Genomic DNA, 72,089 nt, shown 5'->3' with positions numbered 1-72,089 from the left:
AATACTTTTCTTGGGCTCACCTATCCCTACCCATGGCAGACTTTATAACAAGCTCTCTCCACATCAGAACTGGTTGCCTGCTCACTAGGGCAAGAATAAGAAATGAAACTTTCCCACATTATCCACATGGCGATTTTCTTTGTGACAGTCTGTAGCCAGCATGATGAGTAAACACCGCAGCTGAATGTGTCTGCTTAGGGGAAGGGAAAAGATGGAGTTGTTGTTCTTACCCTGATTTCTGAGGCATCTTTTGAAAATAAACCACACCACCAAATTGTCTTCCTAGCAACTCCATCTTAACATAGTCACCTGCTTTTTCGGGAAATGATTCCTTTCTCTCTGTAAGCCAACAAGCAGGTTCATCCTGATGAGACACCAAAATTCCATCTTGTTCTCCAGACGAAATGCTGAAGCCCTCACCCCTTTAGGCTGTTAGAAACAGCTTAGTCTCTGTCACCGTGAAGGACGCATTCCTTCGACAGCAGGCTCTGCTATGTACATAGAAAGGCACCCCTTCCAAAGGAGCCAGCGATATGGCCCTTTTCGCGAATTGTCTCTTTCATGCCACTTTGTGTTCTCAACTAATTTAGAAGTTTCAAGGACTGCATTGTACTCATCTTTGTATCCCTTGTGTAGGAAACAGAACAGACTCAATGCATTTTTAATGAATGATTGAGTAAAAGTGAATGAGTGCAGAGTAACAGCTATCTAATGAAACTTCCTTGAATTCTCAGCACAATGTAGAGCAAACTATGGAGGCTTCGTATCCAAATGACCACTTTTTGTGTAAACATAGACAGAATAGGTCAAAAAACACTGTGGCCAAATTAAAAAGCAAGCTTACTTTTTCGCTCCTGGCAGCTGGTGGGTCTCAGGACGGGGCGTCTCATGCCTGGATTCCGGACGGCCGCCATGGGCACATGGTGAGCCGTCCTCCCCGGGCCTGCTGGGTTTCGGGGGCCGCTTCCTTCGGGGTGAGTAGACCGAGGGGGGGAGGCCTCCGGGACTGGGCAGGTCCGGCACCCAGCCACCGCCCTCATTGGGCGGTGAAGGGGATTTGGGAGGGGCGCGACCTTGGGCCTGGGAATTTTAAACCTCCAGCTGCCTCCTGGCAGCTGGTGGGTCTCAGGACGGGGCGTCTCATGCCTGGATTCCGGACGGCCGCCATGGGCACATGGTGAGCCGTCCTCCCCGGGCCTGCTGGGTTTCGGGGGCCGCTTCCTTCGGGGTGAGTAGACCGAGGGGGGGAGGCCTCCGGGACTGGGCAGGTCCGGCACCCAGCCACCGCCCTCATTGGGCGGTGAAGGGGATTTGGGAGGGGCGCGACCTTGGGCCTGGGAATTTTAAACCTCCAGCTGCCTCCTGGCAGCTGGTGGGTCTCAGGACGGGGCGTCTCATGCCTGGATTCCGGACGGCCGCCATGGGCACATGGTGAGCCGTCCTCCCCGGGCCTGCTGGGTTTCGGGGGCCGCTTCCTTCGGGGTGAGTAGACCGAGGGGGGGAGGCCTCCGGGACTGGGCAGGTCCGGCACCCAGCCACCGCCCTCATTGGGCGGTGAAGGGGATTTGGGAGGGGCGCGACCTTGGGCCTGGGAATTTTAAACCTCCAGCTGCCTCCTGGCAGCTGGTGGGTCTCAGGACGGGGCGTCTCATGCCTGGATTCCGGACGGCCGCCATGGGCACATGGTGAGCCGTCCTCCCCGGGCCTGCTGGGTTTCGGGGGCCGCTTCCTTCGGGGTGAGTAGACCGAGGGGGGGAGGCCTCCGGGACTGGGCAGGTCCGGCACCCAGCCACCGCCCTCATTGGGCGGTGAAGGGGATTTGGGAGGGGCGCGACCTTGGGCCTGGGAATTTTAAACCTCCAGCTGCCTCCTGGCAGCTGGTGGGTCTCAGGACGGGGCGTCTCATGCCTGGATTCCGGACGGCCGCCATGGGCACATGGTGAGCCGTCCTCCCCGGGCCTGCTGGGTTTCGGGGGCCGCTTCCTTCGGGGTGAGTAGACCGAGGGGGGGAGGCCTCCGGGACTGGGCAGGTCCGGCACCCAGCCACCGCCCTCATTGGGCGGTGAAGGGGATTTGGGAGGGGCGCGACCTTGGGCCTGGGAATTTTAAACCTCCAGCTGCCTCCTGGCAGCTGGTGGGTCTCAGGACGGGGCGTCTCATGCCTGGATTCCGGACGGCCGCCATGGGCACATGGTGAGCCGTCCTCCCCGGGCCTGCTGGGTTTCGGGGGCCGCTTCCTTCGGGGTGAGTAGACCGAGGGGGGGAGGCCTCCGGGACTGGGCAGGTCCGGCACCCAGCCACCGCCCTCATTGGGCGGTGAAGGGGATTTGGGAGGGGCGCGACCTTGGGCCTGGGAATTTTAAACCTCCAGCTGCCTCCTGGCAGCTGGTGGGTCTCAGGACGGGGCGTCTCATGCCTGGATTCCGGACGGCCGCCATGGGCACATGGTGAGCCGTCCTCCCCGGGCCTGCTGGGTTTCGGGGGCCGCTTCCTTCGGGGTGAGTAGACCGAGGGGGGGAGGCCTCCGGGACTGGGCAGGTCCGGCACCCAGCCACCGCCCTCATTGGGCGGTGAAGGGGATTTGGGAGGGGCGCGACCTTGGGCCTGGGAATTTTAAACCTCCAGCTGCCTCCTGGCAGCTGGTGGGTCTCAGGACGGGGCGTCTCATGCCTGGATTCCGGACGGCCGCCATGGGCACATGGTGAGCCGTCCTCCCCGGGCCTGCTGGGTTTCGGGGGCCGCTTCCTTCGGGGTGAGTAGACCGAGGGGGGGAGGCCTCCGGGACTGGGCAGGTCCGGCACCCAGCCACCGCCCTCATTGGGCGGTGAAGGGGATTTGGGAGGGGCGCGACCTTGGGCCTGGGAATTTTAAACCTCCAGCTGCCTCCTGGCAGCTGGTGGGTCTCAGGACGGGGCGTCTCATGCCTGGATTCCGGACGGCCGCCATGGGCACATGGTGAGCCGTCCTCCCCGGGCCTGCTGGGTTTCGGGGGCCGCTTCCTTCGGGGTGAGTAGACCGAGGGGGGGAGGCCTCCGGGACTGGGCAGGTCCGGCACCCAGCCACCGCCCTCATTGGGCGGTGAAGGGGATTTGGGAGGGGCGCGACCTTGGGCCTGGGAATTTTAAACCTCCAGCTGCCTCCTGGCAGCTGGTGGGTCTCAGGACGGGGCGTCTCATGCCTGGATTCCGGACGGCCGCCATGGGCACATGGTGAGCCGTCCTCCCCGGGCCTGCTGGGTTTCGGGGGCCGCTTCCTTCGGGGTGAGTAGACCGAGGGGGGGAGGCCTCCGGGACTGGGCAGGTCCGGCACCCAGCCACCGCCCTCATTGGGCGGTGAAGGGGATTTGGGAGGGGCGCGACCTTGGGCCTGGGAATTTTAAACCTCCAGCTGCCTCCTGGCAGCTGGTGGGTCTCAGGACGGGGCGTCTCATGCCTGGATTCCGGACGGCCGCCATGGGCACATGGTGAGCCGTTCTCGGGCGGCCAGTGCGCCATTGGTGCCAGGCTCCGCCTGCTGGCCGCCCGGCTGGGGAGCTCTGGGGATTTGGTTCTTTGAGTTGCTGCTTAATTAGCTCCAGGCTGAACCCATTGTGCTTCTTGGACCTGAAAGAGGCAGTAACTCTTCCTTAGCAAAACTTGTAATCAGTAATAATTCTGAGCACCAAATACCAGTCATGCAGAAGCTATGGCTTGGGGCTTGCCCTGCACAAGTAGCTCCAACAGTTGGCCAATGTGTCAACTGGTAATGGAACAGAGTAGATTAGGCACGACTGAGCAAACCTTAGCCCACAAGTAAAACTAGAAACCAGGAGGGAGCAGAGGTCATGCCGAGCTAGGCTCTTGTACCTGCTGGTCTGTGGGAGCCTGGGACGCTGAGTCACAGTGTCTAAGGCAGAGTTCGGGACAGGGGAGGGGTTATGCCAAGCTGAGTCAGAGCATCCATTGGCAGGCATGTGATCTATGCCTGGGAACGGACCCGGTTGGGGAGCAAAGGGGACAACCCTAGCTGGGCTGAGGTTCCCACCAAGAGGCGCGTGGCCTGGAAGGGGGCTGCGTTCTGATCTGGAAACAGTTGTAGTCTCCCTTGGCACAAGTGTGGACTGGGATTGGATGCACCGAACTGGGCCGGACCCCGACTCCCCCTGGTGTTCTGGAGGACCAGGGCAGATGTGGGATGGACTAGGCAGGGTCTCAAACCCCTACTGAGCCATGTGTGAGCCATACGTGGGTATGGACAAACCATGGCTGGGCTGGAACATCCAACAGCAAGCACCAGATTGGGTTGAAGGCCAGTCAGGAAAAGCCACAGTTCCTGCTATGACAGGAGGTGGACTGAGTAGGGTTGGCTCATGGACCCACTGGTAAGCGTGAAACCTGGCATTGGGAGAGGTTCTGATGGAGGAGCCTGGGCAACTCCTCTGGCAGGACACAGACCCAGCAGGTAAACGCAAGAAACATGATAGGAAACAGCCCAGAAAAGGCCATGGAAACCTACCCACTGGCATACAGTTGGCAGACGTGGGGGCAAGACCAGGCTGAATCTGTCCACATCATCCACTGGCAAATCCAGGCACCAGTGTGGGTCGACCCAGGGTCGGTCGCAACAAAGACTAGTGCACATTATGGAATGCCGAGGTGAGGTTGCCTGTACCAGAAGGGACCGCAGCGCCCAACCAGCCTGAGAACAAGAAAGGAAGTGGGCAGAGCTGGCAGGGGAATAAGGGAGGGTTCCTTTGCTGGACAGCTACTTCCGCAGGAGAGCATGGGCTGGGATGGGGGCAGACCAGACTAGGCAGAGCTACCACACCTGTGCGCCTCATGTGGACTAGATCAGGGAAAAGCCAGGCTGGGCGGATTATTCCTACTGGTGCAAACAAAATTAAAGTGGGCGAGGTTTGTTTGGGCAGCATCAACTGGAATCTGGGAGTGGGAGAGGCCTGGGAGGGAAATAGTGGGCTCATCCCTCTTGGGTTACCACTTCCACGGGAGGACATAAAACTAAGACAGCGGCTGGGGTGGAATGGGATGTGGGACAGACTGGATTACTGCTACACTTACTGGCAAACCAGGGTAGGGGGTGGGCCTGGTTGGGGTTATTGTGGGTCGCTCCAACCTAGGCTACAGCTCCCGCTGGTTTATGTGAGGGCCAAGTATGTGCTGGGCAGAACCAGACTGGACTGCAACACCCATTGGCTCCAGTGGAAGACGGGAGTGAACACAGAACCAACCCAGGAATTGCAACCACCAGCTGATTGGAGCGATGGACGGTGCCAGGCCCTGTACTTGTTAGCACATACAAGAAGTTTCTTTGGAGATCTTCCTAATCTAAATGCTGGACTCAGAACCATAACAAAGAAAAGAGCGAAGACAGACCGGGTCAACCAACCATCTAAGCTATGATGGACTATGTCAATCAGTGGATTTTTCAAAGACCTCATAGTGCTTGGAGCGGCAAGATTGACAGCGATTCATAACTGTTGCAATATCAAAACCACTTGAGCAAGAACCTCAGAGCATGCCCTACACCCGGGACTTGGGGAGGGTGGGAAATTGGGTGGGCCTTCTCCCTTAAAACCCCCCTTTTAAACATGAAGGTAACAATATGGAAAACATATTAGTATTATCCACTTTCCTGTAGCCCTTGAACCTTCTTACCCTAATTAACTATGTAAAGAATGTCAAAATAAAATTTATTATAAAAAAAAAAAAAAAAAAAAAAAAAAAAAGCTTACTTTTTCATGAAATGTAGTGAAATTCACTCATACACAGGAAGACAGGCCTGCAAGTGTGTGTGTGTGCTCCATCTTACCCTTCAAGACCCTCTGCTGTGAGAGATGAGCCCTGCCGTCTCCCTTATAGGACAGCTGCAAGGGACATGTGGGTCCCTGTCATTTCAAAGTCACTTCCTTGTTCTCAGAAACACCTGAGCCCAGTCCTACCTACGAAAACAAGGATTCTCTTTTCAGATCATCTTGCATTCCATCGCTATCACAGATGAGAACATAAGCGGTCATCCCCAAGGGATAAACACACAAATCAGTCAAATAGCATCATCTTTGTGCTTTAAGAGGTGCACGTAAACAGAAATGAATAGATTCGCTACCTCTGGAATTCAATATAAAAATCTGTGATCTGCATTCAACAAATTCTAAACTAAATTAATTCTAAGCTAAATAAATGTTTGCACTAAGTATTTTTAAATGTGGACGATAGTGTAGTGATTAAAGTCCTCACCTTGCACGTGCTGGGATCCTATGTGGGCACAGGTTCTAATCCCAGCCGCTCCACTTTCCATCAAGCTCCCTGCTTGTGGCCTGGGAAACCAGTGGAAGATGGCCCAAAGCCTTGGGACCCTGTACCCGCATAGGAGAACTGGAAGAACTCCTGGCTTTCTGGCTCCTGGCATCAGATTGGCTCAGCTCCAGCCGTTGCGGCCACTTGGGGAGTGAATCATTGGATGGAAAATCTTCCTCTCTGTCTCTCTTCCTCTCTGTATATCCTCCTTTCCAATAAAAAAAAAATAAGTATTTTTAAAAAGGATTTTAAAATGTTAGTGCTGGCCTGGCAGAGTAACATAGTGGCTAAAGTTCTCACCTTACATGTGCTGGGATCCCATATGGGTGCCAGTTGATATCCCAGCTGCTCCACTTTCCATGCAACTCGCTGATTGTGGTCTAGGAAAGCAGTTGCGAACAGCCCAAAACCCTGGGACTCTACACCCATGTGGGAGACCCAGAAGAGGCTCCTTGGCTCAGCTTCTGCTGTTCTGGAGAGTGAACCAGTAAATGGAAGAGCTTGCTTTCTGTCTCTGCTTCTTTCTTTAAATCTGACTTTCCAATAAAAATTTTTAAAATATATTTTAAAAACACACAATGATACTCTCTTCAAAATGTCCACTGACATCAGATATGCTCTGTATAGTCAGTGAGTACTGAATGGAAAATCTAACCAGCATCAGACATGACGATTGACAAACAGGAGTAGGCAGATAAGCTGGTAGTTAAGATACTTGCAAAGGTGCTCATGTCTCACGTAAGAGTACCTGCATTTCAGTACCTGGCACCTGCTTCAAACTTCCTGCTGATGGAGATTCTTAGGGGTAGTGTTGAAGGCTCAAGCAGTTGAGCTCCAGCTAACCAAACAGGGGGCTTGGATTGAGTTTGCTGCTACCGACTTCAGCCTCACCCAGTCGTAGCCACTGGAGGCAACTACAGAGAGTGAATCCTCAGAAGGGGAAAATCTCTCACTGTCATCAATCTCCCTGTCTCTGGTTTTTCTACCTCTAAAATAAATAAATAACCTTAAGAAACTTTAAAATAAATAACTTTAGGGGGGAAAAAAAAAGGAATATATTCGAATACCATTAGTGTTTGGAGTGGTCTAGAGCAGCAGGAGGAGCGGCCTTGGAGGCCTGGCAGCCCAGCTTGGAGAAGGCTCCCTGAATTCCTCTCCACTCAGGAACTCAGCACAGCACCTCCCCACTGCCAAGATGCAAACGAGGAAGGTCAGCCCTGCTGAAGTCACAGGGAAGGAAGAGCCCAGGAACAGCGGCAAGGATTGGGCCACACCAAGGCTACGAACCTCCAAATCAATCTTGTCTTTCCACGTGGCTGGCCAGAACACTACTCCATCCGTTACTGCCCAGTGTGTGCATTAGCAAGGAGCTGGAAAAAGCGAAGTCAACATTCAACTTAAGGGGTCATGTATGGGATACAGGCACCTGAGCTGGTGGCTTAACTCTGTCCCACAACCATTACTTTATGCATAACCAAATTTTGCCCAGGTTCTTGAAATTTCTAGGCTCATTTGTGCACTCCTGTGTAAAATCCAGCTTTTGCAAGAACTATGTTGGGTTAGTTTAACAAAATTCCCATTCTTCATATTTCATTGATCTGAATAGTTGGTCAGGTCCTCACTTCCACCATCTCTCCGATGATGCCTTCACATTGGCCTGCCTTCAAACAGCCTCCTTTCAGCTTAGTCCAGCTGGCATCCACTTCATCATTGATAGTACAGTTCTCTTTCTGTGCTTTATAAAGTGCCATTGCACAATTTTTTCTTTAATAATTGTTTCCAAGGTACTTGAAATCATGTGCAGCTATCTCTTAGTTGAATGTTTAAAAATAAAATTCAATATTACTTAAAATGTAAAAATCATTGTGAGCCCACATGGGTGTCTCTGATGCCTTTTCTTGGAATGAGGACGCTATCAGCAGTTTTCTTTCCACGTAGGTACAACCAAAGTTGGCTTCAGAACACCCCAGGGAGACCAGCGCTAGGACTTGGTGACTCAATCCTCCCCTTGCAAGCAGCAGGACCCTGTATGGGTACTGGATCACTTCCTGGCTGTTCCACTTCCCATACAGCTTCTTGCTTATGGCCTGGGAAAGCAGAGGACGATGGTCCAAAGCCTTGGGACCCTGCATCTGCCTGAGAGACCAGGAAGAAGCTCCTGGCTCCTGGCTTTGGATCAGCTCAGCTCTGGTTAGTGAGCTCACTTGAGGAGTGAACCAGCAGATGGAAGATCTTTCTCTCTTCTCTATAAATCTGCACCCCCCCCCCAAAAAAAAAACCCACAAAAAGAAAAGAAAAGAACAAACTTCCTTTGGCAAATTCCCGCTGTCATTTCAAGAATTCGGGGGCATGCAGCTGATCAGGATAGGGGTAGGGGAACTTGTTCTGCTTTTTCCTTATCTCTTGTCTACACATCAATGATCTTTTGTACCTACCTTTCTGGTTTTGCTACTGCTACCTAATGGAATTAACTGTGTATCTCTTTTGCTAGACTAGATCATCTTACTAGGCTACCTGGCAGGAATCTAGGGCAAACAGGGACAATCAAGGAAGAAGCACAGTGCTTCCTGGTGTCCCTTTTTTTTTTTTTTTTTTCTTAACTGGAAAGTCACATATACAGAGAGAAGGAAGGGCAGAAAAGAAGATCTGTCACCCAATGATTCATTCCCCAAGCAGCCACAATGGCCAGAACTGCACCAATTCGAATCCAGGAGCCTGGAGCCTCTTCTGGGTCTCCCATGTGAATGCAGAGTCCCAAGGCTTTGGATTGTCCTCTACTGCTCTCCCAGGCTGCACACAGGGAGCTGGATAGGAAACGGGGCCGCTGGGACATGAACGAGTGCCCATATGGGATCCCAGCGCCTGCAAGGTGAGGAGTTTAGCTGCTAGGCTACAGCACTGAGCCCGATCGAAGTAATCTGATTGGACATCTTTTAGAATCAACAACCTGACTTAGTTGTATCAAATGATGTTTCATTCTGTTTCAGGAAGTGTCACTCTGTCAAAAAAAAAAAATTGTCTTTTTGGTGTTCTGTTTGGAAAGCAAAACAACATACTCGTGGGTTTATATCCCAGTAAACAGCAGTACAAAAAATGTGGCCTCATTCTTAATAATCAGTATATGTAACATAAATTAATGAAGGTGTTAAAACACCCCCAGAAGAGGCAGCTATGATTTTTCTCTGCAGATGCACTTACTGACCAGTGAAATAAATGAAATATTCATTTTTCTCCCAGCTGTTTTCAAGTTCAGGTTTTTTTTAAAATATATATATATATATATTTATTTTTACTGCAAAGTCAGATTTTTAGAGAGGAGGAGAGACGGAGAAGAAGATTTTCCATCCGATGATTCACTCCTCAAATGACCCCAACGGCTGGTGCTATGCCAATTCGAAGCCAGGAGCCAGCAACTTCCTCCAGGTCTCCCATGCTGGTGCAGGGTCCCAAGGCTTTGGACTAACCTCGACTGGTTTCCCAGGCCACAAGCAGGGAGCTGGATGGGGAGCGGGGCTGCTGGGATTAGAACTGGTACCATATGGGATCCCAGCACGTATGACGCAAGGACTTCAGCTGCTAGGCTACTGTGCTGGGCCCGCACATGATTATTCTTTAGTTATTATTATAATCACTAAGTTATTTCCCAAAGTCAAAATTTTAGCTAACCTATTAAATTCTAATGTATGAAAAAAAAACTCTAATGTATGTATCTGCAGAAATTTTCACAGACTGCCCTACTTGTTCAAACTGGGAAGACTATTTAGGTACTCTGCAAAAGGCGTTCAAGGTTAAAATTCAGCAAGACTCTGCCCAGGACCTTGCTTCTGTGCTCCCTTCTCGTCCCAACCCTCCAGCCCTGGAGGAGTTTCCATCCTTCCCCTCCCCCAGAGAAGAAAGCTAATCAACATTAGCACACAAATGTAAAATAACTAGCCCGACTTCTTCCCAGGAATACAAATTAGGGGCAGGTAGTTGAAGAGCTTAGAAAGCCGAATTCCTTCACAAAGAAAGAATGAATAGAAGTGAGAGTGAAAGTGGGGTAAAGTGTTCAGCTTTTGTCATTTAAAGCAACGTCTTTAACCCTTTGCCTTCTAGATCCTACCCCTCACCAAATAATAGAGCATTGCGATGGAGTGTTGGGGGGGCGGGTGGCAATTCCTTTATTTCTTTTGCAGGGTGTAATGATAAAAATGAGATCAATGAGATAGATACTGTTTTCGCTGGTGCCTATGTTTGACAAAAATACAGTAGAGAGCTGGCAGTGTTGAATAATTTATTACCAGATTTTCGTAAAAAGGTCCAGTTAGTTGCCTAGTGCATTTTTCTTTTATTCTTCTGGTCACTACTTTTAGCTAAATGCAAATTGTACTTTCACGACATTGACAGTTGGCTAAATTTTGACTTGGGAGACCAGTTTGACCGGAAGTTTGATTCTTATTTAGCATTATCTTGTCAATGGCACAATCTTATCACAAGTTTCTCTCATAATTGTGACTTCAATGACAGGGCAAATCTTCTAAACTGCTCCAGCTTTGGATATGTATCTTGGGTATCTAGAGAAATACCTCTGCAGGCAGAGCAACTAACAAGGTGTATGTATTACTTATTTCAAGCTGAAATCGGAATGTGTGTGCATCAGGCAGACTGGGTAATTAGCAAAGTAACATCAGAGTGGAAGCTGACTGACTGCTATAAGACAACAGAATTATAAGATAATAATGTAAGACTGCTACAACATAACACAATTAAGTGCAAAAATAACTATTAAAACCCAATCTTCCTCACACGATGGCATATTTTGACTTAGAAATAAGAATTTTGTTTAAATAATTTGTATTACTTTTTGAAAGATCTATTTATTTGAAAAATAGAGTTACAGAGAGAAGGAGAAATGGCTAGAAAGATTTTCCATCTACTGGTTCACTCCCAAAAAGGCCTCAACGGCCAGTGCTGGGAAGTCTGAAGTCAGGAGCCAGAAGCTTCACCTAGGTCTGCCATGTGGTTGCAGGAATTGAAGCACATGGGCCCTCTTCCATTGCTTTCCTAGGTTCCTTAACCCAGAATCAAAAGCAGACAGGACTCAAAGTGGTGTATGGAATTTTGACACCACAGCAGGTGGTTTTAAATACTATGCAGCAGCATGGGACCCTTAAATAATTTTAGCAGTGCATTTCCTGTACCCAGTGTCATAGCCTAGAACAGAAATCTTTGCCTTGCATTTACCAGGATCCCATATGGGTGGTCATTCAGTTTGTATCCCAGCTGTTCCACTTCCCTGCTTTGTGGCCTGGGAAAACAGTAGAGGGAGGCCCAAAGTCTTGGAACCTTGTGCCCATATGGGAGACCTGGAAGAAGCTCCTGGCTCCTGGCTTCAGGTCAGCTTAGCTGTGGCTATTGCAACCACTGAGGAGTGAACCAGTAGATGGACAATCTTTCTCTCTGTCTCTTCTTCTCTCTGTTAATCTGACTTTCTAAAGAAAAAGTTTAAAAATATTTTTAGAAAAGTACTTCCTAATTTGGAGCAATCACTCCTGCTTTTAATATTGGTAAAGATTGTATATTGTAGTTATTAAATATGTTTTATGCTCTTCAACCAGACATATTCATCTCTTATCTGTCAATCTTTGGCGAGACTAGTTTAAACAAAGTACATCTGTTATAGATTTGGCATTGACACAGAAGGAGACTATACAAGAAATAAATACTGAGACATCTAATGTGCTCATGTATTTACTTTTCAGAATTATTCATGTGGAAAGCAGAGTTAAAAAAAAAAAAGACAGGGATGAGTGGATAAAGATTTCTATCCACTGATTCACCCCCAAATTGCCATTAGCTGGTCTGCATGAGGTAATAGGAACTCACACACTTTGGGTCATCACCCACTGCCTTGGCAGGTGCATTAGCAAGGATTTGGATTAGAAGTAGAGTAACTGGCCCTTGAATCTGCACTTTGAAATGCTTGACTGGCTGAACCACAACACAGGCTCTCCAAGTGGTCCTCTACATGATGTATTTAGCAGTAGCTGACAGACGGACACATTTTGAAGCCATACTAGAGGAGCTTATGCATATATTATGGTATTATATCTGTATTTCCATTGCATAAGAGAATGAAGGAGAGTCAAAGAAAGCTTTTTAAAAATCTTTTACAATTCTAACTCAATATCATTTTTCTCATTTACTCAGTGATATGCAAAAAAAGATATGCAATGTTTTGCCTTTTTACTCAAAATATCTTGAGTAGTATTGCTCACAACATTTGTGCTTTACACACACACACACAAAGAAAAACAAACAAAAACCAGAAACAAACAACACACACACCAGAGTAGTCTAGTGGTACCATATCAATCTCTTATGTTTCCATAAATAACAGGAAAGTATTTACTGTATAATGTCTTTGATTTCATCAAAGGGAATGCTGGCAAGTTTCTATTCCAAAAACCAACAGCAGTAAAAACCCATGTGTTAAATCCAGGAGACAATTAATATCACGCAAACAGTTCTAAGAAAGACAGTTGCTGAAAAGCATCATGATTTTTCTCAAGGGGATTCCCTGGAAAGAGTTCCTGAAGCTTCTCTTTAAACTGACACGGTGATTGGAGAGTAGAAACAGCTCCCCTCCCTCCTTCTTCTCATCTGATCGTTTTTTACACATTTTGAAGGAAATCCTCGAAAGTCATGGCGAATACAGAGGTAGTAGAGGGGAAGTTAGGGGATAAAGATGTGAGCTTTGGAATGAGATTGAGTTTGAACTGAAGCAGCCTCTGTCGTTTTTCAGGAGTGGTGTATCTCTCACATTCCCTCACATCTTTGAACTGTGGCATCTTATCTGCAAATGGAGCATAACATCTACCTTAAATTAGGTTGTGAAGATTAACTTGACTCTCATTTGTAAGTTAGCGAGTAACCTGTATGCAATGCCACTCGATCCATGTTAAGTCAGTTTATTTCAGGGAATGTTCAGCGTGTGTTCATTTTCTTGCTGGGTAATTCACAGGAGGATGAATTAAGGAGTCAGAATAACATCACTGTGAAACTAACGCGGGTTTTGAAGAGGGAGCTGTCGGGAAATGCAGAGTAAAACCCAGGAAAGACTAGGGAGACGAGCTGGAGTGAGAGGCTCCCTGCCAGCCCGTCCATCCATCTGCCAAACACCCAGTTCTGCCCTTTAGGAGGCCACACGCTCGCAAAAGCCACCATCTTATCAGTGGATCCTGACTTTAACATCTGGAACTTTCTAAAACCTCCCTACATGTTCCACATACATCTTTAACCATTCATGTCGACAGCTGAATCCGTTCGCCCCTTACATTTGCCAGCTCTGTGTTTGATGTTATTATCTACCGGGGAGCTGGATTACATCCTTGACTTTATCTTTGTCAAAGGCCTTTAGTTAGTCACCAGATTATGTAGACTCTTCTGCTTGGTCATTCTTCCTTTTTTTATCTTTTCGATTGGTTTTCCTTAAACCTGTGCTTTGATCCGCCCCTCAGCCTAGATACATGCAATTCTCTTTGGATGAGATGCCATTCTTCTCCCTTTTCTGTTTCAGGAGTAACTGGTTCTCTCTAGAAGCAGCTGCACTGCACCTTCTTTTAAGCCTTTGCCAACTTCTGCAGTGAATGGTTTCTTCCACTCTGATCCAGGCATGTTCCGATAAGAAATAAGATTCTTCCATTTTCCATAGATGCCACCATTTTCATTGTAAAATAGGGGAAAAGGACCATGTTCATACTCAATGATTTAGCAATGTATATAGTACGAAATGAAACCTTTACATATTCATGCCTAATGATTCCCTACTGTGAACAATTGTACATCCTTCCTCCCTAATGGAGTGGAAACACAGATGTAAATACCAATACGCACACACAAGAGTACAAAAATACACACACATTTCTTAGGACGTTATGTTACATGCAGAATACTCTGTGATCTGCTTTTTGTTCTTAATATCCTGCTTGCTGGTAACTAATCCTAATGTGTGTGGTATTCAGCAAGTTTAAACCTAGTAGAGTTGCAACTCCAAAAATAACTTTCCCAGTGCTGTGTTCTTACTAGTGATAGTGAACAAAAAGAACATTATTATTGAAACATAAAAGAATTAAGATTTCATGGGCAAAATAGGTCTTTAAAAATGTAAGACTTGGACTTGGCTCGGTAGCCTAGTGGCTAAAGTCTTCGCCTTGCACATGCTGGGATACCAAATGGGTGCCAGTTCATATCCTTCTGACCCCGGCAGCTCCACTTCCCATCCAGCTCCCTGCTTGTGGCCTGGGAAAGCAGTCGAGGACGACCCAAAGCCTTGTGACTATACACCTGGTGCAAGACCTTGAAGAAGCTCCTGGCCCCTGGCTACAGATCAGTTCAGCTCAACTCCAATCATTGTGGCTATTTGGGGAATGAACCAGTAGATGGAAGATCTTTCTGTTTCTTCTTTTCTCCATAAATCTGAACTTCCTTTCCAATAAAAATAAATGAATCTTTCTTAAAAAAAAGAAAAAATAAGGGCCCAGTGCGGTAGCCTAGCAGCTAAAGTCTTTGCCTTGAACCTGCTGGGATCTTATATGGGCACTGGTTCTAATCCTGGTAGCCCCACTTTCCATCCAGCTCCCTACTTGTGTCCTGGGAAAGCAGTGGAGGATGGCCCAAACCCTTGAGACCCTACACCTGCGTGGGAGACCCTGAAGCAGCTCCAGGCTCCTGGCATCAGATTGGCTCAACTTCGACTGTTGAGGCCCCCTGGGGAGTGAATCATCGGATGGAAGATTTTCCTCTCTGTCTCTCCTCCTCTATGTATATATCTGACTTAGCTATAAAGATAAATAAATCTTTTTAAAAAACGAAACATGGTCTTTGCCACCTAGGAACTGGTAGTCTACTTGGAAAATCTTGTTTGGAAGCAATGCTCTAAACTTAGCTTGTAAAAGAAGTGCTAAACATTACTATGATATTATTCTATTTGATAAGCATCCTGTCAGCATCTATATACTTGTATGCTTGATATTGTTTGTCCTTAGGATGTTAATAATGGAAGCAAGGAAAACTCAAATATGTAAAATTGGTGAAAAAATAATTTCTTCATCTATGAGATTTCTTCATTTCTGAAATTCTCTCTGTGTGCAGTGGTGGTGGTGGTGATGGAGTTACTACAAAAACTGTGAATGGGGAGGGAAGTCAGGACAGCTCAAGTGACCAGGCCGATGACGATAAATTTAACTAATAGCTTATTCAGGCAAAGGAACATGTTGTAATGGAACAATCGAAGGAGTGGTTGGAACTGACGGTGTGACTTTTGGAATCTGTTTTATTTCAGTAATAACGAAAGCTTTGGGGATAGATTACTGGGCTCAGAGAAAGGCTTTTAAGAACAAGAAACAGGCTAGAATCCTGAGGGAGATCCAAGGTCTGCTGGAGGTCAAAGCAGGTGTTGTGAGAACTTAAGGAAAGCAGTTTCTTTGCAGCTAAGGAAAGCAGAAGAGATGCATGGGGGAGGCGGATTTCATAGTGCAAGTTACAGGTCCAGTTGGAGAGTGGAATAGTAGATGGAAAACCCAGGTTAAGAGAACATTTGCAGTCATAGCTATGATCATCGATTCGGGAACTTAGGGGTGGGAGTACCTAGGAAGGGTACACTTGGGGTGAGGAGGAAGGAAATCACCCAGTGATTTCAGGAGGATGTGTTAAAGGGTCAATCCCAGAGGAAGTGCATTGCCAAGGAAAACATTGACTAGGAGTGTTTTACAGCCCGAGTTTCAGAATGAAGGCTCGTCAGGGAGAGGCGCTGTCCTTGTCCAGGCTAGGTCCGCAAATGACCACTGTGGGAGAAAAAAAAAAAGGAAAAAAAAAAAAAAAACAGGGAGAGAGGACTCAGTGCTTTCCAGGCACAAAATAGGATGGAAGGACGTGTTTTATTTCTCATAGATCCCAGCAAATCTTTAGCTCAGACCTCTGTCTGACCCATGAACCAAAGAAACAGATTCATTAATCATCTAATTATGAAAAATCTGGCTTCTAACTTGAACAAATTTATAAACTAGCTATGACAGAATTTCAGAAGAAATATATCTTTCATCATCCCTGCAAGTTACAGAACAACGTATTAAATTATATATTATTTCCGGGGTTGAAAACTTGGAAATTGCTCAAAAATTTGCCAGTAGGAAGAAATTATTTGTGAGTTTATGATTATTTACATTTCAGCTATGATATATTTGCTCTTACAAGCAGATATATTAAATTTAAAAAGTTCTTTTTCTGGTCCAGGAAGTTCTGTAGCTTCTTTTATTTATGTATCTCAGTGATTTATGGAACACATTTTTATGCTCTATTTTATTTTTAAAACAGAAGAGTAATGCTTAAGAATTAGTGTTATTCCTGGAAAGAGCTCTGTTTATTCAAGGTCAGTAGTTTTCTCATAAGCTGTTTAAAAAGCTTCTTCCGTTATGTTTTGCCTTCCATTTCATAGTTTACACATTAAAATGCTTTTTGTTGTGAATTTCCTGGAGAGTATAGGAATGACATTATTGAAAAGGCATAAAAAATTATTAAAAGAATCATAGAGATTCTAAAGACATTTTAAGGCTGTTGAGAACTTCCTATCCTTGGCTATTTGCAGGAAGGGTTGGAAATTTACTAGCCAATGCTGACAATTGTTTTAGAACATTTTTCTAGGTTAAGGGAAAAGGGGAGGTGAGCAAGGTATTCTGTGAGTCTAAGTTTAACTTAAAGTATCAGCAAAGGAAACGGAAACCCACCCTCTGCGAGAGCATGGGTGTTCAGTACTTGGCAAACTCTCCCTGGCAATACTGTTACTAACTTCGTGCTAGGTTTTATTCACCCGGATTCATGCTTCAGATAGGAGATGTCAAAGAATTTTAACAGTCTATTTTCACAGCTACGAATTTAAACCCACCAGGGCTATAGTTCCCTCTCCCCTCGTTTATGAAGACATTGTGCTATTATTGGAGTGTCTTAGAATCTTCTTGATTTCTGAGAAGCATTACAATAATAAGAAGTGCCATGATCAGAATTAAAACTCACTTATTACACATGCCTTCTCTGGGCATGCACCTAGACCCTGAGATTTCTGTCAACCAATTTATACTGCAACACTCATAAAACACACACGTTAAAAACATTAAGGCAAGATAAACCTAATCTGCATTTTCTTTTTAAAAAAATTATTTATTTGCAAAGCAGGATCGTGGAGAGAGGGATGGAAGATAGAGAGAGAGGTCATTCAGCTACTGTTTTACTACCAAAATGACCACCACAGTCAGCACTGTGCCTGGCTGGAACCAGGAGCCTGGAGCTTCATCTGGGTCTCCCATGGGTGCAGGAGCCCAGGCACCCCAGCTGTCTTCCACTGCTTCCTCAGATAAATTAGCAGGGAGCTGGGTCAGAAGTGGAGCAGTTGGGAGTAAACCAGTGCTCTATGGGATGACAATATTTTAGGCAATGCTTTAACTGGCTATGCCACAACTCCAGTCTCAATATGTGCACTTTGAGATGCATTCCTATATGTTTCCCCGAATAAAAGGAATAAGGGTAAACATATCCTTTCAAATTCAAGATGAATCAACAGATGTTGCTATAACTGAATTCATTGACTTGACTTTGGATTCTGTGTTGCTATGAACCCTTAACAAACCACCAGATGCCAATTTTTGGCATATTATTGCCAAATAACTATAGTTTTCTGCACATGCTGTTAAAACACTCCTGCTTTCTTCAAATGCTTAACTGTGTAAGGCCGGGGTATCTTGCATTCGCTCACCCAAAACAGCATGTCACAACAGACTGCAGTACAGATGGGAGAATCCAGCTGACAGACATTAAGGAGATTTGAAAACATGTAAGACAACACCACTCGTTTTAGAATTTTTTAATTTTTTTGTTTATTGGAAAATCAGACTTACAGAAAGAAGCAGAGACACAGAGAGATCCTCCATTTGCTGGCCCATTCCTGTCCCTACTGGGCCCAGGCTGACAACTCGCCTCACTTCAGCATCAGCGGTCTTACTGTGCAGCCAGGCCTACTCTAGTCTGCACCCTGTTCCAGGTCCTGTTGGTGGGTACTGCAGCCTATCCCAAGCCAGCCTGAGTGCTGCCCTGGTCCTGATATGAACTGGCTGGTGTTGCATCCCAATCCGGCTCTTCCTTCCCCTTGCCCTGGTTCTCAGCTCTGCCAGTGAGTGTTATGTGCGGGCCCAGACTGGTCTGTCCCCAGACCTGATCCACATGTATGCCAGAGGGTACGGTAACTAGCATGGTCTGGACTGCTCCTTGCCTTGCTTCTTGTACTTACCTGCAGGGAATGCATGCCAATGAAGGAGTTTCCCAAGCTCCTCCATTGAGTCTCCTCTCAGTGACAATTCTCGCACAAACCAGTGGGTCGTTGACCCTGGTTGGCTTTGTCTACCTCCTTTCTGAGAAGAAGAGTAACCTTGCTCAACCAGCTATACCCATTCTGGTTCTTGTTGTTGGTTTTTGTAGCCCAGCACTACCTGGTCTGTGCCCAGACACAGCTTTCATGTAATTCAGCAGGAATCAAGACCTAGTCTGTCCTGTTATACACCCAAACTGGCTCTCATGAGTACCAGTGGGGGCTGGAGTCAAGCCCAGTCTTTCGCTGAACCATCCCAGTACACACCTACGCTGGTGCAGTTTGTAGCCATGACTGCTGCCCTCAATCCTACTCTCATTCTCACCAGTGGGAACCCCAACCCAGCTGAGGCGCCCTGTTAGATCCCCAGCAAAGCCTGATCCTATCTTCAGTTCTTAGATGAGCCAGCAGAAATTGCAGTTCCAGAGGAGTGATCCCACATTGCTCCCACAGATTCTGCTTTTGAACCCACTTCTCTCACTCTTATTCTCCCCTAAAAACCACTTTGGTGTTGGTCCCCTACATAGAGATGCATCGTGGACTTATCAATGGTAGTCCCTCAGCATAAAAACCACAGGTCATCTCCCACTGCCACTTGTGCGACTCTATCATCTGCCTGACCATCAAGACCCTCTAACCATGAGTGTGTGCCCCAGATGGGCTGAGAGACTTTGCCCAGCACTGTTGGTGCACAGGCCACCCAGCTATAGATACTTGTGTGGGTCAAAAAACTTAACCTCCAGGATGGGGTGGGCCTGGAGGCCTGCCAATCTTCCCTCTCCCCCAGGCATCCAGTGTGCTCTTCTGCATAAGAATTTTACACTTGAGCAAATGACATTTGAATCAGTGACCAGTCTGCTTTTTCATCTCCCACATAGTGCACGCCATTGGATATTTGTTCATCTGTATTCAAAATTGAATTTGTTGGAGCAGGTGCTTGACCTCCAGGTTAAAGAAAGTAGTTAAGATGCCCAGAGCCCACACCAGAGAGCCTGATTTCAAGTCCTGCCTGCATTCTTAATTTTAGCTTCATACCAATTCACACTCAGAGTCAGGAATGATGGTTCAAATAATCCCCGATACCCACACAGGAGACCTCAGCTGAACTCAACCTTAACTCCTGGCTGTAGGCTAGCCTAACGCTAGTGATTGAAGGCATCTGGAGCAAACTGGTTGATGCAAGCTCCCTCCGTGTTGGATAAACTTAAAAAGAAAGAAAATTGAATTTATTGTGTTTCTGGATAGTGTAAAGGGCCGAGAATACACATTTAGTAGGTTAAGAGTGGTTAAAGGAAATAGAAGAACACAGGTTTTTTGTGATTTGACAAGAAAGTATGCAAATGCTAACTATGGGCTACTTCTGTTTTTCCCTTAACTAAACTCTGAACCCTTTATTGCTGGAAAGGACTTGAGTGCCGTGTGTTACCAGTCCAATTTTACTTCACAAGAGGTGAAAGCGGAATTAAATGACTTGCCTGCTATTACACATACAGTGGCATAATCAAGATCAGAGTCCAGGTCTCCTTAGTGTTACCCCAGCTTCTCACTTGTGAAAGCTACCCTCCCTGTTCACTGTTTAGAGAGCAATAGCCCTACAACCAAGGTACAAATAAAGCACTTGGGCAAATCATTTCGTTCCCATAACGTTATGGGACTAAACATGAACAACAAAGTGTGTCTTTGAGCAAGTGAGAAATTTAGAAAATGCTTCTGCTTTATCAGGCGCTCTCTCTCGAGATAGCATTTGTTGTCCTGGAATTTTATCTGAAAGATATGTTTCTGCCAAGCTGTTGAAGGAAACTCCCAGTGCCTGTGACACATAGTATCCTTACTGCTGCTCTGCCTGTGAATTGGCATGAAGCTAAAATTAAGAATGCAGGCAGGACTTGAAATCAGGCTCTCTGGTGTGGGCTCTGGGCATCTTAACTACTTTCTTTAACCTGGAGGTCAAGCACCTGCTCCAACAAATTCAATTTTGAATACAGATGAACAAATATCCAATGGCGTGCACTATGTGGGAGATGAAAAAGCAGACTGGTCACTGATTCAAATGTCATTTGCTCAAGTGTAAAATTCTTATGCAGAAAATAAAGTTGAATAAAATGTCACTCAATCATTTACAAGTGTTAAAGTTTAAGAGGCAGCAAAATAGTTCTTTTTCTCATTTCATAATTTTGTTTAACTTTCATTGATTTAACTAATTTAACTTTCATTGATTTCTGCTTATTGAAGACAGTATTTATTCTAGACTGGAATAGGCAAGAGGTGTATGGGGGCAGTCATTTGATGATGCCCTAGAGACCCTGATAAGGTGGAGAATGTTCTGAGGATGTTATTTGAGTGATTTGGATAATTCTGATATGTCATTGGTTTCATTGCACTGGGGTTAACAAAAATCTTTCCAAGATTTATTGATTGACAAAGTCCACCTCGGTGTGCATCCGCAGACCCAGGAACATGCTGCAAAGCTTGGCCAGTAGAGTTGTCTAATCTGTTCTGCTTTCCATCCTCTGACAAGCAATCAATCTCCTCGGCTGGCCTAGATGAGTTAGCTCTCATATCAGTCATGTGCATCTGGGCATGCTGTTCACTGAACAGGCGTCAGCAACTGAGGAGGCCCAGCCTCAATACATGCACTCCAAGTTTGGACCACATACCTTATTATTATCCCTATGGCTGGGATTTGAATCTAGAGATTTAGCTGGGCAGTCTCCTAAGAAACCATGCATGGTGTGACCTCAGATTTGGGTCTTGTGTGCATCACCAGCAGGTGGTGGCTTCACCAGATAAATCATAACTCAGGTCCTGAAATGATTTAACTGTAAATAATAATATATTATCCATGCACAAAATTATCTGACAGAAATACTATCAGTGCGAAATAAATTTAAGTGGTATTTTCCTGAAAGCTTTTGTAAAAACAAACAATGATGTTTTCAGGGTATTAAACCTTAAACAAAATTCTGGGACGAAATCAAAATGTTTTCATTTGCTTACTGTGGAATTTGGAGCAATTCTCTCATCCTCAGGAATTTCAATTTCAGCTTATGTAAGATAGGGATGTTACTCTCTGTTTTACGAATCTTTCAGAGTTGGTTATCAGCTCAAACATCAAAATGCAAAATGAAGGAGCCGGAGTTATGGCACATAAAGTTAAGCTGCCATTTCCAGAGTGAGCATTCCATGTCAAGTGACAGCTGGAGCCCAGGCTACTCTGTGCTGGATCCAGCTCCCTGCTAATATGCTTGAGGAGGCAGTGCATGGTGATCCACCTGCTTGCGCTTCTATTGCCCATGTGCAAGGCTTGCATAAAGTTCCTGGCTCCTGGGCCAGATGTGATTGTTATAGCAATTTAGAGAATGAACAAGCAGATTAAAGATCTTTCTCTCTTTCTCTCTCTCTCTCTAGCTTGCTCTTTCAATCAAATAACTACATAAATATTTTCAAAAATAAAAACGTCAAAAGGTAATAATACCCATGAAAGAAATTAGGTAATGGTAGTGTATTGTAACATATACTCTAAAAAAGTAGTATGATTTCCACAGATATGCTGCCATTTCTGAATTAACGTCTAAGTCCTAAGCTCAGGAACAAAGGAGAGAGTACTTTGGATCACAATGATATTCAGCATGAAAGAATTCTGCTTCCACCCTGTTTGTCCCTACAATGAGAATGATATAGATGACAATTAAAGTTGTCGTTGACTGAATTGTTTATTGGCGTGTATTCATGCCATGAATTTTGCAAATCCAAGGCATGTGCTAGGTACTAGGGATAAAATATCTCTTGTAGAGGATTATACAGACCAGCCCACAGGAAACAGTGGCAATATTTGGTAGTTGTAAGTATGAACTCACAAAAAAGTGAGTTTAATCCGTCTTTTACATGAGAGTAAACTGATGCTCAGAGAAGCTAAGTAATCACCCCAAGGCTCTTCAGCCAGCAAATGGTTTACTCTGGCGGCACTCCTAACAGCCAGGGCAGAATCAGGCTGAAGTCTGGAGCTGGGAATTCATCTAGGTTTCCTTTGCATTTTATAAGAATTCAAGTCCTGGTGTTGTCATCTGTCGCCTCTCCAGGTGCTCGTTAGTGAAACTGGGTTGGACGCAGAGGTGACAATTCCAGGCATTTAATTGCATCATCACATTGTTGTCACCAGCACATGTTTTACTTTTCAGTAAAAACTGGGTTATAATTATTTCACCAGTAACAGATAATTGTTTACTAACAATTATTCTAAACAATTATTTTAATCAATTTTAAACCCAATAATAAGATGTTTGGTTTTCATGCGTACGTAACATTAACTCTTTCTTTTTTCCTGACATTTCCTGAAGACTGCTTTGTTTGTTTTGTTTTGTTTTTTAAAGATTGAGTTTTTATTGGAAAGGCAGATTTCTACAGAGAGAAAAGGAGAGACAGAAAGAATGAACTATCTTCTGGTTCACTCCCCAAATGGCTGCAAAGGTAAGAGCTGAACTGATCACAATTGTAAGTATTTTAATTGTTTAAAATATCAAGGGTTGGTGTCATGGCATAACAGGTTAATCCCCTACCCGCCAATACCAGTATCCCATTTGGATACTGTTTCATGTCGCAGCTGCCCCACTTCTGATTCAGCTCTCTATTTGTGGCCTGGGAAAGCAGTGGAGGATGACCCAAGGCCTTGGGACCTTGCATGAGTGTGAAATCTGGAGGAAGTTCCTGGCTCCTGGTTTTGGATCAGCTCAGCTCTGGCTTTTGTGGCTACTTGGGAAATGTACCAGCGGATGGAAGATCTCTCCCTATCTGCTCTTCTTTTTGATAACTCTGCCTTTCCAATAAAAATAAATAAATCTTTAAAAATATTTTCAATGTGTAATAATTCAGCCAAAGTTTGGAAGTGCTATCATGCTCAAGCACAACTTACTATGAAAAGTACATCATGACTGGTGGCAGTTGATGGCATCTGTAAAATACCATTGAGTGCAAATTGTGTCTTGGTTTCAGAGATGCACAAATAAGAAAACAGATGTTCATCTCAGAACTGAATAACCACAGTGAATCTCTGCATTTCAGTTATTCATATTCATTCTTTTATGATAGATTCAGTAAATCTTTACTTTCTGCTGGATTCATTTATTCAATCATTGATCAAATATTCATTGTATCCTCTATGCCATGTTGTAAAGCTTTGCCCTAACCACATACCAAAGATTCCCGTTCCTTCAAATCATTATCGGTGGCGATGTCACACATCTAATTAGGAAGTTATCATTGTGAAGTTGTAGTATTTGGGACTATGAATGAATTCCTAGAATCCCTTTTTATAGTGTCCTCACAGTAGATCAACAGTGAATATCCCCACTGTAAACAAATACCTAGGCTGCCTTGTACCTAGGTGAATGTTAACACTGCTGGGACAAAAGCAGTTAATAGCTGGCAGGAATTCCGGTTCTAGTTAATACCAAATTTGTGTTAACTATATCAGTGTGGCAGCAGTTTCCTATTCTATTTCTTTTTTTTAAGATAAGTGTGGAGGAGGCAGATACCAGCATGCCAGCAGTTAGGGTCTGGGGACTCATGTGCAAGTGTGCATGGAACTCAGGCGTGCTGATGAGGTCCCAGACCATTGCACCGCACTGCTATAAGATCAGGCTCAGGGACCTGTGCATTCGCGGGTGAGGGGGCTGTGCATTGATCAGGGAAGGAGGCATTGGGATGTGTAGGAGGGAGGACCGCTGAGGGAAAATGGTACAGGTGAGGAATGATTTCTGGGAGACTTTCGCCAACTAGACTGTTGCACTTGCAGGTAAATGAGGGGGCTAAGACTGGGTAGTTTGGAGGAGGGAAAAATCACAGAACCTATGGTCTAACCCTGGAGTTCATATGTCAAAATTGGCCTCCTTGGTTGTGGAAGCCTCTGTAGTGGATGGCATGCCAAGATGCACATAGGGGACATAACAGCTCATTGAGGATTGTAGAGGACGCCCAACACCATGGAATACGATGGAGCAAAGAAAAATTAAGACAACTTTTCTGGCCAAGTTTTGACAACACGTAGCTGGGCAAGTGGAGACTAGGATGGATGATGTCAGCCAATGCATCTTAGAAAGATTTCTTCAGTTTTGGAGCAACAGAATCAACAGCATCTCAAAACCATTACAACCATTTAAGCAGTAGCGTCGGAACATACTACACATCAGGAACCCTGGGATGACACCGAGTGGCTGTTCATGACAGTAAGTGGCTGTCCCTCATCCTCAGATACTGATGCGGTTGGGTTGCTGGGAGGAGCTCTCTCCCCTTCTCTGCCCATTGCCCTAGGTACAGGAAGAAAAAAGAAAAGATTGGAAATAATTCTCTCATCTACTTCCCACCATTCCTTGATCCTTCCTATCCTTATCAGCGTCCACTTGGATGTGTATCCTCCTCAACTATGCAAACATCATCCAAAACAGAATCAATGTCTTAAAAAGAAAAAAATAACATTGATTGAAATTTTAACTCTGTAGAGGCCAGCGCAGAATCCTAATGGCCAAAGTCATCGCTTTGCATGTGCTGGGATCCCATATGGGTGCCAGTTCTAATCCTGGCAGCCTGTTTCTCATCCAGCTCCCTACTTGTGGCCTGGGAAAGCAGTCGAGGACGGCCCAAAGCTTTGAGACTCTGCACCCATATGGGAAACATAGAAGAGGCTCTGGGCTTCTGGCTTCAGCTCAGTTCCAGCCGTTGCAGTTACTTGGGGAGTGAATCAACAGATGGGAGATCTTCCTCTCTGTCTTTCCTCTTCTTTATATATCTGACTTTCTAATACAAATAAATAAATGTTTTTTAAAAAGTAACTCTAGAAGTCCATTAACATGCTTCTTCTTTTTAAGATTTATTTATTTTTATTGGAAAGTCAGAATTACAGAAAAAAGGAGAGACAAAGATCTTCCATCCGCTGGTTCACTCTCCAAGTGGCCGCCACAGCCAGAGCTGAGCCCATTCAAAGCCAGGAGCCAGGAGCCAGAAACTTCTTCCAGCTTTCCCACATGGGTTCAGGGTCCCAAGACTTTGGGACATCATCTACTGCTTTCCCAGGCCACAAACAGAGAGCTGGGTGGGAAGCGGGGCCACCGGGATTAAAACTGGTGACCCTATGGAATCCCAATACTGCAAGGCAAGTATTTTAGCCACTAGACTCTCATATGGGGTCCAACGTGCTTCTTTTCGGAGAAGCATTGCAAAAAATGTTTCTATGCACAACAGCTTACACACACGTATACATGTGTAATTCTCTATGCAGAAATTTTAGTAAAGTGACTCAGAGTTAGATACCCTATGAATGTACAGTAATTTTTCACTAGAATATTACAGAGGTTTGGCATTATGAATGGGAGTTCCAGAGCTATGGTCACAGGATTCTCTCTACCTGCCCTTTGACCTCCTCTTCCTCCTTCTCATAGCTGACCATCTTTCTTGTTAGTCTCAGAAAAATAGATTAGATTCCACCCCCGCCCCATTCTCTCAGCTTCCTCCATTAGCAGAGTTCCCTAAGATTGGCATTCTTGGCATGTTGAGGTGGATGGTCTTTGTTATTGTGGGTTGTACGGACCCTTGCAGCATTTTGAGCAGCCTCTGTGGCCTCCATTCACTAGATGCAAGGAGCTTTCTCAGCCATTGTAAGCAATGCAAACTAAACATTTTTCTAGACCTTCTTAAGTGTTCTCTGTAGGGTCAGACTACCCAGAGTAGGAAGTGGAAAATGTTGCAAGTCAATTTCTATGATTTCGATTTTAAACTTTATATTCCTTTCCCCCACTCTGCTACTGTAACAACTTCTACACCAAAAAATAGGAAGTACATATTAAATCAATGATGAGAAATTGTACCTGGGTCCTGTAGTTTTGCTTCTACAAATAGAAAAGCAAATATCCAGGAGAAAGGATTTTTCACAGGTGATCATACAGAAAGCAAAGGTTTGTGAATGAATCCATCTTTTCTGTATTTACAAAATTTAAGCTTGTAGTTACAGTGCCAGTCAGAGTAAAAGTAAAATCATGAAGTAATCTTATAAAAACCCCATTAAAGTCAATTAGGCTGTATTCTATAGATAAGGGTCTGGGTGACATCTACATGAAAGTGTTATTTGCGAAGTTGCCTGTTTAATAGACTGTTTTTCATTACTGCAGTGAAATACCTGAGGCAACTAACTTCACAAAGACAAAAGGCTTACTTCATTCACAGTTTTGGAGACTCAAGTCCAAGACTGGGAAGCCCCAGTAGTTTGGTCTCTGTGAGGGCGGTACCTGGCAGTGGCAAAGCATGTGCACCAGGAGCCAGCAGCAAGGCAACACAGGCTGTTCTCATCAACCTACTCAGGAGTGTAGCCCTTCCCAACAGCATGCCCTCATTGATCCAACACATCCTCCCTAAGCCCACCTCCTAACCACTTTTACTGGGTTTAGTTTCTGCTCCCTTAGCATGATTCACTATGAGCTTTCATTGTCTGCTTGAGTTTGGGGCCAAACCATTTTGAAACCACAGCATCCATGCATCCCAGAGCCAGCTCCCAATTAAACAGGCCAAGAATCAGTCAGTGATCTTTTGGCACATCCTAATTCCTAGTCTTTCTCGCTGAACAGGTACTATATTTATCCCAAGACGTGGTATGTATTGTGGTTTCAGGGAAGATGATTTATGATTTATGATTTATGGTCACTGACTTCCACGTAGAGGAAGATTTAATTGATGGAAAAGTCTAGGGAGGTAGGTATGGGTTGAATGCTGTTTGTGATGCCCACATCCCATATTGGAATGCTTGGGTTCGAGACCAAGCTCTGCTCCAGATTCCAGCTTTCTAGAGGCAACAAGTGCTGGCTAAAGTGGTTGGGTCCCTGCCATCCCTAGACACCGGCTCCTGCTTTGGCCTGGTCCACATCAGCTGTTGCGGGAATGTAAGCCTTGAAGAGGTAATGGGAGGTACGTAAGTTCCTACACTTTGTCCTTGTATGTGTTGGTCTCTATCATTCTACCTTTCAAATAAAATGAAAGTGGATCAAGTAAAACACACACACTGATAAATTGAGGTTTTGAAGGAAGGGGAGGATGGGGAGACAGAGTAAGAAAGTTGGATTTGGAGGCAAAATGGGTGCACTGGGCTTATAAAGAGTCTGGGGAAATGAAAATTGATACAATATTTATCAATTTATCAGTATTTATCAGAACTGTAATTGTAAGCAATACTGATGCAAAAAGCATTTTGAATGGAGATTGCCCTAGCATAGTTGGTGGAGATCGTCATCTACATTTTGAGAGAAAAACGAAGAACCTGAGTAGTCATTTGCCAAGTGCTGTTTTTTGGCAAGGGCAGAATTGCTCTAAAACTCAAGTGTCTTTCCACACCATGAGCTACTCTCACTGTCCTTTCCCACCCCCCTAGCTTCAGCTTGGTTATTGGCAATTCATTCTTACAAATATTCATCATTTTTTAAGTGCCAAATAGACAGAAAACTATGGGTTAAGGACATGAGGCACATTCCACCAAGAACTGGAAGAGCAAGAATAGGCAAACTTTTCAACTTAATTCTTAGGTCTAAATTTTGAAAATGCATTTTTTAAATCTATGTCTTGGTAAAGAAAACATCTCAAACTCAGACATGAACAACACAGCAAACTACTTTTGCAATATTCATCATACGCCTCTACACTTTATGAATAGATTTTGAACATGGTGTTTTATGTAATGAGTAATGAAAATTCTATTGAACCTGCCGTTGCAAAAATTCTGTCTGTTTAATATTTATAACCACTGCGAAGGCATGGAGACTAAACCCACTAGCATCAAAGCTTTTCCCAATTCATGTTTTTTGTAGCACCTGGCTTGTGCTTTTATTGCTTATGCCCTGTTTTGCATTAGAGTTAACCCTTCCTTTTTGCTTTCCATCAAGTAGGACTGTGAATTTTTTTTTAAGATTTATTTATTTATTAAAAATGCATTTGTTCATTTTTATTGGAAAGTCTGATATACAGAGAGGAAGATCTTGCGTCCGTTGTTTACTCCCCAAGTGGCCGCAACGCCTGGAGCTGAACTGATTCACCAAAGCCTGAAGCCCAGAGCTTTTTCCAGGTCTCCCACACAGGTGCAGGGTCCCAAGCCTTTGGGCCATGCTGGACTGCGTTCCCAGATAGCAAGCAGGGAGCTGGATGGGAAGTGGGGCAGCCGGAATTAGAACCTGCATCTATATGGGATCCTGGCGCTGGGCCCAGGCCTATGATTTCTAAGCTGTGGCCATTCAAAAATACCTGAAATGCCAAATTATTTTACCCAAATGCCACTGGAAGTGGCTCTGTGAATTAAGTCAAATTATTGATTTTTCTGCATATTAGTAACTGTCTTGAGAAACTAATTCCTTTAAGGAATGTTGAGCCCTTACATGCCCCATCTAGCAAAGCCAGAGGGCAAGTCTTCATTGTAATCTTTCACAGTTAATAATAGCTACCATTTAAGACTGGATTTACAATTATTTTTAAGTTAATTAATATGCAGAATTTAAAATGTAGATCTTTTGTTTGGCATGGATGTTAGCTTGCACGGTAATGACCTCTTTGCTCACTTGACTTAGTAATCTCTCCCTTTTCTAACCAAAAGTTAAATGACTATTCTAGCTGATTGGAGATGCAATATAATTGGTGTGTTCTCCTGATGTAAGGGGGAAGTGGCATTCAAGCAAAATCCACCAGATACAATGTTTTTGACTGCTTCAGGTGAATGGCCAAACCGGTAATACCAAGTTTCATAAGCTTCACTCTGAAGTTTTAAGCCAAATCAGAAGGAACTTCCTATGATTCTGTGCTCATCTTCATTCAATGAGCAATGAATGAAATATGTCACAGAGAAGTGAGGGCAATGCACAAACTAAAACAGAACTTTCTTTTTGATGCAGATTGCAAATCGAAGACTAATGGCAGAATATTGACACAACCTCTTAATAACCTACTTTTTCTATTTACTAACAGTGTAAGATATTCTTCACAAGATGACCAACTACTTTGTGATCTGCAGAGGCCAATTTCCAAAATCCTTTTGCATATTTTGTATATTTAGAAGGAAAGCAAATGTCCAACTGTGGGTAAAGCTGCAAGTAAAAATCTCAATTACATTTTGGAAAATTCCAATCTGCTCAAAAGCAGAGGTCACGCCAAACCCATCAACTGCATAGCAAGTACTTCCTACTGCCGTGGGAAGTAATTCATTTATCTGACAACAGCAATACCATATATATCCAGGAGTCAAGCAATCCTTGAAACAGAAGCGTATTACAGAATGAAGTTATGCAAAAGGTTTGGTTGGGATCACTTCCCTGGGCTTCAGCTTTTTTTCTTTCTCAGACAATCCCCAGAGCATGCTCCAACATGGCAGAAATTTGGCAGGGCCTCAAAATCTGCTCAAAACCCATAAATGAGTGTTTTAAGCAACAACAATCAAGTTGTCATTCCTAAATGAATCGCAAGTATAGAGCACACATAGGTCTTGAACAAAAAAGAATTCTAAAAATTTCCCTGCATGCTTAGCAGCCACATTTGCTGCACTAGTATATTTTTAATCTATCACATCAAGATTCTGGCCATGGGATTACAAAGTCATATAAATTTTCCTGTACTTCATAAACAGACTAAGAATTTCAGGTGGTTTTCCTCAAAAAAAAAGTTTGTTCCCAAGTGAGAAAATCTGCTATATATAAAAAAGCTTTTTAACACACTGAATGAGCACCAGCTGTTTTCCATCAGTTTAGATATAAATATTTCATTTTTCATATTCTGAAAATGAATTCTGTAGTCATTTATAGACAAACTCAACTTCCAATAGGTTAAAAGCTTCTTGCGGAATTTAATTTGCCTCTTATCATTCAACAAGTTATCATCACCGGGCCCTGGGTCTTATTAAACCTCTTTTATCCTCCGTTGATATTTTTAATACTCTATGCTCAGAGCAGTGAAGAATGCTTTAGCAGAGTCCTTCAAAAAGTGTTAAATTAGGAAACACTGTGTGGCTCAGCAGCTCTCAACAGCGCGACCTTTGGGGGAATGATGAAAAGGGCCGATTCCCACACCACATCATTAGAGATTCAAGATGAGTAACCATAGGAAAAGTTCTTAATCTACCATCTCAATGAAGACCAGTGGCATCCTTCGAGAGCTGTGTCTAACACACTTTGGAAGCTGTTTATCCCTGGAAAGGAAGTATTTGCCAAGAATCTCATCAGCGCAAGTGCAAATTTCTGATCAATGAGAGTTGTTTTTCAAAATTTTTGTGTTGAAGACTATACAATAAGAAGCAGCATTCTTTTTTCCTGGCAAATTAATTCACCAAGATGAAATCTAACAGCATGCATTAGAGTCAAAACAGGCAATATTCCGAAGCAAAAAGTTAACGATAAATAACTTGACCTGCCTTCTCATCCAAAGGAACTGATTTAAGAAGGCAGTGCAGCTCCTGGAAAGCCAATTTTAAAAAATGTAACAGAAGACACCCAGGTTTAGAACCTCTTAAACGAAGAGGAGCTTTAGAACAGGAAACAAGAGATTAAACAATAATGACAGGTAAATCATTTCCTAGACTTCCGGTTATTCTTGGCAGAAATAGTTCATGCTTTTGGAATGGAAAAAAAAAATTGTCAGCCACAAGATGACTTAAGAAAACCTAATATTTGTCAAGATAGGCATGTAGTAGCTTGCTGTGTCTTTGTCCCCAAAGACAATTCCAAACACGATGACATTCTGCCATAATGTTTCTTTTGCTCACAATAAAATTCAACAACTTTCCAAGTTACTTGATTACATAAGGCAGGGCCCAAGTTGGCCTACTTCGGTTTGACTTAGAAGACCAATCTAGGATAAAAGTTCATGTTACCAAATATCTGAATGAAAACAAGCTATAATTTCCCGTCTTTTCTAACAGGAAATTTGATGTGATGGTGACGAGCTGTAGTCCAAAACCAAAGAGATCAGAAAAGCAAGGACATGAATAGCTGTCTGTGCTTCAATCAAAAGCATCGATCTGATGATGGCATGCTCCACAGACATCAGTAAACGCTGGTGGAGTTCAACGTGCCCCTCTGGCTTTGCATTATCTCCAACATTCATTCTTACGACTATATATTGGGAGCAAGACCAATTGCTAACCTTTTACACAAGTCTCATGAACAAATCAGTTCAAGATTTCCTTTTCTAAAAAGCCCACAAAACCAAGAAAAGCCAGGACACCTGAAAAACAAAGGGAGTGGCAGAGCCAAACTAAGTTCTCATATGATTATTAATACAGGTGAGTTAAACATTGAGCTCATTCCGTTTTGACTGAAAATAAGTTTTAAAGCAACAATCCTAAGACAAAAACCACCCTAGAGATAAATGACATTATTTCACTAACATGTCAGCTTTAATTCTTGCACTTTCTAGAAACAAAGAAAAGGTATTCAAGGAAGAGACAGAACAGCTTTGTTTAATTTCAAACGTTAATATATTTTCTATTTTATATTGAACATATGCATCTGTAACCCCTCTTTTGCAGCAACAATCACATCCTCATAAAAGGGGCAAAATTTGTAAGATGCCTCTTAAAATAAATATTCTTTTTTTATAAAATAATAAAACTTCAAATAAATATTCTTTACACTAAACAATATGTTGAAAAAATTAGAAAATAAAGGTTGAATTTTACTGTAACTGTACAATATACATGAAGTCCAAAGGGAAATCAGAGTCTTACAATAAAGGCTTTCTGTAAGGCAAAATACAATCTAAGGACATACTGATTGATTCACATTCTTCCGAATGTACAACATATTAGTATAATATTTTGTGACTGTGCCATGTATGGCACAACTTGTTTTTCACAGTTGCAAATATTACTGTATATACAAAAATATAGCACATTATCTCTGGAGAAGACAATGAAAAAGGTCATTTTCTAATTTACAAATTTTGCAAGTATTATTCACAAACCCAAAACTGTACCTAAGGAGTGTCTGTTGCTTTAGCTTATGTAATGTATAGGTCACCAAGATCTGTATCCCATTCTTGGAACTCCATGATGAGTGCTACCAAGCTATCAGTTAAAATGGCACATGGACAAACACACTTCTCACTGCAAACAGCAAAGAGTTTCCCAACTCTCTATTAACTGTGCGGAGATTAGCACTGCTTAGTTGGTTGCATATGTATGTTAAAAAGAAAAGGGGGGGGACAATCATTATTATTATAACATTCCTGATTAATGATGATGCTATGTTGGCTTTTCAAAGTTCCTGGGGGGAACAGTGGGAACTTTGCAGCAAACTGTGTTGGAGTTTTTACAACGACACCCGGGCCTGTTCACCCGGTCGTAACACCCCTGGCACAACTTAAGGCAACCCTTGGCTGGAAGGTAACACCATAAACAAGGCAAAAAGAGAGACATGACACCCATGGCTGACCATCGGGTACAGCAGTGAGACTGGCTGCAAGAACAAGGGTTGTCAGCACAGTTGTCCTCATCATCATTAGAACAGTGATAGAAAAGACCTTTCACGCAGCACACACAGGTCCCATAGTCAATGACGTTCTGCGCCGAGCAAAGGCACTGCTTGTCGCAGATCCAGTCCGATGGCAGGGGCCTTGGGTAGGTGCACTCCTTACACTTGCACTTGCCACAGTCCTCACACCTGTAGGCATGCAGGCCCAGATCTTCCTTGCTCAGTGGCTTAAGCTCACCTGGTTTGAGCTCAGGTTTGGGCTGCACTCGGATTATTCCATCAGCAACCAGCCCCGAGGAGAAGGAGGAGCCCAACAGTCTTTGTTCCGAGGAGCTGCTGCTGGTGCTCGTCCTCATGCTGCTCCGCGACCCTGAGCTGACGGTGCTAATGGACCTGGACAGAGGGGCCCGTGCGGAAGAATGCACCTGCGAGTGCTGGAGCCTGGGTGGCTGGCGGTGCTCAGGCAGGCCATGGAGTCTCTCGTGTTTGTGCTGCGTGGAGGGGCGAGGAGCAGGCTTGAGCCCCAGTCTCGGCACCACCGTGGGCCCCTCTGTGTACTCATTGGTGTTCCGAATGGCTCTGATCTGATCCAGGGACAACACGTGGACTTGCTGGCTGAGGGCATCTCTGGGGTCCGGCTCCGGGCGCTGCCTGCCTCCGTCACGGGACACCTGCAGCAAGGGCTGCGACCCACTGCCACTCTGAGCTCTGGCCTCCATCAGCTCTTGAAAGTGTGGTCACTCCAGCAGGCTTAGAACACATCTGAACTCCTGCGGAAACCAAGAGGCAAGAGAAGGGTTTACACTAGGGGACTTGCTAACTCTCCACGCCCTCCACCCCCATTGAGTTGGACTCCGCACTTCCCACCTGCCCCAGAGGCAGGATCTGAAGAGAGCTGCAGAGTTAGCAGACTATGACTAACGCACACGACAGAAGACAAGAATTACAGCTACGTGCTGACAATTCTGTCACCCCGTGTGATGCAGTGCCACAAAGCCGATCTTTGTTGGAATCGCTGAAGTAACAATCCCTTATTCAAATAAACACACCGTTTGCAAGGTTCAGGTTCAATGTGAAAAGTAATGCTGGATCATAACTGCTACCAACATCCGCCAAAATTGAACCCTGCTGCTTCAAGTTCTGAAATAGGCTTAACTTTGTCATGCTTTTTTTTTTTTTTTTTGGCGTAAACATCAATAGCTGCAGCCCAGAACATTTGTACTGCAAGCCTGCTTTTTGCAGACACTACACCATGATCTAGCCACTCTTCTGTGACCTTTTCAAGTCCTGCGGGATGAATGTGACATGCAAAGAAGAAAATTTCCCAAGTACCGTCACTCATTTTACAACAACGTGCCATTTTTATGAACCACATGGCAGTGCAAGCTATGGAATTAAAAACAAAACCAATCCAATCCTGTTAGGTGCCAGGAACACATTACAGCTAAGGTGCACAGGGAACTGGAAGGACAGGGACTTACTCAAGTTCTCAGCAACCTGAGAATCATTTTACAGCCTGATAGCCCAGAACAACACCTCGGATTCTGCGGCCAAGGGCTGTTCTCCCAGTTCCAGAAGCAAAACACGTCCAAATCTTACCTCTTCTTATCTCGCAAACTTAATAGCCGAGACCAGAAACCAACTGGCAGTGATAGGAAACGTGTTTTTAAAAACCCACGAGACACATTTCAAACCAAGCTCTGTCAAGTCATTCTGTAAATCGTAGCCCCCTTTAAAAGGTTCAGGACTACCATCCCCTTTCCCTCTTCTCTACAGGAAAAGACAAAGTCACAAAGGCCCAAGTGCTGTTTTATCCGATCTCCCGCTTCTGAGAAAAGGCAGAGCCGCGGTGACTGAAGCAGGTGACAATCGCCTCTCCCCCCCTCACCGCCAACGGGCAGAGCCTGAAACCGGATCTGCTCACCTCCGACAGAATGGCAGGCGAGACAGCGCTGCGCTCTGCTTTCACTCCGCTTATCGGCACGATCTGCGCCCCAACACAGTCGCCGGCAGGTGGGACGCAGCCGGAACCCCGGGGGACTTTTTCTCCAGGCTGACTGACGCTGTCCAGGCCTCCTCCCGCCTCCCCCCCTCCCGCGTCGGGTCCCGAGACGCACCGATGGGCGGGGGCGCCTCCGGAGGGGACGTGTCCTGAAACGCACGAGCGCACTCCCTCCGCCTCCCGCTCCGCAGCCCGGGGAGCCAGTCACTGCCCCAGGCAGAGGTCACGCGAACGCGGGGCACCGGCGTCCACGCTCCGAGTCGGGAGCGAAGAAAACCCGCCCTGAGGCACACACAGCACGGGGCCGGAGGTCGGCCCAGCGCGCACGCGGCGGCGACACAACTCCCTGACCGAAGCGGACGGGAAGCTTTTAGTGTGCACACGCCGAACTCCTTTAGGGTCGAGAGGGAAAAGGCGCAGGAATAACTTATTTCTTAAAGTTGAGTTGAGCCTAAAAAAAATTTTTTTTTCCTCCCATGCATAAGCCAACCCGTGCACGATCCTGACCCTGGGCTGGAAACCTTAGGTGTAAAGTAGAGTGTGAAGTAGCATCTTGGGCAGTCGGGGGGAGGGGGGGAAGGTGGTTTTGCGGATCCCTGACCTCCTCCTTCGCTTCCCCCCACCCCCAACTCCTCAGCGCTCTTCCAGTTCCTCCCTCCCCTTTGCAAACGCTTTGAAAACCCCATTAAGAACAGTGTGTGATCAGACTAAGGATTAGGGGGAAAGGACTTCAGCACTGGGGTGGGGCAAACCGACACAGAAACCTCTTTGTAAAAAAAAAAAAAAAAAGAAAAGAAAATGCATGAGAGTCCAAATGAAAGCATAGTAACAAGCATTTAAAAGGCTACATTTAAAAACACGCCTCATCTGCCACCAACTTTCAGGTAATGGAAAATGATCGCAACCACTTGATAACTTTCTGCACGTACTAGGTCAACCTCGGCTTCTCCCCCACCCCCCAAAAAAGTGACCCAGGCTGATCACACAAAAAAGGGAAAGCTGCACTTCCGAGCCGCAGAGATTCGGCGCCAGGCAGGGCACAGCTCCCATCCCCGCCCGGGCCGGCGGCAGCGGCGGGGGCCGTTTTCCCACCCACCCGCGGGGCCTATTGTCCGCGCGCCCCAGCCCCACCAGCGCTCCCGCCCCGGGACACGCTCGCCCCCAACTTGTCCCTGCACCGAGGGAGGAACAGGTTAGAAATGCGAGCGCCTGCAAGGGCGAGCTGGAGAGCAACGTGCTTCCCCTCCGTCTCCCGCTCTCGGCGCCGAATCCGCGGCCGGTGCAAAGGCTGGGAGCAGCTCCCAGACAGGGGAGCCCCTGGAGCGCGGGCGCGCAGGGTTGCCGGCCCGGGGACACCGCTCGGCTGGGCACACCCACGGCAAAGCTCCCTCCGCCTGAGCCGGGCACGGGCAACTCGCCGGAAACCCGCGGGGTTTGAGATACGGAGACGTGGGGAGAAGCAGACCCCACTCCCGGTCCGACTGCACCTACTCCATGTTGCCCACACCGCGTCAGCCACGGCGCCAGCAGGGAAAAAGAGCGAAACGCGGCTCACCGTGATCGCGGCTTTGCACAAACCCCTCTCCCTTGAAGTCGTTTCGTTCTGCGATGTGCAAATAAATCCAGCCCCGATGCAAACTTTCTTTGCCCTTCTTTCCAAACTCCGCTTCAGTTCAACTTTCGAGCAACCGGCGGGAGGAAGGAAAAAAGGAAAAAAAAAAAAATAATAAACCAACAAAACAAAATGAGAGGAAAATACGGAGCCAAGTCCCTCTCCGATGAACAGCTCCGGGGTTCAGGGCTGGACCCCCTTTCTGGAAGCGCACGCCGAGTATTTCCTCCTCCTCTTCTTCTTCTTTTTTTTTTTTTTTTTCTCAATGAGCAAAAGGCCAAAGCGCCAACAGCAAGTCCCTCTTCTTGGCAGATGAGCGAAGCAGCAAAGAAAACGGCCTTACAGAGAACCTAGAAGCCAGATGGCCAAGTGGTGCGGGCCCGGCCGCGTCGGCGCGGGGGTGGCGCGGGCGGCGAGGCGAGCCGGGCCGGGCGGGCGCGGGGGCCTGGGCGCTGCGCGCTCCGCCGGCCCCTCTGCTCCGCTCGCGCTGCGGCGCGCAGCTCTCGGCGGTGCAGACTGGGCGCAGTGCAGGCGCGGCAGCGAGGCCGAGGCGGGGGCGGTGGGTGCGGAGGAGGAGGAGGAGGAGGAAGAGGAGGAGGCGAGGGAGGGGGTCCGGGGCCCGGCCGGGGGTGGGGTGGGGGGGCTCGCTGTTGGCCTGCGCCCTCGCCTTTCCGGAGGAGGCAGGGAGCTCTGCGGCGGCCGCGGCAGCAGTAAATGGCGTCATGTGGATCCGAGGCGGAACAGAGCAGTTGTTGTCCCAGAGGATATATCGCATCCGGTCCCAGCTCATTGGCTCCGCGGGGCTACATTCACTCACACTCCAGCGCCCGCCAGCGCTCCGAGCCGCAGGAGGCATTCAAAAGGGCAACCGCGCGCCCCGCGCGTCCGCGGGCAGCTCCTGCCGCCCGGGCGCCGTCCCGCGGGGCGCCCGCCGACCCCCTGGCCACGGCGGGGTCAGCGCAGCCAGTTTCAAGGAAACTCTGACCTCAAGGTGCTTTTTTTTTTTTTTCCCTCCCAGAGGCCAGGAGGATGAACTATAGGCTCGGGCTGATTTATCGAACTTTTCTCTCGCCACCAGCTATGGGGGAGGGGGGCTGGGGGGGAGAAGGAGGGGTAAGAGTGGGGGGAGTGGGGAATGAACCTTTTAAAAAACGAATCTGGGCCTTGTTGCGTTAGCAATAATAATAATAATAATAATAATAATAACCGAGTGGCCGGCTTTAAGACTTCATCCGGAATCTATTTCAAGTCGGCTCCCCCTTTTCTGTCCCTCCCCCCGCTTCGGGGAGGGGGAGGGGAGCGGGAAGTGAGGTGGGAGGGCTATTGGTTTATTCTTTGTCTACTGGATTAACCCGATTATACGCCAGGCACCAGCCCGCACCGCCTCCCCCACCTCCGAGCCCCGTCCGAGAGGAACGGAATGCAGATTCGGGTTTCAATGACCTCCTGCTCTCTCGCGGGGCTTTGCTTTGCAGTGTGGCGACTTGCAGTTTCTCCGCTGGGGAGCAGGGCTTTCCTCCCCCCCTCCTTTATGAGAGAGAGAAAGAAGGTGGCCTTCCGACTGTTTTTGCTTGACCGAGTTAGTCTTGAAAATTAAGTTTGCAAGAGCACGTATACAGGATGATGACTCGGGACGAGATGGTGGAGTGGGATGGAGGGCGCGTCCCTTGCAGTTTTCTTCCTCGTGTTGCCTAAAGCCATCCTCTTTTGCCCCTGCCCTGGTCGCTTACAACTTTGTTTCAGGAAGGTGCCATTGTCCACGCTGAAGGTGGACGAGGGGCCTCCCCCCCAGGATACACAAAGTCGGACATTATGCACACAAGCCCTGCTCCGGCGGCGGTCCATTCACCTGGGGACGTGCCCGCACGTGGGCGCCCGGGCCGGACACTGAAGTACCTGTGCACGCCTCTAGCGTTGCCTTCTAGTCGGGGGAGGAGCTGCTGCTGAGGTCGGAAGTCCCGAGGAGCACCTGCGACCCTGCCCCACGCGGGGTGAAGCGTGGCTCGTGCTTCCTCCACTCCGGTTCGTGCCATCCCGGCGCTCCCGGCTCCAGAGCGCCCCTGGCGCAGTCCGGCTCCGCGGCGCCCTCTGTTTCTCCCTCTGCACCCGGGATGTGGCAACTAGAGACAGCAAGGGCAGGGGCGCGCGTCCCCACTCCGCCCTGCTGCTCTGGTGAGGGTGGACGCGGTTACGCCTGCCGGCCGTGTCGCCGTGTCCTTGGGGCTGCGGACAGAGCACAGCTGGGCCTCTGGCCGCCACTTTGCTCGTCGCCCCGCTCGGTGCAGTCTCCGCCCGGGGGGCCCCGTCGGCCACCAGGGGACGCTCGCCCAGTGCCGGGACGGGCTCTTTTCTTCCCCAGAACTTGTGGGCTAGCTGGTGGGGTTGCCTTGCAAAAGGTGCCTGTAAACACGCTGGGTTAAAAGGAACGAAAACGTGTTTATCACACAAACGCTACCCAAGGTGGCTTTCCCTGCCATCTGCTTGGGTGCACCCCGTAGGCGGTGTGAGATGAAGCGTCTCGCTTCCTTAGAACCCCAGTTTGCACCCCGGGAGCTGGAGCTCAAAGCCTGGTTCTGCAAGGCTTGTAGACTACCAGCTGCCGGCCAGCGAGTCTCCGGAGCCCAGCAGGTGAAAGAAAAGCCTGCTGCTCCTCCCAGCCAACCCCCACTCCCGCTGGCTGCTTCCTAAAAGTGAGTCCTTGTTGTTCCTTCAGCGCTGCAGGAGCTTCGCCAGGAAGCAGAGTAGATAGCGAATCAAAACCTAATGCTGGGTTTAAATTGGGAACTTCCGACTGGGAGGACGCCTTTAACTCTTACTGTGTCAGCAGGGAATAAACTAAGATTCTGTATTTATCATCCACAGTTAGAAGGAATCTCAGGTCACCTAGGTCTCCTTCCCCCCCCCCCCCAACTATCTCCAGTCAGCTGTCTGGGGAAATGTCTAACCTGCAATTTGAGACAAGGTCAACAGAAGAAAACAGTCGAATTAAAAACAAAAAGGAATCTGTCGGACGCTGTTCCGTCGTTTTTTATTTTTCTTAATGCAATTGCCATTTTTTCAGCGAAGCGCGCAAGTGTGAAGCCAGGACACCATGCCTCACGTTATAGCTGCGAGGTTTCCGTGCAGAGTCACACTCCGAAAGAGGATTTGTATTTATGTGCAAGGAAATGCTTACTGCAGCTATTGTCATATGTACCTCAATCGATTCTCCTGTTACATTCCGAAATTACAGCTGGGATTAATTTTGAAAGACGCCAATAGGACACTTACAATAGGACGCAGGCCAAGCCTTAATGCGCCCGATGTTTGAATGTGGAAAGTTCTGGAGAGGTAACCGGAGGTGCCAACAGGTGTGAAAGCTGAACAGGCCTGAATTCCTGGAGGCCGGTGCTGCACAAACACTTCCGGTCCCCAGCACTCACCAAGTAGCATTCTTTGCCATCCCCAGCTTTGTTTTTCCCACGTGAACTCCCTCACCTCTGGCTTTATTTTCTGCATGGATTTATTTATCCTTATTTTATCACTAAAGCCATCGCTGGTATTTTTCTGAATGGAAAACAAGGGAACACGGGACTGCTGCCTTCTCCCATGGCTGTTAAAAAGCCAGAGTTGGTGCCACTGCTGTCTTACTACTTCTCCAGGGTGTGTGTGTGTGTCTGTCTCTGTGTGTGTCTGTGTGTGTATGAGGGGGTTAAAGGCAGATATTTTTAAAAAGATATTTACTTATTCACTTATTTATGGAAAGACAGATATAAAGAGAGGAGGCGAGACAAAGAGGAAGATCTTCCATCCATTCATTCACTCCCCCAAGTGGCTGCAACAGCCAGAGCACAGCCGATTTGAAGCCAGGAACTTCTTCCAGGTCTCCCACACAGGTGCAGGGTCCCAAGGCTTTAGGCAGTGCAAAACTGCTTTCTCAGGCCACAAGCAGGGAGCTGGATGGGAAGTGGAGCTGCCAGGACATGAATCAGCACCCATATGAGATTCCAGCTCCTGTAAGGCAAGGACTTTAGCTGCTAGGCAACCACACCGGGGCCCAGATTTTTTTTTAATTTAGGATCTGGAGGAATGGCTCTATGTCTAAAATCTCACCTTGCAAGCACCAGGATCCCATATGGGTACTGGTTTGTGTCCCATTTTCTCCACTTCCCATCTAGCTCTCTGCTTGTGGCCCGGAGAAAGCAGTGGAGGATGGGGTCAAAACCTTGGGACCCTACACCCACTTGGGAGACCTGGAAGAAGCTCCTGGCTCCTGGCTTCAGATCAGCTTAGCTCTGGCCCTTGTGGCTATCCGTAAGTTCTTTCTGTCTCTACTTCTCTCTGTAAATCTGATCTGCCGTTCCAATGAAAATAAAGTAAAATTTCTTTATTTGGAAGTCAGAGTAACAGGGAGGGAGATGGAGAGAAACAGACATCTAGCTGCTGATTTACTCTCCAAGTGGTCACAGTGAGCTAAGAGGGGTCAGGCAGAAGCTGGAGCTCAGTGTATTTCTTTCATGTCACCCAAGTGGATGCAAGGTCGCAAGTATTTGGGCCATTCTCCACTGCTTTCCTAGGGTCATTAGCAAGGGGCTCGATTAGAAGTAGAGCAACTGGTTCTTGAATTGGTGCCCATATGGAATGCTGGAATCATAGGTGGGTGCTTAGAACTGTCTATGCCAAAATTCTGGCTCAGCCTAGATCACAGGTTTTTTTTAAAGTTGAATTTACGACCGACTTGTTAGGGTTCAGTTATGTCAATTTCCCATAGCACTTTAACGTACTCAGTAGCCTAGCAGCTGAAGTGCTCGCCTTGCAAGCACGCAGATATCCCATATGGGTGCCAGTCCTAATCCCAGCAGCCTTACTTCCCATCCAGCTCCCTGCTTGTGGCCTGGGAAAGCAGTTGAGCACTGCCCAGTCTTGGGACCCTGCACCTGCGGGGGAGACCTGGAAGAAGCTCCTGGTTCCTGGCTTCAGATTGGCTCAACTCCAACCTTTTGCGGCCACTTGGGGAGTGAATCATCGAATGGAAGATCTTCCTCTCTGTCTCTCATCCTCTCTGTATATTGGACTTCAAAATAAAAAAATAAGTAAATCTTAAATAAATAAAATTGAACTTACTTGATGCCCTAAGCTGTTGGGTGTATGCTATACTGTTAAGAGACCTTTAAAATGCTCATTGGAATTTGCATACTTTTTAGTTTAGAATTTAATTTTCTTATTCATTGCATCTCCCTGTATTTTCTGAGTTTACTTGTATTTACTTATTTATGTGAAATACTGAGTTACAATGGCTGGGAAATGAGGAAAAGTCTTCCACTGTTGGTTCTCTCCCCACACGCCTGCAGCAGCCTGTTCTGGGCCAGGCTGAAGCCAGGAGTCAGGATCTCCAGGCGAGTCTTACAAGTGGAGAGCAGGGATGCATGGTTTTGACCCATAACTTCAGTGTCTCCCAAAGTGCACAGTATCAGGAAACTGGATCAGAAGATGGTGGCAGGGACTCAAAGCAGGTGCTCTGTGATGGAATGTGCGGGTCCCCTGTTGAGCACAAGGCCACCCCTCTGGGATTTTTTTTATTCCCCCTGGGAACTTTTAACTTCGTTTTCCTGCATGCAGTTTGAGGCCCATTCTGGTGGGAATATGTAAGCTTTAAATAAATGCATGTGGCCCTAGAAAGATTCAAACTTAGTTTTGGTAAGCAAAGATAAATCTAACAACGGTTATGATGAATTCCTGAGATAAAGAATTAAGAACTACTTGGTTAGTTTGTTGGTTCTGTTACCAAGGTGCATCTGTGTGAAGACACACAACGCTGTACTGCTTCCAGAGGTCACAATTTGGGGTTTTCTCCAGTGATTTCTCTTTCTGGGCCAATTTCAATGGTGACATTAGCATAAGCAGGGATCTCCGCCCCCCCAGGGACCCTCCTGAGGCAAACCACTTTACAATGATGGGCCTTTGGATATGGCAACCATGGCTGCTGTCATTTCACTTCTGGAAATGCTTTGCTTTCCCTAGTTCTCTTGCTAATGCCTCTAGGAAGGAATTGAAAGTGGCTGCAATAAAAGATGCAAAGGAATTCAAAGCAGACCACTTGAGTTCTTATCTAGATTGCTTGGAGCACTAGAAACCATTTATCTCTGTATCTGCCCTACTTTAGAAATGTCCTTTATCCTTAACTAAACTGGAGAAAAGATTGGGGGTCTTGGTGAGTGACCTTGAGTCAGAGGCTCCTGTAGGTCTGGGATTTTTCAGAGCTTGTGTGTTTAACCTGAACCCACCTGGTGATTTCTACTAGTTAATTAATGAATATATCTGCAAGATTCAAGGCCGTCATCACTGTAATTTGTGTGAAGTCAGATGTCAGTTGGAATTCTGCAACAAGGTGAAGACAGAATTTCTCTGCCGGACTATGTGATTTTTTTTTTCCCTTCAGTATTTTCCTCATGTATTTGTTCCTAGACCTGAAGATCAAACTCCTTTTTGAAGAGCCTCTGTGTGCAGAGAAAATCTAATCATGATAGACCCCGGCATTCTTGCTCTGCTTTTCCCTGAAAATAGCCTTAGGTTTATTTGTTCTCCTGCTTGTTTTGAACATTTGATACTCCTTGTTCCGGAATCTTTTTAACCCAGATGCTAAGGCTTTAGATAAAGGGAAACCATGAACTGAAATTAGTTGTTGCATATTACTGACCATGCTTAGTGGCACTAGGAAGATTTTTAGCCTCTGAATAGACAGGTTTTGGCTTTATGCTTCCCATTATGTGAGCAATTGATCAAAAGGGTAAAGAAAATTCAACATGTTCTGTAAGAAAGAGTCAAATTCCACCAAAGCTGTTCTTAGGGTTCAGATGTTGTGACGTCAAGGCAGCCAGCCAGCTCTGTGTTAATCTCAGCTAGCAGATCAAGTCTAAAAACATGCAGTTTAGTAAACAGAGCTTGACTCCAAGCACACTCAATTTGTTCCTTCAGATGAGAGTGGTTTGAGGTTGCCGAGAGAAAGTTGAAAGTTCTGTGCAGAAACATATTGCTGTTTCATACCATTTTGGGTTGTGGGTAACTCTAGACCTTCCAAGAAACTGTCTTTCCTATCTCATCCTTTAAAAAAAAAATACATTTCTATTTATTTTATTTATCTGAAAGAGTGGGAGAGAAAGAGAGATTTCCTCCTCTGGTGCATTCTCTAAATGCTCAGGGTTGTGCCATTCTGAAACCAGAAACCAGTAACTCGAGCCAGTATCCCCCATGAGTGGCAGAGACTCCACTGCTGGGGCCATCATCGCCTGCTGCCTCCCAGGTGAGCCATAGCAGGAAGCTGCAATTAGAGTTTTGACTTGAACCCCAGGCACTTGAATATCTGACTGCTAAGCCCATTTCTCCCTCCCTCCCTTCATTCCTTTCTTCCTCCCTTCCTTCCTATTTCTATTTAATAAGGAAATTCGTAAATAGCTGGTGATGGGTGAGTAGAAAATGTTAGGGAAGACAAACTCATAAGTTCATCTTTGAAAAATGCATTTAGCAGTAAACATGACTTAAAAAAATATATTTTAACCTATGTTACTTCTATTTATATAAAGTGAACAAATTTCATGTGTTTCACAAGGCAGGTTTAGAAGCATAGGTGACACGTTCCACCCTCCCTTCCTTCGTGCCCATGTTCTCCACCTACCCCCAGCGTGCTAATAATTACAATTACGATATTAAGCTTTCATTTCAGAGTTGGTGCTTTGCTAATTTTCAAGAACATGTTAAATTTGGCTGCAAGGAAGACACTAAGTAGTACATGTTTTAGGATGTGAATGTTCTCAGTGGACATTCTCTTGAATTTTTGTGAAATATTCTCGTTCTCATTTCATATGGCTGATACGTACTTCTGTTATTTCCTATAAGTTGTTAAACTTGTACATATTCAAATTTAGAAATTGCATCTTCAAAATCATTAGAATAAATAGGGCCTGGTGCAATTGGCTAATTCTCTTCTTTCAAATGCCGCCGGAATCCCATATGGCTGCCTGCTCCTCCACTTCCCATCCAGCTCCCTGCTTGTGACCTGTGAGTGCAGCAGAGGACGGGCCAAGTCCCTGGGACCTTGCACCCATGTGGGAGACCTGGAGGAAGCTCCTGTCTCCTAGCTTCGGATCAGCTCAGCTCCAGTTGTTGCAGCCACTTAGAGAGTGAACCAGTAGACGGAAGATTTTTTTTTCTCTGTCTCTCCTTTCTGTAAATCTCCCTTTCCAGTAAAGTAAATAAATTCTTTAAAATAAATAAATACAATATGACTTTTAAGTATCATATTAGCTTCCAGGGATTGAGTGTTTAAGACATTCAGATTTAGGTTCAATCTAGGTCACATGTGACGACTCTGATCAGTCTTACATTGCTTAAATATGGCTTCTCATTATTTCTGGGATAAAACCCTCTTTTTAACCAATTTCAGGGGCTGAATGAGTCAGGTCCTTCTCCTTCCCAAATCTTCAGCCATCAAGTCTACTTCAGGGTTACTCCATGGCACCTGTCTCCTACAACAGGGATGCAGTAGCTGCTTGTCCCATGTGCTTTTCTGGACAGCCTCTTCTGTTGTAGTAGCTCTTACTCATCCCTCACATCCCTGTTATATTTTCAGGAAAGCATTTGTAGATTTTCTGACTATATCAACTCTTCCTTTTTTCTCTCACGGTTTTCCCCCCATATGACTACATGTATAATTGAGTTTCATTAGTAACTGTCTTCTTTGCTGTACGTTAGGGTCCATGACGGTTGTAATCCAGGGCTGCTTTTGCTGGCCATTTTATCACCAGCACTTAAGGTACCAAAGGCACAGATAAGGAACTAAAATATTACTTTTAAATAGGGCTAAGGAATAAATGAATGAAATAATCAGCCTTAGCTCCCATCTATAAAAGGGGTCAAAGGGTCGTTGTAAGGACCAGAAGACATAAAGTGTTTATGAAGCCCAGCATAGCCGAAGTTCTCAATGAGCAGCTGCACTTGTTTCAGTCAAATTAGATTTGGAGGTTTATTTGATACAGATAATTAGCTGTGTTGCCTCCAGAGTTCTAAGATGTTTTAAATGTAGGAAGCAAAATATTGTTTGCTTTCTGTTTGCTGTAAAATTAATTCTTCATGTATTGAACATTTTTATGTATATTTAAATTTTTAAGATTGATTAGAAAATCTATTTCCTGGAAAGTCAAAGAAGAGATTCCCCATCTGCTGATTCTACTTCCCAGATGTTCACAACAGCTCAGGCTGCACCCCTGAGCCAGGAGCCAGAAGTCAATCTTAGTCTCCCTCTTGGCTGTCTGGCAATCATCTGCTTTAACCTTGCTGCTACTTTGCAGAAAACTGGAATAAAGCGGAACTGAGATTCAAACCCAAACATTTTGATATGGCATATCTGCCTCTCTGTTGGCACCTTAATCTCTGTGCAAAGCACCTGCCCTCAGAACAAGTTTTAATGACAGTTCTTAGCTCTATGCAACTCTAAATAGGATTTCTCTAGCAATGTTAACATTACTAGGATCTTTTCTCATGGATGACTTTTCAAAGTAAAGCACTTTTTTTTTTTTTTTTTTAAGTAAAGCACTTTAAACATGAAAGGGACCTATTTAGTTGATGTAGTTGCTTCTGAATGGAATTTCTACCCATGGAATTATTCTTTCAAGTAATCTGGGGCCTGAGAACATGAGTTCCTCTTATTGGAAGTGTCCTCCATCTCTGAACTATTATTCAACTCTGCATTTCACTGTGTTATGGTGGGGGGGTGGCGGGGATAAAACCCTGTTGACTGAAACATAGCAGGAAGATGCGAGTGTCTACTCTGTTCAGCCTCATGGGGCACAGGCATTTGCTATGTGCTATGATGCTGTAATACTTTCTCATTCTAACTTTTTAAGGCTATTTTAAACCTGTGAAGGTGGGTTCAGGCATAATTTAAGTAATTGTAATCAAGCATTACTCTTGAACTCTGATTCTTTCACTACATTGCATATCATATTCTCTAGCGTGTTGGGTAAAACTTGTCTAGTATTCCCTTTTTTTTGTTTGTTTTTTTAAGATGTATTTATTTATGTTTTTATTGGAAAGTCAGATATAGAGAGAAGAGAAGAGACAAAAAGGAAGATCTTTCATCCATAGATTTACTCCCCAAGTGGCTGCAACAGCCAGAGCTGAGCTGATCCAAAGCCAGGAGCCAAGAACTTCTTCCAGGTCTTCCACATGGGTGCAGGGTCCCAAGACTTTGGACTGTCCTCAACTGCTTTCCTAGGGCACAAATAGGGAGCTGGATGGGAAGTGGAGCAATTGGCATCTCAACCAGTGCCTATATGGGATCCTGGCAAATGAAAGGCGATGATTTAGCCACTGGGCCATTGGTCCGGGCCCCAAAACAGGTAAGACTTTATGACTGTTTTTCTGAAATACTGACAGTGAGCTGACTGCAAGCTCCTTAAGCTTTTCCAGTTGAGGTTGTGCACAGTTCGAGGCATGGGTGAAGGGCTGGAGGACCTTTACACCTTTTCTGGGCATGCTACTTTCCAGAACCACTTTGTGTTCAGCAATGTGGTAATTCCAGAATATCCTTTTCAGACCATATCTGTCCTAAAGATGACTCACATTCTCATTTCAATAATCTTTTCAGAAAGTTCTTTAATGGTATTCTATTAACACAATGAATAGGAATGTGAATTGAGTTTTACCCATGACATAGCACAATGGGAGATGCTGGTTTTCTTTTTGTTTGTTTGTTTTTGTTTTGTTTTTTTTAATTTGATAAGTGTTTTTGCTTTTCCATTTGTATGTGTTTCTCAATCCTGGCTATACATTTGAATTCAAAGGGAAATTTTAGAAAGAAATCAAGTGACAAAGAGAGATGCATTGTAGCATAATGTCAAGCTGCCAGTGACTCTATCTTATTTCAGTAAGCTGGTTTGAGTCTCAGCTGGTCTGCTTCTGGTCTAGCCTCCCAGCAGTCAGTGGACCATGGCTCAAGTGCATGAACCCCGCCATTCATGTGGGAGACATGGATAAAGTTTTGGGTTCTTGGCTTCAGTCTGGCCCAACTCTCATTGTTGCAGGTACTTGGGAGTACGTCATTGGATGGAGGATGTCTTTCTTGTCCTTTTAAATAGATGAAAATAAACATTAAAAACAAATGAAGTGGCAGAACTTTCACAGAGTCTGGTTTAGATCTAAGAGGAGGCTTTTGTGAAAAATTGGACTTTTCAAAGCTTTAGCTTCTTCATCTGTGACATGAAGATAAAAAAATGTTTCCTAGACACAACATCATTATTAGGGTCAAACCATAACACATGTGGAGATTCATAAGAGGATTGAGATACAATAACTATCCCCAAGATGGAAGTAGTTACATGTGGGTATTTAAAAAATTTTATGGAAAATGGAAGCAAAGATGCTTGTTTTGGGGACTGGCAAAGTGGTGCGGTGGGTTAAGCTAGTGTTTGAATTGTGGGCATCCCCTATTGGAGTGCTGATTGAATCCCTGCTGCTTGGTTTCTGATCTAGCACAGGAAAAGCAGTAGATGATGACCTAAATACGTGGGCCTCTGCCACCGAGGGGACCTGAATGGAATTCCCAACTCCAGCTTTGGCCACGCTCACCCCCTTCTCTGGCACTGCCATTTGGGGAATGAATCAGTGAAAGGAAAAAAAATGTATACTGTCTCACACTCTCCATCACTACTTTTTAAATAAATGAATAAACAAATAAATGTTACATTTACTATTAAAAAACTAGAAATCCATGCATACAAGTGGTTTTTGATATATCCATAGAGAATGTATATTATGAATGAAACTATGCATGGATTTCAGCAGTTTTTTGCACAAAATAAATTCACCTTTTAATTACATTTTCCATGAACGCTTTGAAGTGCCCTCATAATTATAATTTGAAAACATAATAGGAGTTCAAAGGTTGCTGTGAACAAGAATAGACAATAGTGCAGACATCAAATAAAATATGGAAAGATGAATATGGGTACCAGAACAGGTTCACACCTGCCGCAAGAGCTGATTATGCACATTTCTCCTTGTCTCTATTCAGTGATGTCAGGTGGGAGAATTAGCCTCGGTGAACATATTTGCAACACAGACATCATCAAATGCTAAAATCAGGGGCTCCCCTCCACCCTTGAAAGGAATATTACCACAGCCACATGAGAGGATAGAAGCAATAAGCAAGTCTGAGAATACATTGAAATACAACCTTCACTTTAATATACCTTGACTAGAGCCTAGGTAGGCACGGTCTCTAGCATTCAGGGGACAGGTCCTAAGGGGAGACAGAAGGAAGGCCGTGTTGGGCCTTAATTGGACTTAAACATAGAGTCACTAGGATATGTTTGAACTTGAACCAATCTTGGTTCTAAACCTTAGAGAGTTATTTCGTCCTCTTCTTAAAGGCTGATGCTTTGAGAGGCATGCCAGGCAATGCAAGGCATGTGCAAGGCAAACATGCTCCACTTAAGTGTATTATAATTTATGCACATGCTTGTGATATGGACCATCAGTAAACACGTAAGTGGTCCCCACCCTTGCTGTAGGTCAGCTCTGGAGTGCTCCGGGGACCCCCTCCCTGACTTTGGCTTTTCATGAAAATACAGGTGGAAGTGGATGAACGGCACTGGGGTTTCCACACCCACACTTTTCTTGTGTTTCTAATCAGAAGAGAATGGCTGTCTGAATGAATAGGAGGCTAACCAAGTAGTAAGTGTTGTCAACTTTTCAGTTATTCCTTGCTTTAGAATGTTTTCTAAAAGACATTTTAATTTTTATTTGAAGACCCAAGTTACAGAAAGAGAGCCCGAGAGAGAGAGAGAGAGAGAGAGAGAGAGAGAGAGAGAGAGAGATCTGCTGGTTCACTTCCCAAGTGTTTGCAACAACCAAAGCTGGGCTGGTCCAAAGCCAAAACTCAAGAGCTTCTTCCAGGTCTGCCATGTTAATCCTCCACTGCCCTTAGAGGTGATCAGCAAGTGGCTGGGACTCAAATTGGTGCCCATACGGGATGCCAGTGCCACAGTGGAGAATCAGCCTGCTGGCATTATGCCAGCCTCTTTTTAAGATTTCTTTTTTTTTTTTAATGTATTTGACACACACACACACACACACACACACAGGGGGAGAGACAGAAAGACAGAGAGCTAGGTAGAATTATCATCTATCCTTTCACTCCCAAATGCTTGCCACACTTAAGGGATGCACTAGAGCTGCAGCCAGGAACCAGGAGCTCATTGACGGTCTCTCGCGGGGTAGCAGGAGCCCTAGTTCCCCAGCACTGCTGCCCTAAGGATCTGTGCAGGCAAGCAGCTGACGTCAGAAGCTGAAGCTGGCATCCAGCCCGAGCACTCTGATGTGGGCCGTGGGCACCTTAACTGGTAAACTGCATGCCTGTCTGTATCTCTCAGGTTTCAAGGATGGACAGACCTAGAGACTTCGAGATAAATAAATATAGGGCCCAGGGCCTAACCTTTGACCTCAGGTCTATATACCCTGAATGAGTCCTTGGAACAGTAGCTGCTAGTAATGCTCGAGTTTCCCTTATTTGAAAGGTATCAGACCAGAAGTATTTCTGATGTCAGAGTTTTTTGTAGGGTGAGCATTTAGCCTGCTAGTGAAGAGACCCATGTCCCACACTGGAGTACTTGGGTTTGGTTCCTGACTCTGTGCAGTCCCCATGGCTCAAGTGAATGGGAGATCTGACCTGGTTCCTGGTTCCTGACTTGAACTACAACCCACCTTGTAGTCACTAGCATGTAGGCGATGAGATTGCAATTGGAGCACTCCTCTTTGCCTCTCCAATGTTTTTAAAGCTTTTAAAAAAATTTGGAATGTCTACTTAGACTTTACTGGTTGAGCACCCCTAATTTGATCATCTGAAATCCAAAATTCAGATGATCAAAATTCAGCTGCACTTATAAAATTAAAAGTGGAGCTAGAATGTCCCATGGCCTGAAAATTTATTTTTTGTTGATTTCCGTGAATATCGCCATGGGATTGTTCAAGTTTACTTTTATTTGACATGTTTAATGCAAACAGTAACCATTTTCTAAACATGATTGAAATGCCGCTTAGGAAATTACATTAGTTTTGAAAAAGCTCCTGGTATTATTCCAGTAATTAATAATACAGTAAAATGTGTAAGATTGTTATCTTGGATTGTTTTGTATTAATCTGTTTCTAATTCATTCACTTTTTAAAAACCCAACATGACACTTTCAATTTATTGATTAAAATCACAAAATTCATCCCCTCGTCTCCAAAAAAAAAAAAGCCCTATTATCGTAACAAACAATATGTTCCATGGCATTTTAGGGTTACGTTCAACTAGAACATTAGGGTGACTTTGCTTCCCTGGAATTAAATCTACGTATTGTGTTCGTGCTACAGGCATATCATGTGACCCCAGAGGAAGCTCCCTGCAGCCCAGACTTCGTTGTCAAGCTGAGTACCCCTGGCAAACAAACCTTCTGTGTCTGATTATGTGAAAGGTACCAAATGAGAGCATTAAAAAAGTTTTCCCCCTTTTTGCGTCATGTTTGGTTTTCTTTTGTTTTTGTGGAAGCACCAGCAGTGGAAGAAAGATCACTGTATGAGTGTCGGATGCTGTCAACTCGGTCAGGTAACCTCACCCCAAAGAAACCCTGCTCGGTTCTCCCCAGCATCGACTTGGCTTCCATCTTTTGATTTGTGGCAGCATCCCCGCGTGTGATCCTTCTGTCGGAGATCTGCTTCCTCCCCCACTCCCTCCCCGCACTTTTCACCTACATCCTCGTTCCTTCCCTTGGCGGTCGCTCCGGCTTCTTCCTGCCTGCCTTGAATACCACATGCCCTACTTATTCAAGTTCAGTCATTAGCACACTGTCCCCCGACTAAAATTATGAATGAAAAGCCTTGTTGTTCTTTACAAATAACTCAGGCTGCCTCAGTCAGTCAAACGCGAATGGAAGTGACTGCCATACAAAGGGGCTGGATGATGGACAGTCCTCACAGCAAGTCATCAACGCCCACAGGAAGTTCTTTAAGCCACAATGTAGGTAGAGGGGCTTGGGCGTTCCCGGAGCACCAGCTTGCAGAAGCGGGAGCTGGGAGAGGGCAAGCTCTTTGTCTTCATGAATCTTAGGGGGGTGTGTGGGGGGGGAAACTTCCAGGAAGCTCAGAGATCACAATGTGGAGAGAGTCAGTTTTGGCCCGGCGAGATGTTAAAAAAAAAAAAATCCACCCGTGGAGGCATCTACACCTTACAGCGCCTGTGGTTTCGACTGACACACACACAGACAAAAATGAAGGCACCAAGCATGTACAGGGCTTTGAATGCTGAGCTGCGCAAGAGGGGGTTACAGGCTCGGAGCTGCACAGCTTCCCGCTGAGGGCTTGCATTGTCCTGGGCCCCTCTTTCACAACAGGGTAAAAGGTAATTGACAGCCCGATTGTTTGCCAGGGACCCCTGCTGTTTTAAAATCCTGGAAGGCCCCAGTCACACGTTGTCAATAACAGCAGTCCGAGGTGAGGAGAGAAGAACGGCTGTTGAGGAAACAGTTTGAGCCCTTCAAGTGGGCAGGCCCCAGTGACTTCTGCGCTCCGGCTGCCACAGGCCGCTCATTCAAAAATAACCTTAAAGTCATAAATCAAACTTGTTTCCTGAACTATACAAGGAACAGCTGGTTATTTTTCCTCACTTTTTTTTTCTCAAAGTTAAAAAAAAAAAAAAAAAGAGGAGATTTTTACTACAGGAAACCAAGCATGTCAAAATTTGGCAAAGCAATTTGGATGATTTACCAGTTAAACACTTCTCTTTTTAAAGCTGTGCTTTCATCAGTCTTTCTTCGTGGTTTTGCATGCTGTTTGCTGCAGTGGGCGTCCCTCGTTCTGTGCTCTGCCTCCTGTTGGAAGGGAGTCTGCCACCCTGGCCTCTGCGCGTTTACTGTGCGATTCCTGGGTGCACTGGTTGAGTGGCTAAAGTGACAGGTAAAATTTGCTTTCCCTCCAGAGAGAGGGCTTAGATTTAGAGCAGTTCTTTCTCCTCAGATCCATACATTTGGGATCTCTGATGCCATCGCGCTTTTTCTGTTGACTGGGGAATCCCACGCGGGGACATAGCCTGGCACGGAGAGGGGTCTGCTGTTCCTGCCGCTGCTCTTTATCTTTGTGTCTGTCTTTGGGTGTCTGTCATCATAAACGCGCTTTCCTTCCAAATTCCCGAAGGGAGCTGCCTCTCTCTGACTGGTTTTACCAATACTTGAAATGCAAGTGTGAATAAACAAACAGCTCGCCTCTGGGGTGTGTACTTTTTTTTGCTTTATTTGTACGGATTCCTGATATGTTGAGCAGAAATCCGTTTTAAAGAAGATAGAATCAGAGTGAATTTAGCAATTAGCTTTGTGTAACTTGTGGACTTTTAGAATTAAAGAAGGGATGTGTTTCAGATTTTAGCATTCTGTGTCTATTTTAGCACAAATGTGTCTATTTCAATCAGTTTAAATAAAATGAGAGTAAGCCTGAAGTATAAGATTATGAATAAAATATTGCTGATCACTAATAAATTTAAACAAAAGAATTGTTGGTCACCATAGAAATGACAACTCATACTTTGAGCTACTGTCCTACATGTGCGATAAATTTGCTTTTTTTCTTTCCTTTTGTTGGAGACATTAGTGTATTTGCAACAACGCATTTGCAAAGCAAGCTATGTTTATAGGATGATAATAATGAAATCTAATTAACAGTATAATCAGATCATTTGAAGTTTCCTTTGCCTCGGTTTTTTCGGTAAGCAGTAATGTCATATAGCACGCGCAAGTTCTGCTTTGTGCTGTATGTTTAGAGTCACAAACCTGGTGTGTATACACTGTGTGTTGGCCCACACAACTGTGCGTTCAGCAGTGGGTGTGGTTTCCACACAAGTGTTTCTTCCGTATATGGTTGATGTTCATACTGAACCTGATTGGTTATAACGTTTCTTCACTTTCAGTGTTTTCAGCTTCAAGCGTGCTACGCGCCCAGCTGGAATGCCTGGAGAGTTGCATTGGCATGTTTAGAGGGGCTGAATGCACTGAGGTTAGGATCGTGTCAGCTGAGTGTTCTCGGAACATCTGCACAGTAATTACTCGTGCACTTCATACACCATTGTATAATTCATTTGTGAAGGAGCACAGAGAATACGACATTTTACCAGTATGCAATAGGCAGTTCCATAGGTGCTTCATTTACTTGTTAGTGGGTCCCAAGTTTTTGTTGTTGTTGTTTTTGCTAAGAGATGCTCAGGGCCTGGCCAGTCCAGTGGACTTTCAACTTGCTCCTGCCCTCCTACAGCTGCAGCCTCTGCTCCTCTGGGCTGCTGTTGGACTCTGGGCCACCGGAGGGGTGAGACAGTCCGTGTGGACTCACGGTGCTCCGTGCAGACTTGCTCGCTGGCCTCCCGTGCAGCTGCCAGTCTCACAGCTTGCCCCGGGAATGGACTTCCTGTGCTGTCATTTGTACTCAGTATCACACTAAGCGTTCTTTGTCACTCAGCCTTTGAGACTGAAGGGGGCAAGATAACAAATCTAGACTGCTCATGTTGACTTTGGGGATAAAGTAAAGGGCTGGAGCCAAGAACCCTGGGCCTTATCCTCACTCTACGACTGCTTTTCCTGTGCCACTGAGTCACGGCTTTGACCTCTCTGCTCTTCAGCTTTCCTCATCAGGCCTCGGGGATCCCATCCCTGCGCTCTCTTATTTTATCACAAAGGTGTGCTATGGAAAGATTTTCTGAATGTTGAAGCACCATGCCAAAAAAAAAAAAAAAAAAAGATACAAATATACAAATGATGTTTTTCTGCTTTTGGGAGATGACAAGGAAACTAGCAGATCAATCATTCCCTCCTGCCAGAAATAATTTATAAAGAGGTCCCATGTCATTTCTCTGTCTCTCTTGTGGTTCTTTTCTTTCTGTGTGGGGTACCACAGCTCCCTGTGATGCTGTCAAAGTGAGTGGACACGAGAGCCAACGAGCATCACCTCTGAAGTGCATGTGGAAAGGCAGGGAAGAAAACCAGGGGGTTACCCTGGAAAGTCATGGTACAGGACACAGAGGCAAATTCATGGAGCCCAGCAGGGTAAAAATAGGCACAGACAAAGCTACCAACTGCCCAAATGCATCTCTGGGCTCTGATGGGTCTCCGTGTCCTGGGGCCACTGGCTTAGAAGGGTTTTTGATACACGTTAGATAGGAGTTGGAAACCGCAGTGGGATCCAGGGGTTTGGTCTACTGTTAGATGGAATATCTCTCTTAGTAACATCTGTGGCTGCATCCTGCTTCTTTTCCAATTAAGCAAATGGATGGAATGCTGTTTGCGTGTAGTAAGAATTTGTAAAATGTTGTATCTTATTTTCCTTGATTTCTCTTTCTTTCTTTCTTTCTTTCTTTCTTTCTTTCTTTCTTTCTTTCTTTCTTTCTTTCTTTCTTTCTTTCTTCCTGATTTACTTGTATTTGTAAGGCAGAATTACAGAGAGAAGGAAAGAGAGGGAGACAGAAAGTCTTGATTCACTCCTTTTGGCTAGCTTACTCCCCACATGGCTGCTATGGCTGGAGCTGAGCTGACCTGAAGCCAGGAGCCAGGAGCTCCCTCTAGATTTCTCCTGTGGGTGCAGGGACCTAAGGACTCAGATATCCTGCTTTGCTTTTTCCAGGTTTTAAGTAGGGAGTGGGATCAGAAATGGAGTAGCAGGGAGTTCAGCTGGCAATGCGCATATGGGATGCTGGCACTGCCACAGAAGCATGACTTACTACCCCTTGAAGCTAGTCTCTCCTTAACTCCCTTATTTTTAGTTGATTTGAAAGGAATAGGGGGAGAAAGAGAGAGAGAGAGAAAGATTGATTTTTCTTTTCCTGGTCTTTCCTTTAAAGTTTGTAGTAGTCAGAGCTGAAGCTGGGAACCAGGAATTCAGCCTGGGCTTCCTACTGGGATGACATGGACCGGTGTGTTTGAACTGTCACAAGTGGTCTCCCTGAACGTACATTAGCAAGATGTTGGAGCCAGAAGAACCAGGATTCAAATCCCAGTGTTATGATATGGAATCTGAATGTCCCAACTTCTCCAGAATGCCTACTTCATAGCATGAGTCTTAAAAGCTGCATGTTAGTACAGTTTGCTTTAAAAAACAATCTTGAGTAGTTGAAGTTTTCTGGCTGTTTTTTTTTGTTTGTTTGTTTTGACTTTGTTTTGAAGAGATGGGCAATGCCAATTCTGAACAATAAGTTAAGTCACTTGGTATTTCTTCTGGAATGTTCAGAAGGGAATTGTGCATTCTAGTTTACTTATTTGCTTTGTAGACCCAGACATTTCCTAATGTATGTTTAGAATGTTCCTGTGGGAAGCAGTGGTATCATTGCAGTGCCACGTGCTTTTGGTCTTCTGTGTATTTGAGGTTAGTGCGTGGCTGAGCACTGGGCTTATTTCACGCTTCCCACTGAGTGCACTTTGTCCACAGGTGTCTCATGCTGGTGTGTTCCCTGCATGTAAGCTTCTTCAGTGTGATCTCATCTTAAAACAAACATAGAAATTGAAAAAAAAAAAACCCTACACATTTACATAGGCAGATATTGTATACACATTCTATTTATTAATTCTCCACACCTACACATTCTTTTTGTGGGAAGAATATGAAAATATTCAGACTAATCTGTTTTTAGCACAACCCAAAAGAAAGGACAGATTATGGATCTTTTTTAGCATTTTGGTTTGTTTTACTTTGACACACATATATAATTTACTTAATCAAGACACAAATAAAGCAACATATTCTGACTCCATGCGTTTTTCCTGCCTCAGTAAAGTATCTAGAGATCCACCAGGACGATCCTTTTAAACACATAAAACAATGGTTGTTGCTCCCTCTGCTGGTTTCACTACAACAGTCAGTAGGACTCTTCCGCTGAATGAACAGGCAACTGGGAAAATTGCATCTCTTTGGATTTTAAACACCATTTGCAATTATAGGTTTTATCCTTGATTGGCAGACAGCACAAATGTCAATATACTTTGTGACAGTAGGGTCTTTGTTAGTGTGGAAATTATCACTAAGTTAAATAGGGATACTGAAACTGGCCCATCAGAATCCTTCGAGAATGCTTTTCTTCATTTTCATATTATAAAGTAAGGTACAAAGCATAACGATTCTTAGCTGGGAATTCCGAGTTTTTGGTTGGGAGTTACTCTTATGTAAACTCGTTCTCAGCAATGGAATCTAACAGTCAAGGTGACTGAACAACAATTTCCTTCTAGGAACGACATTAATAGTAGAGGTGGCGTTATCTCTGGGCAATTTTTAAAAATTAGGGTCTTATAATACTTATTATAAGTTATTTTGTTGTACATTATCCCACATAAAACTTGTCTAGACAGTTCCTGGTTAACTTATTTGCATACCTAAGTAGAATTAAAGTTTCTTAGGAGTTAATGAATTACTTATTATCTCTTTGGGAAGCCTGTCCTTTTTAAAATTTTATTTCTTTTTGTTATTATCATTTTATAAAACAGTTCCATAGATTCTGGGATTTCCCTTATCCCCTCCACAATTCCCTCCCCCACACCTAGTTCCTCTATAGCATTACTAAAATATAGTTCTTCATACACAGTCATATGTCCATCACTGCGGGCATGGCAATGGCAGACAGTCCAGCATCCTATTGTCAAGATACAGTAAACAGTTCCATTTAAGTCCATCTTTGTCTGGAAGTAGAAACGCACACTGCATTGTATCCTCACAGCTGGATGTGATAGTCTCCATTACACAGTTACTATATATCCTCTTAAATGAAAAGCCACAATTCAAAATCAACAAGAGAAAAGGAAAAAAAAAAAAAGAAATTAACAACATCATGAAGTTAAACAACATGCTACTGAATGACTAATGTGTCACTGAAGAAAGAAAATCAAGAACCTTCTTGGGAAGGCTATCTTTCACAGGACAGAGTATGTTAATTCATATATACTATTTGTCTCCCATCCAAGTACTAACCAGGCCCGACCCTGCTTAGCTTCCGAGATCAGACGAGATCGGGCGCGTTCAGGGTGGTATGGCCGTAGACCATATATACTATTTGTTTAAAGAAATGCGTATAATACATTACTCTTATACTTTTATTACATTCTGTGTTGTAAAGGTTCTTAATGTGATTAAGCAACATACATTTATATTCTGTGTCTTACAGATATTTAATGAGAAGATTCTTTCCAATAGTTAACTTCATTTCACCTGTTCTTTTTCACTTTTTCACTATTCAATCATTTTAAAGTTGCAACAGGTTTTTAGACTCATGGTTAAGATGCCTGTGTGCATTTTGGAGTTCGTGCCTCGATTTCCAGTTCTAGCTCCTAACCAGGTTCCTGATATCACAGACCCTGGGAGTCAGCACTGAGGGCTTAGTAACCGGGTCACAGTCACTGTCATGGGACATGTGGGCTGCATTTTTGTCTCCTGGATCAGTGTAGGCATGTGTGGGGTGACCCAGCATATTGGAGTTTTCTCTTTTTCTAAATTTGTTTCTCTGGTTCTAAAATATATTCTAAAAAGAAAAAGCATAAAAAAATTGAAACATTTTAAAAAACTACACATATTGCTTACCTTATATTTCTATTGGAAGAGCTTTCTCAGGTCAATAGCACTTACATTTTCCTGAATAAATAATGCATTCCCTTGAGAAAATCCAATAAAAGTTCAACAAGTCTTCGATATACATAGATGCTGTCACTTCCGGTGCACTGAAGATGAGTTTCTTAAGGATCACTGTGCTAAGCAAAATCATATCATTAAAGCTACAGGACTGGAATGAGAGGGAACCTGCCAAAGATTTTGTCACTAAATCATAAACAGTTAGGAACATAATGCGAACAGTTGCATGGTTGTATCCATGGTCAGTTGTGAACTATCATTAGTACAACAAAAATGGTTCTTTATCTTGAAAAATGTCTTAGTGGCTTCTGCGAAAGGGTATTTGCTACAAACCTTCATGTGTATGCCTTTTGATCATCTTTTGCCAGAAGAAAGAGATAAAAGGCAATAGAAATGAGGGAAAGGAGAGAGAACACCGAGGAAGAATGCAGAAATACATTGAGCATGAAGAGGAGAAAATGAAAAGCATTGTGTGTACTGGTACTGCCGTGTGTCAGTCTGAACTGTTGCAGGTTGTTCCCTGAAAGAAAATGATCTGAAATTGGGCAATGAGTTTCCAAAGCAGATATAGAGGGATGAAGCAGCTCATTGTCCCCATGCATTCTGTGGGTTTGAACACTTCACTTGCGGGCAACATTCCAGGTGGATCCAGTTATGAGACTGGAAGATGAAACTGGAATAAATAAATATGAATTGGCTTTGTGCTAAAAGTTTCCCCACTATACAAGTAACACTAGAACAGATGCCCATTTTCTTTTTTCTTTTTTTAAAGATTTATTTTATTTTTTATTGAAAAGGCAGATATGTAGAGAGAAAGAGACACACAAAGATCTACCTACTGGTTCACTCCTCAAGTGACTAAATGCCAAAGCTGATCTGATCTGAATGAAGCCAGGAGCCAGGAGCTTCTTCTGGGTCTCTCCCAAATGGGTGCAGGGCCCTAAGGCTTTGGACCATTTTCCACTGTTTTCCCAGGTCACAAACAGGAAACTGGGTTGGAAGTGGAATAACCAGGATATGAACTGGTTGGTACCCATATGGGATCCTGGCCCATGCAAGGTGAGGAGTTAGTTACTGAGCCATTGCATAAGACCCAGATTCCCATTTTCAAAACAAAGATTCCCTTTTTCAAAACAAGTGTTAGGGTCCTGTGTGATGGCTCATTGACTAAATCCTCTCCATATAAGTGCTAGCATGCCATATAGGTGTGGGGTTGTGTCCAATTTCCTATCCAGTTTCATGCTTGTGACCTGGGGAAAGCAGTAGAGGAATATCCCAAAGTCTTGGGACCCTGCACCCACTTGGGAAACCTGGAAGAAACTTTTGGCTTTGGATCAGCTCAATTCTGGCCATTGTGGCCACCTGGGAAGTGAACCAGCAGATGGAAAATCTTTTTTTCTGTCTCTCCTTATCTTTGTAAATCTACACATATTGCAATAGATTCATGTGCTGCTCCTTTTGGCAGTCTTCTGTCTAGGGTGTTTGAGGAAGTCAAGAATTAAGCATACTTTTATTTATTTATTTATTTTTGGAGGGAGTAAAGGATTAGTTTTTTTTTTTTTCCAAGCCCTTGTAGTCACTGGAACAATGAGAAGGGCAACCTGATGAGCAATTTGTAAAGACTCTAGTGGAGTCTAGAAGAGTGATCCATGCCTTTAGGTAAGACATGTTCAATTTAGTAGGCAACCAAGGTGAACTCATCTAAATATCAGCCCAGAATGATCTTTCTGTTCCAGTCTGCCTAGTCTGTGTCAGAGCTGTCCAGTTGGTTCCAGCAATGGTGAATTAATATTTGGTGAATGGGAAAACTCCAAAAAGTATCCAAGCAAAGAGCAGAGTCTAATCCAAATTTCTATTTCTATGCTTTTAGATTTAGTTGCATTGGATAACACTCAGTTCCTGTGAATTTCTAGAGACAGGGCCAAGTAGCTGTCAAAAAGAAGTGAATTGAGCGAATCTTCAAGTCTTTAACAACAGTGAACTAATTTTGAAAAGTAAATAAAAGCCGTGGGAGGTGGTTTCCAATTAAATTAATGATTCTAGCAAGTCATTTATTGGGTATTTGAAATATGCTAAGAACATGTGATTAAAACTTGTTTTTGAGAGGGAATGTGCAGATGGTCCTTCTGTATTCTTGCTTATTATTCAAGGTCCCATGGTAATAAAGGCTGAACTGGGACAATAGCCAAGAGCCAGGATCATATTCCAGGTCTCCTAGTAGTTGGTGGGACCCAAATACTCGAGCCAGCACAGGTGGATCTACCAGGATAGGGAGGAAATGGGAGTTGGGAGCAGAATAGGGACTTGAATTCAGGCATCCAGAAATGAAATGTGGAAATCCTAACCTCTAGGCTAAAGGCTAATTCCCACTGTATGATATTATTTAATGTTTACAAGAATTTGAAGTAGGTTTTGTTGTTCACTCTTTTTACGGATTTAGGTAACGCGATCATCTCCATGTGGGAAGCAAATAACAGGCTTGAGACTTGAACTCGTAGTCTAATGGCAGTATTTGCATGGGTACGGCTGAACACTTCAGCTTCGTGTTGTTCCTTGGGCCTTTCATAGTCTACCCATACTGTATAAATGAACATCATTGAATTTTATGACCTGCTTTTTAAAATGAGAAGAAAACATTAAAAAAAAAAAAGACCTAAGCAAGGGAACTTACATAAATAATTTTAAAAAGTAGATGATTTAAAGATTTTATCCTAACATTTTAAGACATATATGTAATGTATCTCCAAAATTATTCACAGAAAATGCACATTATTATTTAGTTTCAATTTTCCAGGAACATCTTTTTCCAAGTTTGGGAAATGAGTTGTGTTGAGCTTATCCATTATAAGTGGAAATAACATCTGTGCAAAACAGAATGTTTCTTACTGCAGCTTCTGAATGACGATTAAAATTCAAAGTTTTTTCCCCAAATAGTCAATTCACTCAAATCACACATCTTCAAAATCAATAGCGTCTAGAAAGCCACAGTGACACTTGAATGTGGCTAAGACTTAAATGCAGAAATTGAGTTGGTTTGAAAGCTAGTTAAAATTCCAACCCGCTTAAGTAAAATTACAAAAAGGGCAAAGGTATGTTTGTCACAGAGATACAGTCCACTGGCATCACCAACTGTTAGAATATCTAGTCTTGAAATAATTCTAATTAAAAACAAAAAACAGACATTCTTAGTTTTCTGTTTTTTTTTCTTCAGAGCATTTGTGGAAGTATGTATGACACCACAGCTAACAATAATTGTGTCCTTTTAAAAAATGATTATACTTTGATTGAAAGACAAAGTAAGAGAGAAAAAAGACAGAGAGATATTCCATCTGCTGATTCACTCCCCACATATCAGTAATGACTGGAGTTAGTTTATTTGAAGGCAGGAGTTAGAATCCTTCCACATGGCTGCAGAGGCCCAAGGCTTTGGGCCAACCTCCACTGCTTTCCCAGGGCATAAACAGGGAGCTGGATCATCAGTGGAGCGGCCAGTTCATGACCCAGTGACCACATAGGATGCTTGTGCTGCAGGCAGAGGCTTAACCTACTACATAGTATGCCACACATCGGCCCAATAATTGTAGTCTTAATGAGTCCAAGTCTTCATCTTCATGAAAAGCAAGTTGCAAGTGATCAGAAGTGATCAGATTTTAAGTCTTGATGTACTTTTTTTTTTTTTTTAACCAATTCAAGTACCTCTGTGGTGAGATCCTCCAGTATGACTGGTTGTATATGGTAGGAGCTGGGTGCAAACACCCTGGGTTCACAGTCCTAGATTTCAGGTGTGTGAATGGTGCCTCCAGGAACTGAACATTGGCTCTGTCCAGTCAGGAACTCCCTTTGTGTTGACATTTCTGGATTCCTCCCCAGCCTTACGGATTAACCTTTCCAAACTCTGCTGATGCAAGGACTTACGCAGACACATTGAGGTCCCATCCATTTCTCCCTGGTAGCACTGCCATTCAAGCTTCTTCTGGGAACATTGTGAAGTACTTTCGTATTTGAATAGCATCGTTTGAAATTAAGTCTATTTTGTGCCCATGTGGAAGGAGCCCATGTGAAGGAAGTCCCCTTTGCCATCGAATGTATGTATTGTTGCCCCTCTTAAATGGGAGGGTGTAGGTAAGGGGAACCACTTGATGTTGCGTTTCAGTTGTAGAGGAAATATTTCGTGTTTGGTGAAAGTTGAAAAATACGATTCTTTTTTCCAGAAATGGGTAGAATAATCATTGTTTCATGTATCCAGTTCAATTTGGATATGTGAGAAAAGTGAATATATGAAAGGAAGCATGTTCTTCTCACACCCAAAATTATATGTTGAAATTATTTTCTAATTTTGTTATCTCTGTTATAGATTATAATCCATAGTGAATACATGTAGTAAAACTTTATATTCAAGCTACATATATTTCCACTGAAACTATTTTTTTTTGTCAAGAAGCCACACATGATGGTGCCTTCCATTTCCTTTGCCTTACATACTTTTTTAAGATACTCAGCTATCACATGTGATCAGAAGTGTATGATTTAGAAATAATAGCAGAAAATCATTCTTTTTCTTCCTCCCCTTTGAAGCCATAATTTCAGATGGTAACCTGGCTTAGACAAATTATTTCATAGCTTTTAGTTTTTTGTCTGTTGTGTGAGAGGAACTCAGAGCTTTTGATGAGTTTTCCTTAAAGATCTCTGTTTTTTCTTTTTTTCTTTTTTTTAATCTCAATCGTGTATTTTATAGGTAGACAGTAAATATCTATGGAGGCACTCCCCCACCCCTCTTCCTTGACTGCCTCTTAGGGTTTTCATAGAGTAAAACATGAACTTGATTTACTGATTTCCTCACTCTGGAGACATCATCTTTCATACTTCCCAGAAGATGGAAGGCCTAGGGGAAGCTCAAGGGGAGCTGTCTGAGCAGCTGCGCTCCTCACTGGTGCTGGAGGCAGCTTGGCTTCCCCAGGGGCAACATCCAGCCCTGGCTTCCAAAGTGATGAAGTGGAGTTCTTCTGCCAGCAGACGGCCAGGGAGAGAACGGAGGAGGACCTGAAGGATCTGTTTAGCCATGCCAGAAGTATTTTCCTCCCTGAGAGGTCTGAAGCCAATTTCAGCTCATTTCATAGTGTTGTGGATGAAAAATAAGAGTGGTAAATAGAGGTTAAGTCTTCTTTTTTCTTCTTAAAGTTTATTTATTTTTATTTGAAAGGTTTTCTAGAAAAAGAGATAGAAAGAAAGAGAAGGCTTTCCATTCATTAGTTCACTCCCCAAATGGCCATAATGGCCAGAGTTAAGCTGGTTTGAAGCTGGGAGCCAGACACTTCTTCCTGGTCTCTTACACAAATGCAGAGTTCCAAGGCTTTGGGCCATCTTCCATTGCTTTCCTAGGCCATGAGCAGAAAGTTGGATCAGAAGTTGAGCATGTAAGGATAAACCCACGCCCTTATGGGATGCCGGCACCACAAGGTAGAGGATTAACTTGAGGTGCCACATCAACCCTGCTAATCCTTAATAAAGGAGTATGCTGTTATGGAAAATGCAATGCTAGCAATTTAAGATAAATTTTGAGTTCTAGGGAAATAAAGGTGGTGTGTTCATCATATATGAGACGTTTTCAAAAAGTTCATGGAAAACATGCATTATGAAAGAGCCATACATGGATTTATTCTTAAATTCATTTTATCCACAAACTTTTAAAAGTCCTTTTGATCTCAAGCAAGTAAACCTTTGGCTTGTTTGAGAAATGATGACATTTTTCTTGGAGGTTGCAATCCCTTTCCCAGTTGCATCATGAACTGAAGCTCTTCTTGACTACATTGGCATTATAAGCTATCTTGCCCAGGTGACTTAGAAACTGGGTATTATCAAACTCCTCTCTTGAGGAGCGAAAAGAAAGTCTGGCAATGGATTTGGATGACAAGTGTCACCTGTGACCTCCCCTGGCTCCCAGCTCTGTTCTTCCTCTTCCGCAGGCTCCAATGCTGCTTACCCTTTGAGTGAGATGTCAGGCCATAGGCAGAGAGTAACCAACACTCTTGTGCATTCTCTCAATCCTTTTTCCCCATAACAACCAAGTGGGGAATGGCTTTGGGCCAATACATTTCTTCAATTTCTGATTAATGATTGGTCTTACCATCCTTTGGAAGCAAATTTTCAAAGCACAGTAAATAATTAGTACAATTTTTCTACCACCCTACGGGATACAATGGACGAATGGGGTATTTGAAAAAGTGGTTTTGTGGATCAACTTTTGTGTTCACCACAGGCTGTAATAAACCGTTATGCTAATGCAAAGTCATTGGGAATGCTGGAAATGTCAAAATAGATACAATAGAACGTACAAGTGTTTGTTTAATTTCTAACCTACATATTAACCTACAGATTTCAGATGAGGCAGAATGAGGTGGTCTTCTGAAGCTAACTTCAAGTTTTTGGACTATGTGCCTATTCTGAGGAAAAAGTGAAGTCATGGTATTTTTGCAAATCACAGCTAATTGGAATGTCTGCTTTTAGTCATCTTTTAAAAATATTTATTTCTTTATTTGAAAGAGCAACAGAGAAGAGAGAGAGAGAAAAAAGAGAGAAAAAGAGAGGGAGGGAGGTTGGGAGCGAGAGAGAGAAACAGAGAGAGAGAGACAGAGAGAGAGGCAGAGAGAGAGGCAGAGAGGCAGAGACTTTATACAGAGAGAATGAGAGAAATGTTTCCTGCATTGGTTTATATGTGAAATGGCTGAAACCTGGAGGCAATTATTCCATCTGGTCTTCCATGTGAATAGGAGGAGCTCAAGTACTTGGGCTACCTTCTGTTGGTTCCTGGGTTCATTAACAGGGAGTTGGATAAGAAGCAGAGCAATTAGAATTCAAGTGGTGCTCTTACATGGGCTGTTGACTTTGCAAGTGATTGCTTAACCCATAGCACTACTTTACCAGCTTGAATGTCTGCTTTAAAAAAAAAAACATGGGTGGGATGTGGGCATCTTTACTCCTAAGCTGGATGCCCATTCTCGACTATTGTGGCAATACCATTAACCAATCAAAACTATCACTTATTCAAACCTCTCTTGGACAAATCATGGAAATCTTTCCTTTTATAGTTTATAAAATCCCCTGGGCCCTTATCCCTCAATAGATCCCACCTGGGTCTGATGTGATGGCTTAATTGGCTAATCCTCCCCTTGCAAGCACTGGAATTCCATATGGTCACTGGTTCATGTCCCAGCTGCTCCACTTCGCATCCAGCCTGGGAAAGCATCAGAAGATGGCTCAAAGCCTTAGGACCCTGCACCCATGTGGGAGACCTGGAAGAAGCCTCTGGCTCCTGGCTTTGGATTGGCTAAACTCTGACGTTTGTGGCAATTTGGGAAGTGAACCACTGGATGGAAGATCTTAACCTCTCTCCTGGTTTACCTGTCTTCCTTCAAACAATCTTCAAACAAATAAACAAACAAACTGTTTCCACCTTAAGGAATACCTCCTGGCTGTGAAGAGCTTTCTCTGTTTGTTTCAGAAAATGACTTCTGCTTTCTATACTCTTCTTTGTCCTCCTTCCTAAAATGTTTAATTGTCACAGGATGAGAGCCTGGGCAATTAGAATGCTGATGCTCTTGCCTGAGACTTGTAATGGGAAAGAGTTGTGAAATCTGTTGGAAAAGGTAAGGAAAGATGGACTGTCTCTGTTTCCTTTTTTCAGAGATTCTTGTTCTCTCCCATAGTTCGCTATCAGTTAACAACACCAGGACTCTGTCAGAAAGTTAACGGTGATTTATGTGGCTGCTGGTTTTCAACACCCAAAAGGCAGGCTTGCCTGGACAAACCTAATTAATCCCTGACAACTATCCCACCTTTTGGGATGTGGGACTTGCCTCCATTTCCTTTCATAAAAAGTCATCCAATGCCTGAAACTGGAGTAAGATCTTGGAGGAACTGAAGGTTTCTGGCCAGGATATCTCCCTAGTGGTGCCTAAAAGCTGCTGAACTTATCAAGATTCTGCTGCTTTTTAGGGTACTGAAGTAAAATCTATCCCCCTGACCCTCTCTCCTTCCGGTTTGCTGGTCCTCCTCAGTCAGTTTCAGTTTTCAGGAAGGGAGGCAAGGGGTGTCTGGAGGTGCAGCTGGCCGAACAGGTTGGCCCACCTAAACTATCAAGAAAGAAGCCAGAATCCATTAAACATAGGTTTTCTTTCCCCATCCCTTTTCTGTAGCTTACATTTTGTTGCTGGGTCTTTTTCTTGACAATAGGATTATCTCATTCTCTGCCTCTTTGCTCCATCGTGTATTTAGCTGCCTTAAACAATGTACTTATATTTTGATGTGATGTAATATACTAGTAATTGTAATCAAGGTTTTTCTGTTGTAACTGACCTAGGTCACGAGAATTTTGTGCATTTTAGGAGAAAGTCAATGTATTTTCTGTTGTCTTTACTGAGTCTCGATTGCTTGGGAGAACTGTTTTAAAGGAGTTAGCATTGTCTATTTTAATTTAACCTGAATGATTACTGTAACTCTGATTCGATCTGGCTAAGAGCTTTGGTTAAATTGCTCAGATCAGACGGAGTATAAAACACATGGTAAGGTTATAAAATGGTGTCAGGCCTATGTTCTGCTTAGGAAAAGGTCTGACATGTTGTGTACCGGGGTCTGTGAAACATGGTTCCATACTGGAACATGTTGTTCTTCACTTTCCCTTCACAGAGCCATGGATATTGACATTTGTCCCATTCCGATAAAAGAGTAGTACATAGGGAAGCTATGTTCTGGATGTAGGCATATCAGAGAAACAGAGGGCAGGTAGATGAGGTCAGGATGCTTGGGAAACAAGGGGAGGTACAACATAGGTCAGAACATCTACTTCTTTCCTCCATTCTTCTACTGTTTCCTCCATGGTGCTCTGCTCCCACAGCCAAGGAACTTGAGGGATGCTGCAAGTCGGTAGAGGTGGATGTTTAGGGATGCATTTGTTTCTTGTCCTCTCATTTTACGTGGGTATTAAGCCATTTTCAGGATGCATCACTGTGGAGTGCATTCTCAGGGACTGGGGTTCCACTGACCCCCAGACTGTGGGGAAAAAACATCTGGTCTCTTTCTGCACTATGGAATGTCCACGGTACAAGCTGGAGGAGGGACAAACTTGGCATCCAGAGTGAAGTATTGACTATAACATAAGTCTCCAACTAGATCTCTTGTTGTAGAGAAGAAAAATGTCTGGAAAGTTCTTATATCCAAACTTTTTTTTTTCCCTCTTTGAGCAAATCCAGAACTTTGTGAACTCTGTAAGGAAGATCTGACACTTTTGGCACAATGACCTCTAGGATCCTAGTCCTTCCTCTCCCTGTGCCGGCTGTAGAGCGTGTCATTCAGTCCACACTGATCTCTCAGCCTGCTACTCTTCTTCCCCACCCCGCCCCCGGTTTTGGAGATTATATGTTATCAAGTAGAACACCTGACTGCTGATTTCTATTTTACCCTTCAAGGAGATTCCTGTGGAATTTGGTAGCCCCATTTATGTCCAGGTACCCTTAACGTTAGACAGTAAAGGAGGACTTGGGCAGATTTTCAGATGACTGCAGTACTTAGACACTTGTCCAGATTTGACTTAAGTCTATAAACTCACCTGGAAAAATCCAATGCCTGCTCTAAACGAGACTCTATTTGGGACTTTAAAACAAAGCATTCTTCAAATGGCAGGGATTTTTGGGGATGAGTTTTTCATGGCATTTACCTTGTTTGATCAGGGAGGGCATGCACTCTTACAGCCTACAGGAAGATAGATTGTTCTTCAGGAAGAGCCAGATGACCCATTAGGTGACTGGAAACAAAAACATGTCCTTGTTTATGACCTAGAGGGGTTTATGAGGACTAAGCCTAAGCCCTTATATTATTCCAAGCTATCTAGGATAGATCTATATCTGAGAATACGTCAGCCTTTTTAGAAAGACTGAGGGAGGCTTTGGTCTAAGATATTTCCCTATCTCTTCACCATGTGGAGGGACTGCCAATCTTTAAAGGTAGTCTTTATTGGGTAGTCTTATTACCCAATCAATGTCAGATATTAGAAAAAAGTTTCAAAAATGTGCTACTGGACTTGAGAATACATTAGGAAACCTCTTGAGTATCGCCACTTCTGCTTTTACAATAGGACCAAAAGGTTCAACAATGAGAGAAAGCATGTTGCAGCTGTGGTAGTAGCCCATGGCCACGCTAGTTTCAGTGTTCCAAGTGCCATGGCTATAGTCATGTGGGGCACTCTAGCAAGGAGTGTTCATGTGCCCATCGCAAGAGGAAACTCTGACAGCTCTGTTCTCTTTGCAGTGGAGATGACTGGAGGGTTGACTAACCCCAGAAGCTAAGGCCTGAAGGTAGATTCCCTTTTGTGGATATTCCATGAAGATTGAAGAGGACTGGGAATTCTTGTACCCTCAGATCATCAGCCATTAGGAGTCTCAGGTTATCCTAACCATCAAACAGAAGGAAGTTGAGACATCCTAGATACTGGAGCTGTCTTTTTCGATGATAGGATTCCTCTCCTCCCTCAGGAAAACCATGAGAAAGCTCTTACATTGCTATTTCACCCAGCCCCTAGGCTAAAAGTGAGATAACTTTTTTTTTTACACATGTCTTACTGAACATACCAGGCAGGGTTCATCTTAAGTCTAACACATGGTTCATTAAGAATTTTTATTGGAAACTTTACAGAGAGAAGGAGAGATAGAGAGAAAGAGCTTTTGTCCACTGATTCACTCCTCAAGTGGCTGCAAATCATTGGAACTGAGCTGATCTGAAGCTAGACGTTTCTTCCTGATCTCCCATGTGGGTGCACGGTCTCAAGGGTTCCAAGGCTTTGGGCCATCCTCCACTGCTCTCCCAGGACACAAACTGGAAGCTAGATGGAGAGTGGAGCAGCTGGGACATGAACTGGCACCCATATGGAATATCAGTGTATGCCAGGAGAGGACTGTAGCCACTAGGCTACTGCACAGGCCCTTCTTCCAGTCTTTGCCTTTAGTTCATGTCTCTTTTCTCTTGAAATAAGATTTATATATAGTCAGGGTATATTTTGATCTTGTTTTTGAAATCCGTTTATCCATCCTATGTTTTTGACCAGTGGATTTAATATATTTGCATTCAAGCTTAATGGTATACAGAGCTAAGTCTGGTATTTTGTTGCATGGTTACGGAATAAATGCATATGCTGTGTTAGTAGATTTCATACTGCTATATGTTTCATTTTATTTCTTCCTTATTTTCCTTAAAAAAAAAAGGATTTACTTATTTTTATTTGAAAGGCAGATTTACAGAGAGAAAGAAAGAGAGACAGATCTTCCATCTGCTTGTTCATCTCTCAGATGGCCTGGAGCTGGGCAGGTCGGAAGCAATGATCCTGAAGCTTCTTCTTCCATTTGGGTATAGGAGCTCAAGGGCCTGGCCATTTTTTCTCTGCTTTTGCAGGCATGTTATCGGGGAGGTGGATTAGAAGTGAAACATCAGAGACTCAGCTGGTGCCAGCATGGGATGCTGGCATTGCAGGCAGAGGCTTCACCTTTTGTAGCCCAGTGTCTGCCTCCATGGTGGTTACTACTTCTGCTTTTTAAAAGATTTATTTATTTTTGGCTGGATGCAGTAGCCTAGTAGCTAAAACCCTTGCCTTGCACATGCCGGGATCCCATGTGGGCATTGATTCTAATACCAGTAGCCCTGCTTCCCATCCAGCTCCCTGCTTGTGGCATGGGAAAACAGTCAAGGATAAGTCAAAGCCTTGGGACCTTGTACCCACGTGGGAGATCTGCAAGAAGCTGCCTCTCCTCGTCTCTGATTTAGTTATTTTTATCGGATAGTCAGATCTACAGAGAGGAGGAGAGACAAAGAGGAAGATCTTCATCTGTTGGATCATTCCCTAAATGATTGCAACAGCCGGTGCTGAGCCTATCCACAGCCAGAGCTTCTTCCAGGTCTCCCACATGGATGCAGGGTTCCAAGGCTTTGGGTCATCCTCTACTGCTTTCTCAGGCCACAACCAGGGGACTGAATGGGAAGTGGAGCAACCAGGACATGAACTGGTGCCCTTATGGGACCTTGGTGCCGGCAAGGCAGAAGATTAGCTAATCAAGCTAATACGGGCCATGGTGGCCTACTTCTACTGAGGGACTTTCTTCAAGATCTTTTGTAAGGTTGGTCTGTAATAAATGTTTCAGATTTTACCTGTCTGGGAAACGTTGTTTCTCCTTAATTCTAAAGTATAACTTTTCTGGACTTTTTTTTTTTCTTTCAAGAACTTGAATATGTCGTACCTCTCTCTTTTGGCATATGGTATTTCTACTCTCTGCCATTTGGCTAATTTTTTTTTCCATATGTAACAAGACTCTTACCTTCTACAGGATTTCTTCATGTCCTTATCTTTTGAAAATTTGACTACCATATGTCTTGGAGAATAATCCACTATTTCACTGAGATTCTTACTACCTGTTTTCCTATTTTTCTCCCTCAAGTATCCCAACAATATGAACATCTGCTTTCTTAATCATATCCCGTTCTTTTAAATTCTTTCGTTTTTATTTTAGTCTGACTGGGTTATTTACAAGTCTTTTTTCCCAGATTGGAAGTTCTTCTCTGCTATTTAAGCTCTCCCTTTTTGAGAGTCTTCATTTTCTTCATATCCGGGTCAGTTTCTGGAGAATTATTGTGTTCTTTTGCAGACTGCATGTTTCCTGTGTCCTACACGGATGTCTGCACATCTGGTGTAGTAGTTTCTTCTTTTTGGACCTCCTCAGTTGCTGATGCCTGTGCAGTGAAAGCATAACCAGATGCACAAAGGGGACATTAGAGTCATCTAGGCTGGCAAAAGAGGTTGAGTGCTTTGTCAGAGGATGGAAAGCAGAACAGGTTGGACAACTCTCCTGGCCATGATTTGCAGCAAGTGACTTGGACTGGGGAGACACTGAAATGGACCTGGTCAGCCAATAGACGTTGAAAAGATTTTCTCAACCCTGGAGCAACAAAACCAACAACTCCTGAGAACTGCCCAAACCACTCAAATAATAGCCATGGAACATTCTTCTCTGCATTGGGATCTCTAATGCATCATCAAATGACTATCCTCTATCCTCGGGTGCTGATGTAGTTTGATGACAAGGAGTGGTCCCTTCCCCTTCTTCCCTAGCAGAGTCAGGAGAAAAAGAAAAAAAAAAAAAAAGAAAGATTTGAAATATTTGTCCCACTCACCTTCCTTCATGGCTCAACTTTCCCAATCCTAATCAGAGGCCCACATGGGCATGCATTCCTCTCAGCTATGTAAGCAATATTAAAAATAAAATAAAAAATTTAAAAAGTTTCTCTTTCTGTATGCATGAAGAAAGGATTTTTTTGATGTTTAGATGGAATGTGGAATGCCACTTCGGTTGTTACTCAACTTTGAGTCTGGGTGAGGCCAGAAGTAAAATCTCCAAATGCCTAAGTGTCTTTTTCCTAGCTGTAATCAATCTAAGACTGTCTCAGTACAACAGTATTTTTGTTTGTGGCAGCGCGTGGAGGTAGAAGCATGACTTTGAAGCAGACCTGTTTTCAAAGGTGTCAGTGTTTAGTGCTCTAAAAGTTGACTGTCAAATACATTGGGGATTATGATTGCAGTAGCCATGTTTCTGATGCTTTGGGACATTGAATAATCCATCCCTTT

General features: G+C 44.3%; 1 protein-coding gene across 1 annotated transcript; it reads right to left on the bottom strand.

The window, feature by feature from the left end:
• Positions 1-32,151: 32,151 nt before the first annotated feature.
• On the bottom strand, positions 32,152-37,133 carry SPRY2 (sprouty RTK signaling antagonist 2). The gene is made up of 2 exons (XM_040991248.1): positions 36,722-37,133; positions 32,152-33,934 (listed from the first exon to the last, which is right to left on the bottom strand). The coding sequence occupies exon 2, from the start codon at positions 33,881-33,883 to the stop codon at positions 32,936-32,938; it is 948 nt and encodes a 315-aa protein (XP_040847182.1). The 5' UTR covers positions 33,884-33,934; positions 36,722-37,133; the 3' UTR covers positions 32,152-32,935.
• Between the last annotated feature and the right edge of the window lie 34,956 nt (positions 37,134-72,089).

The sequence above is a fragment of the Ochotona curzoniae genome, unplaced genomic scaffold (genome assembly GCF_017591425.1).
Source record: "Ochotona curzoniae isolate NIBS_2020 unplaced genomic scaffold, NIBS_Ocur_1.0 contig_64, whole genome shotgun sequence".
Lineage (NCBI taxonomy): Eukaryota > Metazoa > Chordata > Mammalia > Lagomorpha > Ochotonidae > Ochotona > Ochotona curzoniae.
The sequence above is the reverse complement of the archived record's forward strand: the minus strand, read 5'-3'. Positions and strand labels throughout refer to the sequence as shown.

What these genes read in the sequence shown, in the direction of transcription:
- SPRY2 (XM_040991248.1), bottom strand. Translation starts at nt 33,883, where the DNA reads ATGGAGGCCAGAGCTCAGAGTGGCAGTGGGTCGCAGCCCTTGCTGCAG.